This window comes from Ranitomeya imitator, chromosome 2, assembly GCF_032444005.1.
Source record: "Ranitomeya imitator isolate aRanImi1 chromosome 2, aRanImi1.pri, whole genome shotgun sequence".
NCBI lineage: Eukaryota > Metazoa > Chordata > Amphibia > Anura > Dendrobatidae > Ranitomeya > Ranitomeya imitator.
In genome coordinates, this window is record NC_091283.1 from 353,199,113 (window position 1) to 353,260,060 (window position 60,948).

General features: G+C 45.1%; 1 pseudogene; it reads right to left on the bottom strand.

Annotated features, from left to right (window-relative positions):
• Positions 1-10,958: 10,958 nt before the first annotated feature.
• On the bottom strand, positions 10,959-58,888 carry LOC138666558 (zinc finger protein 345-like; annotated as a pseudogene).
• Between the last annotated feature and the right edge of the window lie 2,060 nt (positions 58,889-60,948).

The following is a 60,948-nucleotide window of genomic DNA, read 5'->3' on the forward strand; positions in this document are numbered from 1 at the left end:
AGTTGACACAAATGGGTTTGAATGGCTACTAAAGGTAACATCTTCACTTGTGACCTGTTTACTTGCAATCAGTGTGTGTGCATAAGAGCTGAGATCCAGACAGACTCTTGCATCTTTCATCAAGCCATTGGTGGGGAATGCAGTGAATATTCATTGCTTTAAGTAGCCAGCACACTAGAACGCCAGGCAGCTGCAAGAAGCCAGCTGCTGTGGATAATACAGTGCTGGCTATTAAAGAGAAATGAATATTCACTCCTTTCCATGCCCATGAGCGTGGAATGGAGTGAATATTAATTTCTCTTTAGCAACGGGCACAGGAGTTATCCGCAGCAGCCGGCCCCTGCCTCCTGTGACCCACTGCTCCACCGCTTCCCCACCTCAGCCAGATTGGGGACATCCAGACTATAAGATGCACCCCCCCATTTTCCTCCACATTTTTTGAGGAAAAAAGTGAGTCTTATAGTCTGAAAAATTAGTTTTTTCACAAGGGTAATAGAAGAAAATGGACCCCCAAATCTGTTGCAAAATTTCTCCTGAGTATGCTGATACCCCAGTTGTAGAGGAAAAAACACTGTTTGAGTGCATGGCAGGGCTTAGAAGGGAAGGAGTGACATTTTGAAATGCAGACTTTGATGGAATATTCTATGGGCATCATGTCAGGTTTGGAGAGCCTCTGATGTGTCTAAACAGTGGAAACTCCCCCAGTAATGACCCAATATTGGAATTGATCTAATGTTTTCTTACTATGTGACTATTTTAATGTGGTGGCATATGTGAGTTATTTAGTGTACGTCAGGGTGGCATACTTGAGTAGTGTAGCGTACATCAGGTTGGAATACGAGTTGTGTGGTGTATGTCAGGTTGACATATGTGAGTTGATATGTGAATTGTGTAAGGCAGAAATTAATTTGTCGTATTAGTCCATGAATGAGTGGTAGACTCTGAAATAGTCTTTCACACAAAGACCAGGTTTGTCAGGACAGGTGTCACACTGATAAATTATATCCTTTCATGTCCCCTTTCTGTAACATACTTTTTTGTGTCCTTACTCTCTTTGCAGTTTGAGGGGCCTCACCGTTGAAATATTGCCCTGGTACAACAGCTCTGGAAGTAACAGGGCCTGGTCCTTCCTGATTGCCAATGGGCCTTGATCACTTCTTCCTGGAACTGAAGGAAAGTCCCAGTCAGGTCTACACATTGTGATAGCACAAAGGTGTTGTACACTGCCATTTATACGATGTGCACGGCCAGCTTCTTTTTCCACACCCTGGCTTTGCTCATGGCACTGTACGGTTGGAGGACTTGATCAGAGAGATGAACTCCCATGTTCTTGTTGTACCCCATGTAGTGATGAGGCAGTGACCCAGCAAAATTCAAAACAAAAGTCTCTTTACTGATCAACTCACAGCAAAACACAGTCCACGATATCCTCCGTATTGCAGCCGGGAACCATGTCCTCTGGATTGCATTCAATAAACACGCCAGTTCTCCTCCGGTTTACCGAAGGGCACAAGACAGTCCACCTCCAGAACACAGCTGGGCACAGGACACTATCTCTGAGACCGGTTGCCGTGGGTGACTACAACGCCGTGTACGCTGTGGGTGCCAGGCCTTTCAGCTCCACTTGCCTGTGTTGCCTCACACAGGTGAAGCTCTGCAGAGCCTTCTGCTCTGCACACGTGCCAGACCAAACTAACACTGACACTGACATACCCAGACCCTTTACTGCAGGGCTTTTAACTGGAATCTGTAGCTGTGGGTCACATGAAAAACCCGAGCCAGGAATGAAACAGACTGCATCACTACCATCTGTAGCCTGTTTCACAACACAAAAGCCCAGAGTAGGTTTTCCCTAAATCTGCATTGGACAACTAGCATGTCCAAGACCCACGCTTACTTTTACCTTGCATTGCAATCACAGCTATGCATATGACTATAATGCACTCTCATGGCCTCAGTACGCCTCTGTGCGCATCCTAGGGGAACACACAGTGACCCCTACATATAACACCGGTCACTGCCTCACACCCAGTACATTAATGTGGTTTACAGACCTGTGCAGAGGTATCTCGTACAATGCTGTGGGTACTGCCATCACCATGCATGGTGGTCAAGAAAAGGACATGCCTCTTGTCCTTGACCATCAGCATGTTATGGATAAATCACCCTTTCTAAGCTGCCCAAATAACATCTTAGGGAGGCCTCTCTGATTTTTGCAGACAGTACTGGAGGCTGCAGTTGCTCGCACAGAGAGGGACTTGAAGAATTGGATGCTGGTATAAAAGTCAGCTACGTAGAGGTTATAACTTTGATATAGTAGTGGGTGCACCAAATCCCACACAATTTTCTCACTCACTCACAGGACAGAGTGGCAGTCATGGGATTGAATCCAGGTGTCCTTCCCTTCATAAACTCTAAACTTGTGGGTGTACCCTGAAGTACTCTCACATAGATTGCACAGGTTAATTCCATACCCGGCGCTCTTACTGGGCAGATATTGCTGGAATTTGAACCTCCCCTTGACGTGGATTAGGGACTCACCCTCACGATGTCCCTTTGGGGGTGGTACACCTCAGCAAACTTGTTGCTGAAGTGCTTATCTTGGGGAGGACATTGTGCATTATCACTTTAATGCAAGAATTTGTGGATGGCTGCAAAGCGTGTCAGTGCCATAGCCATGAAGAACAGTGGAGTGTTATACAAAACATCCACACTCCAATATTGCTGAATTACTGGCTTCTTCACTATCCTCATGTGGAGAAACAGGCCCCAAAACTTCATTATTTCTATGGCATCTACAGGGGTCCAGTTGGCAAATGATGAAGTCAGATTTTAGGATAAAAATTGATGTGTACAAATTTGTTTGCAACACCATGCGATTTACAAAATTTGCAGAGAAAAAGCCTTTGAAAAAGTCTATTGAGCCTGGTGGTGTGAAATTGGATTCCTGATTGCGCCACAAAATCAGGAATCAGTGGCTCAAAATTTTCAGGAGGTGAAGTCCATATGGGGTCAGCAACGGTGGGCACTGGTTTAGTTTCTGTTCTGGGACATCTGTGTGGTGGTTCAGTATCACTAGAGGAAGAGGATGAGGAGTCGGAAAAATAAAGGAAGGTGGGATCCTCTCCCTCATGGTCAGTGTTGGAGACAAGGAAAGCGTATGCCTCCTCAGCTGAATATTACTATTCACTGCTATTATTTTGAACACTACTGTATGTACCCAAGTGCACTCTGTGTGGCAGAACATTCCTCAGACAACCATCGATAACCTCATTAATAGCAGCCGAGGTGTGTAAGGGATTTCTGCTATCAGATACTAGAAGCTACATTTAGTGGCATTATGCACAGCTCGAGTCCACTTCATACACCTGGACCTGACTTGTGACATACATATATATCACACCTTGAGAATGGGTTAATAACACATAATACGATCAACACATAATACGATCGGGAGACCCTTCTTTCATCCAATTCTCATGTTCACCAACATTAACTATTCCAACAATTTGCTATAGTAGCCCTGTGTTCCCAGACCACATCGACCAGCCTTCGCTCCCCATGTCCAACATTGTGCCATGTTTATACACATATGGCAATGGCTTTCTTCTTGTAATTGAAACCCTCATTTGATTTGGAAAAAAATCTTCATTTTTTTAGACCCATTTGTACTTTGTAAGATCAGGTTGCTTTTCAGGGTCAGCAGGACAGTATGGAACATAAAGAAGCAAGGCCAGAAGAAAGTAGGCCAATCTCCCTCCCATCTGGGGCACACCTTCATTGGTGTGGTTTTTTGTTGTCGGGTTTGTTGGACATGAACCCTTTCTAAATCTTTTATCCTCCCATCCCTCCTTTTTACCTTTAGGGGGCTTTCTGCGTATAAATCTCCTGCTCCGAAAGGGCCGTCTAAAGGACTGGTTGGGAAACCCCGGGAAGGCTTTTTTCTTATTCCCTGCTTTATCGAGATGTTATCTAGGGTTGGCCCAAATAAGAATTCCCCTTCGCAGGGAATTGAGCATAGTTTGGCTTTTCAAAAAAAAAAAGAGCATGAACCGCACATCCCAAAATCATACGTTGATGTAAAGCCGCTAGGCAAAAATTTACATAACTGAACAATAGGTTTTCAGTTTAACATTCTGATCAGACTGTATGAAGCCCACTGCCACGTCACGGCAAACCTCGTAGTGGGTCCTACCGCCCTAACAGGAGACTGCAAAGTAAGGGTTCTAGCCCATTTTGGCTCTCACTGAAGAGCTGGAGGATGGTGAGTTTCAGTGCTCCTTTCATTTTGGTGATGGTGCTGTGTGGCGGCCATTGCTGCTGTGGCTTTGTGCTGGTGGGGCGTTGCAGTCTGGAGTCATGGGGACTCATTCTTACAGCATGTGTGCTGTGGGGCAACAGGCCATCTGCCCTGCTGGTGCCTTGCCGCAGTAGGACAGTAGGACCCACTACGAGGTTTGCCGCGACGTGGCAGTGGGCTTCATACAGTCTGATCAGAATGTTAAACTGAAAACCTCATGTTCTGTTATATAAATTTTTGCCTAGCGGTTTTAGATCAACGTATGATTTTGGGATGTGCGGTTCATGCTCTTTTTTTTTTCCCTTTTTTGCATAGTTTGGCTTTTGTTTGTAGGTCCCCCTGGCCAGCATTTAAGCCATAAAGCCCTGCTCGGCGCGTTTGAAAAGAAAGCGGATCTTGCCACTAACCTAACCAAGTCTATGGAGGTGTCTGCTAGGAACGCAGCTGCTCTATTCATTATTGAGACAGAGTCCAATATTTATTCTCTCGTGGATTTGTCTTTTAATTGTTACTCTAGGTGGTCTAACCACACACCATTAGGGCTCTGGTGGTGCATGTGGCAGCTACAGCTGGTTTTAATCCCCCCCGGCAGCTTCCCAAGAGCCTTTCAAGAATATTTCAGCCTTTTTGTTTATGGGGTCCTTCAGGGTACCCATGTCCTCAAAAAGCAAGGCAAATTTTTTGGAGGCTTTTACAATAGCTACGTCCAATTTTGGCACTTTTCCCCAGAAAGAACAAACGGGATCATCAAAGGGGTATTTTCTCTTTGGGGTCAGGAGGACCTTTTTGTCTGGCCTTTTCCATTCCTTTTTTATTAGGGATTGTATTTTCTCATTTAATGGGAACGCTCTTCGTTTCCTCTGCTCTAGTCCGCTAAACATAAAGTCCTGCGCAATTCTTTTGGGCCGGGACTCTACCAGCCCCATTGTTGTTCTAACAGCTTTTACTAAGGCATCCATTTCTTCAATAGGGAAGCAATTGCGACCCCCTTCCGAGGACGAAGAGGATAAGGGTGAAGAGAGTGAGCTATTGGAACTGGAACAGTCGCTATCTTCCTCACTGATACTTGATTCCGGGGATCTATGTCTGAATTTGCGCTTTCTTTTTCAACTTTTAATATCTTTAATCGCATTTTCCACCTGGTTTTTTATCAGTTCTTTTAAGTCAGATGCGAATTTCGGGGACTCTTCACATATGGTATGCTCTATACATGCAGTACAGAGCTTTTTTCACCCACGTAGTGGGCAGCTCTATCGAGCAGATTGCGCACACTCTGTGCCTGGATTTTGCTGTGCATTTCTTTCCCTATGAAGACACAACAAACCCTATTTAGAAGATGAACTTTCACGAAGGCCACTTACCCTCCTGCTGTAAGGGGATACCGGTTCTGACGTATGAGTTGTTTCCATGACTTGAACCGCTGATGGCCTTTCAGATCCACCGGAGCCTCTACTGCACTCGGATCCCGAACTGCGATGCTGGGAAGAGACATCACCTTGTTGCTGTCGTCGCTGAGGGTGACGGCGCTGCGGCTGCTGCCGGTGCTTCTTTGGAGGGGACTGCAGGGTCTGCTCTACCGGTTGCTCCTGGGCACTCAGTGAAACCGAGCACCGGATCTTCCATTTGCTGTCTTTAAATATCATCATGCAGGTGGCGCACCGCAGCACCGATTACCACTTAATGCAGCGCGCCACCCCAGAAACACCTCCCCGCGCCTGCGCAATCTGGATTTCCCAGAGATGCTTTGCGGCCGGCGTGCACGCATGCAGCTCACTTCCTCGCATCCAGCCACCAGGAGGGAGCGTCGGAAGCGCCGGGAGCAGCCGCCGATGCTCCAATTAGCAGCGGCGTTTCCCTGTAGGCAGCAGCCATTACCATCCTCTCCTGGGCCACAGGTGGACTGGCGGTGTAACAGCAGGTGACCACCGCCACCTATTACCAGTCGCAGGAATCTACAGGAAGAAGCATACTGGATCTGCTTCACTGCCTCTCCCTCTGCACACGCACAAGGCCCGCCGACCCTGGAACCGTGGCGCTTCGCGGAGATGAAAAGACTATCATACCCGAGGCAGGGCTCCCCGATGCCTAGATCGGTCAGATGGACCACCGACATCCCACAACGACTTGTCAATCAGGTATGCTGTAGGTTCCCTGTCAGGGACAGGAAACCGAACTGATATGGGAGAGAGGTACCGCCTATTTCACACGTAGGTTTCCTGTCCCTGAGGGCGGATCCCTCTCTCCACGGTGCCATCATGGGGGAAAGAGAAATAAAGGCTGCATATATCTGGCAACCTTCACAATCTGTCAAGTTACAAGATTGCAAAATTGTCTCATTTTGGTTTATTATGGCCCTTCGCACAAGTAATTTCATCTCCCTTCTGGAATTTACCGTATTTTTCGGACTATAAGACGCACTTTTTCCAACAAAAAATTGTAAGGAAAATGGAACGTGCGTCTTATAGTTCGAATGCAGGCTTACCAGCAGTGGTGTGGCGGCGGCAGAGGTGAAGGGAAGAGGCGCGGTGAGCGGTGTGGCGTGAGCAGGGTCCCTTCCACAGGTGAGGTGATGCCGCTGCCCAGTATCCAAGGAGAGCAGCAGAGCCGGATGAATCATGGCTTTCTCGGTGGAGGCTGCCATCTTCCTGAAGCCGCATGTGCGCAGATTGAGTTCTCTGCTTCCCGGGGCTTCAGGAAAATGGCCGCGGGAGGCCGCACGTGTGCAGATTGAGATCGTGTTGGCCATTTTCCTGAAGCAGAGTTCGCAGATTGAAATCTCGGCTTCAGGAAAATGGCCACCGCGATCCCCATCTGCGCACGCGCAGCCTCTCGCAGCCATTTTTCTGAAGCCCCGGGAAGCAGAGCACTCAATGTGCGCATGCGTGGTCTCAGGAAGATGGCCGCCGCAACCGAGAAACCGATGATTAACACAGCTCTGCTGCTCACCTTGGATACCGGGCCACGGCGTCACCTCACCTGAGGTGACCGCACGTCTGCCGCCACCACAGCTCTGCCTTAACCCCCCCAATGGACACCAGGCCGTGGCGTCGCCACCCTAAGCAGGAAGGGAACCTGCTCAGGTGTACGCTATACCGCCCACCGCGCCTCAGCATCACTGCACCTCTGCTGACACCATGCCTCCTGTGACCCTGCTCTGCCACCGCCAGCCATCAGGTAAGATACCGTACCTTAAATTCGGACAATAAGACGGACCCCAATCTTATAAAAAATCTTTTTTTCTGCAATCTTTTTTTATAGTCCGAAAAATACGGTACCTTCCCACTCCCATATCACATTGATTTTGGCCAACTGAAGAAAACCAGGGACATTGTTACCACAACCAGACACCAAGGAAAACAATCAAATTGGGTATCTGGCAATAGCTTGGGTTCAGAACTGCACATTTTGATAGTAAGGTTAGGGATTTGAGAAAGGCAACCCCATACTTAGTAGCCTTTACTGCAGAAAGATGTTTGGTATGGGCTTAAGCGAGTATTTTCTGAACTACGTGCAGAAACTGAAGAGTGAGAGGCCTCTAAAACTTTTTCCGTGAAGGAACTATGTTATTAGTAAAATTACCTATTGATTAAATCAGTTACTTATCAGAATTTACACTACAGGAAACATTTACTTTATTAGTTTCTCATTAAAATTTCAGAAAAATTGATAAAATCAAGATATACTCGTTTGCGTCCTATCCCCAAAACTACAACCAATATCAATGAAAATAAAAAAGCTTCTTGTAATAGTTTAGACAAAAAAGAGACATGGGGGATGTCCCCAAATAGGCACTTTATCCCTTAGTTTGTTGAAGCCTGATAAATGACAGTCTTCGTACCATTTTCTGTTATCATATAACATATGCTATATTGTATCCAACTGTATTGTGTTCTTGGTTCTGATGAATATAGACTGTATTATTCCAGAGCTCTTTATTTTACTATGGCCTTCACGTGCGACTATACATACTTCAAGGACTGGAGCGCCCTTGGGTTTTCCAGACTGTTGATAAAGTTGGCCTTATAGGCAGGGCTTCATCGGGCGCATGCACTCTTCATTTGGAGAGCAAATATGTCCCATTGTCACTTATGGGATGAGGTCACTTATGAGCACTGTGGAGTCAGATTAATGCCGGTTTCCCACTGAGCACGTGTGATCCATCTGCGATCCAATGTCTTTTCAAACAGGTGCCATTCACCAACGCTGTCGCGCCACATCACTTCCTGCGCGTGCATGATACAGTACAAATACAATGCTTTTTTTTTTACATCTGTTAGAAATATTTTTTGTACATCAAAATCTACACATCAACATTCAAATAACAACTCCAAGAAGAAAACATTGTGGAACTCTGGATAGATATGTTACTGATCTGCAAATAATGGAAAAAAAATGAAAAAACATCTCAAATTCTTTAGTATGGATAAAGAGTGGCACGTGCATATGTCCTAGCACTTACATCCTTGTCTGCAATGAATAAGGTTATTAATGATTGTGGAATATTCTGTTATGCTGAATGCACTTAGGCAAATCATAAAGATCCACTGCTGGCAGCTCCCTTTGCAATTGCCGACCAATGACGTCCCAGATGAGTGCGATGGGAGAGCAACATGCAGTCTGGCATTATCGTGTCGGAAAATTTTCTCCTGGGACACCATGGAGTGATAGGCATAATACTGGTTTGTACAACCAAATTAATGTAACACTAACCTGTTAGTGCACCTGGAACGAAGACTAGCGAGGACTTCATCTGGAATACAGATTTCAATTCAGGGCACCAGTTCATAGACTGCCCTGGAGTTAGAAAAAGTACAAGGAAGAGCAACAAAACATATAAAGTGCAGGATCAAATATTCAATGGACAATGCCTTGAAATAGTATTCATTCCCTATAAACTTTTCCACATTTGTTCATTTTACACCTGTATACTTAAATGTATTTTATTGCGATTTTATGTAATATACCAACACTAAGTATCAAGTATTTGTGAAATGTAAATAAATTCTAAGTAGCTGTCTATATATTCTAAAAATATAAATCAGAAAATTGTGCATTTGTACATTGTATTGGTGTATCACAAATTCACCACTGAATAAATCTGACTTCTTTACCACTGTTAAGGATATGTATTTGATTGTTAAGATATACACCTCTGCTGAAACAGGGGAAGTTCAAACTGTGAGGATTGGTCAATTGTTGGGTGGCACACTGGTGAAAGTGACTGGGGATATCAACCTGTTCAAGCCCTGCAATGCAGAGACAAATGGGGAACCAGCCTATTAACCCGCATGACCTTGACCAAAGCCCCTTTAAGGGCCAGAGGGGCTTTCTGGGTTTAATACCCTCCATCCCCGCCACTCATTGCCCCATGCACGGATGAATAGCCCTGTACCTCACCATTGACAATCTCTCAGGGAGTTATAGGTACTAGGCTCAAGTACTAATCTTGGGAGAGCGAGGAATCGTGACAAAATGTGTAAATTTTGGTTAAGAAACAGAGATGCCATTGGGGTCCCACATGGAGCACCTGATGAATTTAAAGCCAGAAATAAGATAGCAGTTGGATTTGAATCCATCATCCCCCATGATTGGGATAAACAAGAATGTAAAATGGATAAACTACCTATACTATAATGACCAGCGGTTTTCAAAATACACTAGGGATTTCATAAAAGGGACTTTTTGACCCATTACATTTGCAATAGCCTTCCTATGTGTTTTAATTGTATTAGCCATTATTCTATGCTGCAAAGATCCATGCCTTAAGAAAATGATGTAGAAAACCATGGAAACCACCGTGATGACCATGCACGCCAACTTCGATGATCTCCTAGATGAAAGTTGCTGTCATGAAACCATGAGAGGAATGCCACATCCATCTTCCCCGGAATAGGTCTGCCTGACACATGCCAAATAGGGAGAGAGTAGGATCTGACTTCCTTCTGCACAAGTCCATTAAGAGGGGGTCCATCTAGAGATGGGTCATCTCATAATTGGTGAAAACAGCCTTCGGTTCACTAGGACAGATCGATAGGCTCGACGAGATTAGAGTTTTGATTTTCAGATCTCCAAAGTGGGGACTGTTAAGGATATGTATTTGATTGTGAAGATATACAAAAAAAGCTTGCAGACAAAATGGACGCTTTGCTGAATATGTACAGTATAAGAATCACAGATATTAATTAAAGTGTGTACGTACTCTAAGTCTTACTTGTCAACAGGTTATACAACACTCAAGTGGACTCTGATATGATGGTGTGATCCACTGAGCTAATCAAGAATTAATAATACTGAATATGCCCATACCAAGGTGTACCAGTCACCACTCCCTCATGTTGATCAAAGATCGACATGCTACATGGAAGACAAGATGTCAGCTTGACCTAATTTATTCACCATTAGAGTAATAGACAATGACATGTGGGCGACAGACATCAGCCATGACTAGCAATAATTATGAAATAAGGCAGTGAGGTAATGTGTGGTAAAGCCCTTTATTTTTCCTATAAATTATTGTACATGTCAACCAATAAACCAGAATTCATTGTCTTTGTGTTGTGATTTTTCTGGCCGTAAACCTGCAATATACAATTTGGCGGCAGATAATTAAGATGAGAACACACACATCTCGTGTGCCCTAACACCAGCTTGCCTATTATCTCTGAGGAGGCGCCCGACATCCTTGCCATTTTTACCCTCATCTGGACGTGATGAAATGTGAAACAGTTCACGAAGTATGAATATGTTTTCAAGCACCGTAAATGTATAAAATTCTAAAATGACTCAAGTTTCAGAGGGAAAATTAGTGGATGAATTATGATTTTACCTATATACCTGTCCTCCATTCAATCGAACCCAAATTGAATTTTCGGTAACTCACTCATCTCTATTTCCTTATTATCATTTAGTGCAGAAAATTAATATTTATTTTGTAGATTCTTGAGCTTGTATTTTTCCTTGAATAATTTGCCAATTAATGGTTTTAAAAAATAAAATTTCTACTTTCTTGTGTGACTTTTTTGATGTTGAAGATGAGATGATTTCTGGGTAAAATATTTACCACAATCAGAACATGAATACAAATTAACCCCTGAATGACTTTTTTGATGAGTAACAAGACTTGATTTAGCTGTAAAACATTTCCCTCACTCTGAACATTTGAATGGTTTCTCTCCTGTGTGAATTTTTTGATGTGCAAGAAGATATGAATTACAGTTAAAACATTCACCACATTCTTGACAAGAAAACGGCTTCTCCCCAGTGTGAATTCTTAGGTGTTTAACAAGATGGCATTTCTCTGTAAAATGTTTTCCGCATTCTGAACATGAAAATGGCTTCTCTCCTGCATGAATTCTTTGATGTATAAGAAGACATGATTTACGATTAAAACATTTCCCACATTCTACACAAGAAAATGGTTTCTCCCCTGTGTGAATCATTTGATGTGTAAGAAAATATGATTTACGGTTAAAACATTTCCCACATTCTGAACATGAAAATGGCTTCTCCCCAGTGTGAATTCTTTGGTGTCTAACAAGATGGCATTTCGCTGTAAAACATTTTTCGCATTCTGAACATGAAAATGGTTTCTCCCCTGTGTGAATTCTTTGATGTGTAACAAGATATGATTTTCGATTAAAACATTTCCCACATTCTACACAAAAAAATGGCTTCTCCCCTGTGTGAATCATTTGATGTGTCAGAAAATATGATTTATGGTAAAAACATTTCCCACATTCTGAACATGCAAATGCTTTCTCTCCTGTGTGAATCATTTGATGTGTTAGAAGATTAGATTTATGGTTAAAACATTTTCCACATTCTAAACAAGAATATGGCTTTTTCCCAGTATGAATTCTTACATGTTTAAGTAATTCTGCTTTCCACGTAAAACCTTTCCCACATTCTGGACATAAAAATGGCTTCTCTTCCATATGAGTTCTTTGATGCTGAAGAAGATGTGATTTGTAGGTAAAATATTTTCCACAATCAGAACATGAAAATGGTTTCTCCCCAGTATGAGTTTTCTGATGTCTAACAAGATCTGATTTAATGCTAAAACATTTGCTACATTCAGAACATGAAAATGGCTTCTCCCCTGTGTGAGTTCTTTGATGTATAGCTAAAATTGATTTATACTTGAATTTTTTCCCACATTCTAAACATGAAAATACATTCTTCCCTTTACGAGCTTTTTGATGTTGAGCATCCCTTCTGTTAGCTTTTATTTGCTTATCAGTCTATGGTGAATCACAGGATCTGACCTGTTGAAAAGGATCAAATAATAGATCTTTGCTGTGAATGGTTGAAAATACATCTGGGATAATGGCGTGCTCTTCATAAGTAGTATCTGGTGTGATATTACAATCATCTGCTTTCAAATCTGAAATCCTCAGATGTGCTTCTGAGCTTCTGGTACAGTCATCTGCCAGGAATAAAACTGATTTCAGCATTTTTCAATAGCAATGCCTTGAATTGATAATATAAATAATGCATTATACTGAATACTATTAAAAATGTTAACAAATTTCTGTGTATATATTTCTAGACATTTATTAACATACATATTGCTGTCTAATCACATGACCTGACTTAAGGGTGTGGTGAACTATGTGTATATATATATATATATTACAGTGAGCTATATATAGATTTACTGTGTCACTAGCAATAATGTAACATCTGTCTTGAAAGCTGCAGGTCGCACCCAGGTGTTAATATGTATTTCCCTGAGACAAGTAGACTTCTGTCTCCAAATCTCACCAAGGGGGTCTAGCTAGAGCCAAGAAGAAAGGGAACATTTGACACCTACTAGCTCTTGGAAGAGAGACGTTAATTACGGCCTGATAGTATCTTTGTGAGAACTTTTACACAGGGTGTCTCAAGAGAAAAATATATTCATGAGTAACGCGGACCCAGACCAATAAAAAAAACAGCAAATATGATATTAACCTGAGGGGGCGGTCTAGAAACCTGACCTCCAGACCAAAGCTATAAGTTTGGCCTGTATACAGAGAATCGTGTTCACATAATGGGGGCAGCCTGAGAAGCTGATGTGATCCAGTCTACATCCATCCTACCCTCAGGGAGCAGAAAGCAGACTACCAGTTAGATGAATTCTGTAAGTTTTCTCCTGTTTATTTCATACTGTTTTGTATAAGTGGTATGTATTTTTATCATATTTTTTATACCTTCTTATTGTAAGCACTGAACCTTTTTTGTATTAAAGTATAAAACTTTAACAAGTTGAACCTTGAATGTTCTAAAAGAATCCATAGCCTAAGGTGTGTGAGCCTTATGAGTGGTAGACAATATTATTATTAATATTTCCGGGACTCGTCGCCCGTGTATTCGATGAGTGGTGGCAGCGTATATGAGCGGGTGTGTGTGGCCTGGGTCGGTGTGTGATTTATGCTCCCATTACAGCATAGGATAGAGGTTGAATGCAGGACTGAGAGAGGGGAGATAGATTAACCCTTGCAGGCACAACCCCAAGTCACGTGTTGAGAGCGGACAAGTGACACCACGGAGTAGGGATCCGTGACAATTGGTGGAGCATTAGTGCATGGTTTAAAGCAATTATTCCCTGTACTAGAGAATTGGTATCCTTGCGAGGAGTGCACCAGTTCTACAAGGTTCAACTCAGTGCTTACTTAGACATACTTGCAAACAGTTTCCCCTCCCCGTTTTTCTTTTCTATCTTTTATTTAGCAAAGGCTATTCATTGATATGGCAGTCCAGTACAAGAAGCAGAGCAAATAGGCTCTGACCAGCCTCTGTGAGCAGAGAGGAATAGAGACGGAAGACAGATCCAGGGAGCTGCTGATACGCGCATTGGTCGAGCAGGACATAGAGCAAAGTGCTGAAACATCTGGGAAAGGAGAGAGTTCATCTCAGAGAGACCCACCAATGCCAGCTCTTGCACCGGAGATACCTGATGGAAATGCCAGTGCTGAGGAGCCTATGGACTGTACTTTACAAATGGACTTACAACGGCTGGGAACAAGTGATCCCAATCTGCCCATGCAGCTTATTCTACAGTATCGTGAGGCTGCTGCTGCAGAACGCCGGGAGGAGAGAGCTTTCCAGCTTCAGATGGCTCAAATAGAGAGGGGGTATCAGCCCTCAGCTAACCCCCTCCCAGCTCAAAAATCAAAGGAGACTACGTCTGGAAAACTTCCCTGTGATGGAGAAGGATACGGACTTAGATACTTCGGGGGTTTGAAAAAACTTGCAGGCAATACCATCTACCCTGTGAGCAGTGGGCACAGTATCTAACCCCAGGGTTGAGAGGCAGAGCCCTGGAAGTTTTTGCTGGCCTCCCACCAGAGTTAGATGGGAGTTATGAGGCCATAAAAAAGGCCCTGATCAGGAAATATAACCTAACACCAGAAGTGTATCGGAGAAAGTTCTGGAACCTCCAACGTGGATCAACTGACAGCTATGCGGATGTTGTGAGCACCTTAAGGACAACATTCTACCAATGGATCAGGGGACTTTCTGTTAACAGTTTTGAAGACTTAACGGATCTTATGGTCAAGGATCAATTTCTTCACATGTGCCCCACGGATGTACGACAATTTGTGTGTGATTGGGAGGCAGAAACTGCCGACTGCTATGTGGCTAACAGGATGCCTGAAGTGCGGAAGCCATCGGGATTCAGCTGGAGGGAGGTAAGCTAAACGGGGACCCTTCTCCCTCTGCCGGCCGATCACCAGTGGTGTCCAAGCCCACCTTCTATGGGGTCCCGGGGAATAGACATTCTCTAGGCGATGCACGCCGGTGCTTCTCCTGCAACAAAGTGGGACATGTTAGCGCTGTCTGCCCTGATAGGGAGAAACGCACAACTACAACCACAAAGCCGTCTGTGCCCCCACCATCTGTCCTCTTTGTGGCCGGCTCTGATGCGAGGGCTAATGAGAACTGTCAATCTGTGTCACTGTTGGCAATAAAGTCACCGTTGGTCTCAGGGACACTGGGGCAGAGGTGACCCTGGTGCATCCAGCCATGATAACCCCTGCTGATATCATCTCCTCGACTGGAGAGCAGGGAAAGGACTGAGAGAAGTGGGAGTATCAGAGGCTATTCCCACCAATGTGTTGCTAGGCACAGAACTGGGGAGGATGGTGTCCCACTATGTTCCTCCCTTGCAAGTAAATGATACAGAGAAGGTGGAAGAAAGTGACCCACCTGAGATCCCGTGCGGGTTGGGAAAATGTCCCAATGCACAGGACTGTAAATATGTGACAGCTGTGACCCGGAGTCAGGCTGCGGCTCAGACTCAGGCCCAGAGATTAGAGGATGAGTCTCAGACAGAACTGCCAGAACAGGAGGCCCATACTGTGGTCCCGGAGCCTCTATACATGGCAGACCCAACAAGGTCCCTGATAACAGACACTGAAGACTCAGCTTCAGACCAGGGCTTGGCAGTCACACTAGGCCAGGGCCTGCAGGCTGACAGTCAGAGCTTCCAGGAGGCCCTGCGGACAGATGTCAGTCTGGAAGAGCTCAGATGTCTTGCAGACTGACCCCCTGCTGCTTCTGACAAAGAGAGAGTATACTGGGACCAGACTGTATAAAGATACACTCCCCACGGATACTACAGAATCTTGGGACTATGAAAGGCGGCTGATCGTCCCTTATCCATTTAGGGAACAATTATTGAGAATTGCCCATGAAATTCCTTTGGCCGGACATATAGGAATACAAAAGACTAAAGGTCGCCTGACACAACTTCTATTGGCCCAAGATGGGGACAGATATTGCCAATTACTGTCGATCATGTGTAGTTTGTCAGACAGTTGGAAAGTCCGGGAATATACAGAAAGCTCCATTGATGCCAATGCCTGTGATCGATGAGCCTTTCCAGCGAGTGGCTGTGGATAGCTTAGGGCCACTTGCAATCCCTAGCAGCTCTGGCAAAAAGTACATCCTCACAGTGGTGGACTATGCTACACGATACCCGGAAGCTGTGGCACTGTCCTCCATCCGAGTAGACAAAGTGGCGGATGCTTTACTGACTGTGTTCTCTCGTGTGGGTTTCCCCAGAGAAATGTTGACTGATCAGAGAACCCAGTTCATGTCCGATCTGATGGAAAACCTCTGCGAGAAAATACAAGTGCAGCATTTTGTGGCCAGCGCCTATCATCCCCAAACCAACGGACTCTGCGAGCGTTTTAATGGAACATTAAAACAAATGCTCAAAATGCTGGTAGAGACTGAAGGGAGAGACTGGGAGCGGTACCTCCCCCATCTGCTGTTTGCCTACAAAGAGGTACCCCAGGCATCTACAGGATTCTCCCCCTTTGAACTGGTTTATGGGAGGAGGGTCAGGGGGCCAATTGATTTGATTAAGGACTGTTGGGAGGACGACCCCAGAACTACTGGAGTCTCAGTGGTTGAATATGTACGGCGGCTCAGAGAGAGAATGTAAAAACTGAGCAACCTGGCCCATGAGAATGTGACCCAGGCCCAAATCAACCAGAAGGTCTGGTACGACCGTAATGCTAGACTGAGGGCCTACGAGGAGGGGCAGAAGGTTTGGGTGTTGGTCCCTATGTTGCAGATAAATTGCAGGTCGCATGGGAGGGACCATACACTGTACATAAGCGGCAAAATGATGTTAATTATGTGGTGACAATAGATGAGCATGCACTGCGTCAGAAAGTATTTCGTGTGAATATGCTGAAGGCTCCTTATGGAGGGAGACCTGTGTCTTACCTGTCTGTAGCCTGCCTGAAGAGGGGGAGGCTGATCTGTTACTAGTTGTAAGGGCTGGGACTCAGTACATGGAGTCCCTGGAGTCAGCAGAGTTTAACCCTGAGCTATCCCACAGTCAGAGGTCTGAGCTGATGGGGGCGCTCAGCGAGTTCATCGAAGCCTTCACAGGGGAGCCTGGGAGGACGCACTTAGCAACTCACCATGTGGATACTGGTACTAATCCCCCAGTATGGCAGTCTGCATACAGTGTGTCAGCAGAGGTGAAGGCACACATGAGGGAACAGGTAGAGGAGATGCTGAACCTCAAGGTGATACAAAAATCCCAGAGTGTCTGGGCCTCGCCTGTGGTTCTTGTCCCAAAAAAGGACCATACTACCCGGTTCTGTGTAGACTACAGGAAATTGTGAGGTCTACCCCATACCGAGGATAGATGAGCTGTTAGAGCAGATAGCTAAAGCATTGTACCTCACCATCATGGACCTAAGTAGGGGATACTGGCAGATACCCCTGACCAGAGAAGCTCAGGAGAGGTCTGCCTTTATAACGCCATTGGGGCTGTTTAGAGTTTCTGGTGATGCCATTTGGTATGAAGAGTGCCCCTGCCACCTTCCAGAGGTTGGTCAATCACTTATTGGAAGGATGTGATGATTTTGCCGTCGCTTATCTCGATGACATAGCCATTTTTAGTAATTCTTGGGAGGAACACCACGTACATCTTTCTCAGATGTTGCAAAGGCTTAAAACTGCAGGTCTTACTGTTAAGCCAGGGAAGTGTCAGGTAGCCATGCAGGAAGTACAATACCTAGGACACCGGGTGGGGGGAGGACCAGAGCCAGGGAAGGTAGAATCCATTACTGCCTGGGCCACCTCACGAACTAAGAAGCAGGTACTGTCCTTCCTGGGTATGGCTGGCTACTATAGGAGGTTTGTACCAAACTACAGTGCTCTGGCCAAACCGTTAACTGATCTGACCAGGAAGAAACTTTCCAAAATTGTCTCCTGGAGTCCGCAGTGTGAGGAATCATTTTCTGCCCTGAAGTCGGCATTGGTTAGTTCACCTGTCCTGCAGGCCCCAGATTTCACTTGCCGGTTTGTAGTGCAGACAGATGCCAGTACCTATGGGCTAGGTCCGGTTCTCAGCCAGGTGAACCAACAAGGAGAGGAGCACCTAATTCTTTACCTAAGCAGGAAACTCCTGCCCAGAGAAGTGGCTTATGCCACCATTGAAAAGGAATGTTTGGCAATTGTGTGGGCTCTGCAGAAGCTGCAACCATACCTCTATGGGCGCAACTTCACCGTGATCACAGATCATAACCCATGGAGCAGGCTCAGAAGAGTAGTTGGGGACAACGGGAAATTGCTTAGATGGAGTCTGATATTACAGCAATATGATTTCACAATTCAGCATAAGAAGGGAGTCGATCATGGCAATGCTGATGGCCTATCTCGCCAAGGTCGGGCGGAACCAGATACGTGCTCAGGAGCTGACCTGTAAGTCAACCCCCATGCACGTTCATAAGGAGGGAGGTGTGGTGAAATATGGGTGTGTATATAAATATATATATATATATATATATATATATGTGCAGTGGACTATGTATAGATTTATTGTGTCACTGGCAATACCGTAACATCTGTCTTGAAAGCTGCAGGTCGCACCCAGGTGTTAATATGTATTTCCCTGAGACAAGTAGACTTCTGTCTCCAAATCTCACCAGGGGGGTCTAGCTAGACCCAACAAGAAAGTGAACATTTGACACCTCCTAGCTCTTGGAACAGAGACGCTAATTATGGCCTGATAGTATCTTTGTGAAAACTTTTACACAGGGTGTCTCAAGAGAAAAATAATATATTCATGAGTAGAGCGGCCGCGGGCCAATAAAAAAAAAACAGCAATTATGATATTAACCTGAGGAGCCGGTCTAGAAACCTGATCTCCAGACCAAAGCTATAAGTTTGGCCTGTATACAGAGAATCGTGTTCACATAATGGGGGCAGCCTGAGAAGCTGATGTGATCCAATCTACATCCATCCTACCCTCAGGGAGCAGAAAGCAGACTACCAGTTAGATGATTTTTGTAAGTTTTCTTCTGTTCATTTCATACTATTTTGCATAAGTTGTATGTCTTTTTATTATCATATTTTTATACCTTCTTCTTATTGTATGCACTGAACCTTTTTTGTATTAAAGTATAAAACTTTAACAAGTTGAACCTTGAATGTTCTAAAAGAATCCATAGCCTAAGATGTGTGTGAGCTTGATGAGTGGTAGACAATATTATTATTAATATTTCCGGGACTCGTCGCCCGTGTATTCGATGAGTGGTGGCAGCGTGTACGAGTGGGTGTGTGTGGCCTGGGTCGGTTTGTGATTTATGCTCCCATTACAGCATAGAACAGAGATTGAATGCTGGACAGAGAGGGGAGACAGATTAACCCTTGCAGGCACAACCCCAAGTTGAGAGCAGACACGTGACGAATTAGTGACACTACGGAGTAGGGATCCGTGACAAAGGGGTTATCAGGTACTTTTGTATTCCCTATGAGGCTAAGCACTGCTACAATATCCAGGCTCAGAGCGCTCACAGGACCCAGGTGGCAAGTCTCCTGCTTCCTGTGACGTCATATCAACAGAGCAGTCCCTGCTTCTTCCGCTCTGCTGTTAGACAAAGCATCACTCATAACGTTATGCTGATTGGCAACCACCTTCCCACAGTTAGGGTCTGTGCACACGTTGCGGATTTGGCTGCGGATTCGCAACAGTTTTCCATGCGTTGTACAGTACCATGTAAACCTATGGAAAACCAAATCCGCAGTGCACATGCTGCGTATGATACCACGCGGAAACGCTGTGGTTTATTTTCTGCACCATGTCAATTCTTTGTGAGGATTCCGCAGAGTTTTACAACTCTTCCATAATTGGAATCCGCACGAGTGAAAAACGCATTTGAAATCTGCACAAAAACCATGGTAAATCCGCAGGTAAAACGCAGGGCGTTTTGCATGCGGAGTTTTCAGAATCTGAGCAGAAAAATCCGCACATGAATCCGCAACGTGTGCACATACCCTTAGGCAGCAAGCTAGAATGAAGGTGCCAAGTCAATTATGCTGAAAAACAAACATTTCTTATGAGACATGTCCAGTCAGATGTAGCCAATATACATGTGCCTCTGTTGTAAACAGAAAATGGAACGGACAAGTCATATACCCGATACTGATTTTATATAAATGTTCCTTCAGAATTCATAATAAAATTTACTGTATTTGTCAGACTATAAGATGCACCTAGGTTTTAGAGGAGGAAATAAGAAAAAAAGAAATTGAAGCAAAAAATGTGGTTAAATTTGTATTTCATATCCCCTATCCTGGTATATATGATCCCCTCATCCCCATCTTGGTATGCATGGTCCCCTCGATCCCTATCCTGGTATGCATGGCCCCCTCATCCCTATCCTGGTATGCAGGGACTCCATCCTCATCCGGTTATGCATAGCCCCCAGCAGAAAAACAGAAAAAAAATTTCCATAAACCATTACTCTTACTTTCAAGGCGCTCCCTCGCAGCGTCTCGTTCCGATGCCAGCAGCTGATTTATGCTTGTAAGCAGCATATGGTAGGGATGTCATGCGATGATTACAAGCCGAGGACAGCTGCCGAAATACTCACTGCTCCCCACGCTGGGACTATGGGCGTGGAGGGCAGTGTGTGTTCATTGCTCTTTAATACTGGGCACAGTGTTAGCCGCAGCCGCCGGCTTCCTGTAGCTGCTGGGCTTTAATGTGTGCAGCTACTAATGGAAATGAATATTCACTGCATTCCACGCCTATGGGAGTGGAGAGCAGTGAATACTCATTGCCTTAAGTAGCAGGCACAAGTGAACTTTAGATATATATTTTTTCTGCAGCTTGTCTGCTGTTGATTCTATAACCCCCTGATGGTTATGGGGGCTGCACCAGGGAGCTGTTCCTTCTTCATTTATTGTATTTTTTATGGCATTGCTTATCCTGAAATGTATCAAGTATTATATGATACTAGACATACTGTTTAATATAGGTTTATATATACTGCAATTTCCTGTTTTCTTCATGTTTATATTATCAGGACTATGGAGTGGTTGTATCCACTATTGTTTTTAATTATGTTTTAATTTCACTTGCTATTTTGTGTGCTAATAAAGATTTCTCACCATTTGTTACTATTTTCAGGAGTAGTGTGCATCTTTTTACAGTAGTGCTTTTCATCTTTCACTGCGATTAAAGGGACATGAATATTCACTGCCTTCCACGCCCATGGCCGTGGAACTCAGTGAATATTCATTTCCCTTTAGCAGCAGACACAGGAGTAAGCAGCAGCCGACGGCTCCTGTGACCCCGCTGCTCTGCGGCTGCCACTCCCACACCTCAGCCAGATAGGTACATCTGGACTATAAGACTCACCCCCCATATTCCTCCACATTTTTGGAGGAAAAAAATGTGTCTTAAAGTCTGAAACATATGGGAATTTATTTTCAAAACCCGGACTGAATCCTTTTTTGTCTATTATGTCTAGAACTCCTGTTCTATCTAATAGTGCTGCTTAGGAGGAAAATATCTGCAAAGGTTAACGCCCACACACACTGAGGAACCTGTGTCACTGGTGTCTAGGGTGGCAGTAAGACACTTGAACATGTGAAATCTTTACATTTACATGTCAAATCTGTCAGCAAACTCCATGTAATAAACTGTGTGAAAAATGAAAAACATTTTTTTTTTAAATTAAAAGTAAAATTACAGCATCCATTATTGCATTTAGTGGTTACTACTCACCTGGGTGGTTATCTGTAAGAATCTCCTCTTTACACCGCTCATCACCCCTCACATATATTTCTGTAGTATTAATATGGGTCAGATCTTCACCCTGAAAGAAATATTGTAAAAGTCACAGACAGATGGAGAGGTCACATCTATGATCAGCTCTAATCCTGCCATCTCCTCCGTTTTCATTACACAAGTATAAAACATATAATACTGGTGGATAAAACAAGACTGAACACAAGACCTTCACAGCCGTCTACACATCATAGGGGAGATCTCATGACACCTTCTCTCCATCTACCTGATGATCCTGAGGAACATTGGGATCTTCTTGTTTACAGTCCTGTGGAAGAAGAGGACAGGGACATCACTCTGGTGTTGTCCTCTTACTGGATAGATCTGGAGGAAACACAGAGACTGAATTCATTCTTTACATACAGTGGGGCAAAAAAGTATTTAGTCAGTCAGCAATAGTGCAAGTTCCACCACTTAAAAAGATGAGAGGCGTCTGTAATTTACATCATAGGTAGACCTCAACTATGGGAGACAAACTGAGAAAAAAAAATCCAGAAAATCACATTGTCTGTTTTTTTTAACATTTTATTTGCATATTATGGTGGAAAATAAGTATTTGGTCAGAAACAAACAATCAAGATTTCTGGCTCTCACAGACCTGTAACTTCTTCTTTAAGAGTCTCCTCTTTCCTCCACTCATTACCTGTAGTAATGACACCTGTTTAAACTTGTTATCAGTATAAAAAGACACCTGTGCACACCCTCAAACAGTCTGACTCCAAACTCCACTATGGTGAAGACCAAAGAGCTGTCAAAGGACACCAGAAACAAAATTGTAGCCCTGCACCAGGCTGGGAAGACAGAATCTGCAATAGCCAACCAGCTTGGAGTGAAGAAATCAACAGTGGGAGCAATAATTAGAAAATGGAAGACATACAAGACCACTGATAATCTCCCTCGATCTGGGGCTCCACGCAAAATCCCACCCCGTGGGGTCAGAATGATCACAAGAACGGTGAGCAAAAATCCCAGAACCACGCGGGGGGACCTAGTGAATGAACTGCAGAGAGCTGGGACCAATGTAACAAGGCCTACCATAAGTAACACACTACGCCACCATGGACTCAGATCCTGCAGTGCCAGACGTGTCCCACTGCTTAAGCCAGTACATGTCCGGGCCCGTCTGAAGTTTGCTAGAGAGCATTTGGATGATCCAGAGGAGTTTTGGGAGAATGTCCTATGGTCTGATGAAACCAAACTGGAACTGTTTGGTAGAAACACAACTTGTCATGTTTGGAGGAAAAAGAATACTGAGTTGCATCCATCAAACACCATACCTACTGTAAAGCATGGTGGTGGAAACATCATGCTTTGGGGCTGTTTCTCTGCAAAGGGGCCAGGACGACTGATCCGGGTACATGAAAGAATGAATGGGGCCATGTATCGTGAGATTTTGAGTGCAAACCTCCTTCCATCAGCAAGGGCATTGAAGATGAAACGTGGCTAGGTCTTTCAACATGACAATGATCCAAAGCACACCGCCAGGGCAACGAAGGAGTGGCTTCGTAAGAAGCATTTCAAGGTCCTGGAGTGGCCTAGCCAGTCTCCATATCTCAACCCTATAGAAAACCTTTGGAGGGAGTTGAAAGTCTGTGTTGCCAAGCGAAAAGCCAAAAACATCACTGCTCTAGAGGAGATCTGCATGGAGGAATGGGCCAACATACCAACAACCGTGTGTGGCAACCTTGTGAAGACTTACAGAAAACGTTTGACCTCTGTCATTGCCAACAAAGGATATATTACAAAGTATTGAGATGAAATTTTGTTTCTGACCAAATACTTATTTTCCACCATAATATGCAAATAAAATGTTAAAAAAACAGACAATTTGATTTTCTGGATTTTTTTTTCTCAGTTTGTCTCCCATAGTTGAGGTCTACCTATGATGTAAATTACAGACGCCTCTCATCTTTTTAAGTGGTGAAACTTGCACTATTGCTGACTGACTAAATACTTTTTTGCCCCACTGTATAGATAATTATAGGTCGTGTGTATTTAGTCCTGTCTATTACCTGGTGATGTGAGGGGCTGGGGAACCTCCATGATGACGTCCTTGTATAGATCTTTGTGTCCTTCTAAATACTCCCACTCCTCCATGGAGAAATAGATGGAGACATCCTGACACCTTATAGGAATCTGACACATACAATGAGACCGTCATCCCCCGATCCCTTCATAGCATTACTGTATAATGTCCCAGCATTCCCAGCAGTGTCACCTCCCCAGTCAGCAGCTCAGTCATCCTGTAGGTGAGTTCTAAGATCTTCTGGTCATTGATGTCCTCATGTATCTGGGGGTGAGGTGGCGGCCCCGTGATTGGGCTCAGGGGTCTTCTCCATTCCTCAGACATAGGGTCCTGACAGCGCTCACTAGAGGTCTTCTTCACTACTGTGTAATCCTGGTTATGGAGAGACACATTAATAAATCTCACTACAGACATCACCTCTCCAGTTCTGTCCATTTATTATTCCCATAGATAAGAATGATGTAATGTGACGTCATCAGAATCTCTCACCTCTCCAGTAAGCCGGAAGAGGATCTCTAGGATGAGGTGTAATATCCTCTCATCCATTTTGTCCCTATACATCCTTGATGTTTCAATCTGGAAAATTCTGGTATATAGATCTCCAACGACAGAATCCGATCTTAAAGGAACCTGAATGGAAAGAAGATGAGTCAATGTAAAATTATACAGAATCTCATGAAATAGTACAATGACTAGATATAAAAATGGGAAACATTAGTTGACCGTGTAGATATGTTCTCTGTTGGTATGGATTTTAATATTAGTTGAATCTTTTATGAAGACATATTTTAGGCAGCCAATCATTGCCTATGTGGATCATTGCTTCGGCCCATGAAGGGTTGGCATTCTTGTCTGGATCCCACAGGAAGTAGAGATACTCCAGGGGGATCCAAAAAGTGATGCCATTAGGATTTTTTTTATGTTATATATATTATACTATTTTATTTGTTTTTTGGCAATTATTACAGTTTTAAGAAAAGGAGTGATCTGAACTTTATTTTTTGTTTCAATTGCAGTTTTTATTAGTCTCTCTATGGGTCTTGAGCTGAAGATGGGTTGTACAATACACTGCAATAATATAATTTTGCAGTCTATTTTAACCCCTTTCTCCCAAAGCTAGATTTTACTACTGACCTGGCCACATTTTTTAAATCTGAGATGCATTACTTTATGCTTCTAAATATCCCAGTGTTTCTCATACTGGTTTTTTCGTGACATATTGTACTTGATGGTAAGTGGTAAATTTAAGTCTATGTGATTTTTTTAATGAAATCTGCAAATATTTGATGCAGTTTTCAAACTTTATCTGTTTTATATACTTAACAGTTCAATCACACTGTACAAAATATTAATAAATACTATTTCGGTGAGGAAGAAAGAACTGGCAATCTCCCTCTGTATTATGTTAAGAAAACTTGTTGGAGAGTACAACCAAATGAATTGTATATAGTGCTGGAAGATGCACCCCTAGGTCGGAAGGCACTCAACAAGCTACTGGGGAAGAGCCGATGGTCGACTTGACTATGACCAATGTTCTTGACAGGCCAGGATCAAAGCCGCAAGGTCGTCTTGGTGCGGATATTGTTTGGTCAAATCATAAAGTTTTGAATGAACATTGAGTCTACTATTCTCGCAATGATAACCAAAGTAGAAACGGTGACGCTTTTACTCTCAACAGAAGATTGGCTGGCACTGTCCTGAAGTACAATTCAGTAAGTCAATACAAGAGAAGATAGTACTCTGCTACAGATGGATCTGAATAAGTTGGAAACTTGGGCCGAGAGGTGGCAGATGGGGTTTAACAATGATAAATGTAAGGTTATACACATGGGAAGAAGGAATCAATATCATCATTACACACGGAATGGGAAACTACTGGGTAAATCTAACATGGAGAAAGACTTTGGGGTCCTAGTTAATGATAAACTTACCTGGAGCAGCCAGTACCAGGCAGCAGCTGCCAAGGCAAACAGGATCATGGGGTGCATTAAAAGAGGTCTGGATACACATGATGAGAGCATTATACTGCTTCTGTACAAATCTCTGGCTAGACCACGCATGGAGTACTGTGTACAGTTTTGGGCACCGGTGCTTAGGAAGGATATAATGGAACTAGAGCGAGTACAAAGGAGGGCAACAAAATTAATAAAAGGAATGGGGGAACTGCAATACCTATAGGGATTAGCAAAACTAGGATTATTTAGTCTAGAAAAAAGACGACTGAGGGTCGATCTAATAACCATGTATAACTATATAAGGGGCAATACAAATATCTCTCTGAGGATCTTTTATACCAAGGAAGGTGACGGTCACAAGGGGGCATTCTCTACGTCTGCAGGAGAGAAGGTTTTTCCACCAACATAGAAGAGGATTCTTTATTATTAGGGCAGTGAGAATCTGGAATACCTTGCCTGAGGAGGTGGTGATGGCGAACTCAGTTGAGGGGTTCATGAGATGTCTGGATATCTTCCTGGAGCGTAACAATATTGTATCTTACAGTTATTAGGTTCTTTGGAAGGACGTAGATCTGGGGATTTATTCTGATGGAATATAGGCTGAACTGGATAGATAAATGTCTTTTTTCGGCCTTGCTAACTATGTTACTATGTTAAGTGATAGAGTTGATACGACTACAAGGATTGCCAATCCATGTTACAGTTATACAAGTTTACTCACCAACAATAGATGCCAAGGAGGAAGACATTGAACTACTCTACGATCAAGTTCAAGAAGAAATCAACAAGACACCAAAACAAGACTTACTTATTATCATGGGAGACTTGAATGCCAAACTGGACCATGGCAAGCATGGAACTGTTGTTGGAAACTGTGGACTTGGTGAATGAAACAAGGCTTGAGGAAAATTCGTTGTCCTTGTATGACAAATCAACTGTCCATTAGAAACACCTTTTTCCAAATTCACAGAGACTCTACTACAGATGGACATCACCTAATGGGACCTATAAGCATCAGAATGACTACATAGGTGTTTGCCAAAGATGTAGGTCGTCTATCATTACCATAAAAACAAGGCCAGTAGCTAACTGTGGAACTGTTCATGAACTTTTGACAGCAAAGATAGCCAAGCTGCATAAATAAACTAGACAACAGGTCGTTTCCAACTTTGATTTGACTAACATACCTGAAGTTTGGAAAGGTCAGCACAACTGATTTACATCACTGGACACAGATGAAAGTAAGTCTGATGAATTATGGACACACAAAAAGACTATTATTACTGAACAAGCCAGTAAGGCAAGAAATAAGAGGCAGAAGAGACTACCACAGCTATGGTTAACAGAAAAAGACCATAAAGATCATCATCAAGGTAACATGCAGGACGTAAACAACATAGGAAAAAGACTAAAGACAGCCATTGTAGCAGACAAAAAAAACCTTTATTTTTAAAAGATATGTACAGAGATAGAAAGCGAACATCTGAGGGGGTGAGATCAAGAAAGCATACCTAAAGATCAAAGAGATACAATGAAAGTTTCAATCAAAAGTGGGCAAGTTGAAGGACGCCAATTGGAACAAACTAACTGAGCCAGAACAGGTCAGTGAAAGATGGAAACATTACATGGAAAACTTCTACAAGAACGATTCAGTTCTGTCAAACATCAAAGTGCCTGGATGTGACAATATTTCAATAGAGCTAATAAAGTCTTCTGAGGAGGCAGTTGATATTATCGCATGCTTATTTCAACCGTTATGGACAACTGGTAAATGGCCCAGAAAAGGGGAGATGCTACAGACGCTAAATGTAGTTTTAGCACAGCGGAGGTGTGTTGGATGTGGCATTTGGTTTTGAGAGTGCAGAATTTACTGGATTAATTTTTTGGGGGAGCCATGTTTTCCAGAACTTTTGTGTTAACAGCACTGTATGAAACCCATATATTTCTGTAGACAGTTGACAACCTTGAGTGGGGACTTGTTTTTTTGTGGGCCGAGTTGAAGCTTTTGTTGGTACTATTTTGGGGTACATAACATTTTGGATCACTTTTAAGGCTCGGTTCTCATGTTTGTACACTGAGTACTTAGGTTAGGTTTTTGTCTAAATTTCCAAATTCAGGATTCAGACAGAACCACTCATTATAACGAGGCAGAGGGAGAAAATCTGAACTTCGTCTGGACTCTGTTCCGCTGATGGTCATCTTTTTAGAGGTGTACAAAAGTATGGTTGACTGACTCTGCCTGCATCATTATCTGTCGGGGGTCTGACTGACTGTTTTTTTATAGATCAATAAGAACAATTTTATGGGAACAAATTGTTTTACATATTTCCATATTTTGAGAGCCATAACATTTTGTTTCTTTGACAGAGCTGATTGAGGGCTTATTTTTGTGGGACGAGATTACATTTTCAGTTACGGTATTTATTTCTCTTTCCATATGACTGTTTGATGGTGTTTTCTTTCACTTTCTGATTGTTGAAATAATGAAAACCAGTGTTTTTGCAGTGTTTATGTTTACGGTAGGGATCAAGTAGTGCAAGAGTTTTATAGTGTTGGAATATGTTTGGTGCAACAACTCCATTCCTGTCTATGAGTGTTTAGTTGCTACATTTGTTTGCTGTTTATAAAGTTAGAACAAAAAAAAAACCTCCCAGAGCCTCACACAGGCGAAGCATGTGACTGTATTTCCTGTTTTTCCTGAGTCTGTGTAAGAGCACACGTCAGGATTTCTTGCAGAAATTTCCTGAAGAAAACCGGACATTTTCTGCAAGAAATCCGCATGCGTTTTTGCATCTGTAGCATCGGTTGGAAAACTGATTGACAGGTTGGTTACACTTGTCAAACATAGTGTCTGACAAGTGTGACCAACTTTTTACTACTGACGCTGCCTATGCAAAGATCTAATGTTAAAAATAATTTAAAAAAAAATTAGAAAAATTGTTATTCTCACCTACCGACGTCCCGATCTCCTCAGCGGTGCACGCGGCGGCTTCCGTTCCCATGGATGCTGTGTGCGAAGGACCTGCGGTGACGTCACAGTCATGTGACCGCGACATCATCCCAGGTCCTGCGCGCATAGCAACCCTGGGACCGGAAGCCGCCGCGTGCACCGCTGAGAGGCGGGAGGACTCCAGGCGCCTTCGGAAGGTGAGTATATCAATATTTTTTATTTTAATTCTTTTTTTAAACAAAATATGGTGCCCAGGGCCTGGAGGAGAGTCTCCTCTCCTCCACCATGGTTACCATCCGCACATGATCCGCTTACTTCCCGCATGGTGGGCATAGCCCCATGCAGGAAGTATGCAGATCAATGCATTCTTATGTGTACGGAATCCCCACGATTCCGCACAAAGAATGAACATGCTGCATTTTTTGATGCTAGTTAGTGGACACACCATGATTTAACATGTCATAGTAACATAGTTCGTAAGGCCGAAAAAAGACATTTGTCCATCCAGTTCAGCCTATATTCCATCATAATAAATCCCCAGATCTACGTCCTTCTACAGAACCTAATAATTGCATAATACAATATTGTTCTGCTCCAGGAAGACATCCAGGCCTCTCTTGAACCCCTCAACTGAGTTCGCCATCACCACCTTCTCAGGCAAGCAATTCCAGATTCTCACTGCCCTAACAGTAAAGAATCCTATTCTATGTTGGTGGAAAAACCTTCTCTCCTCCAGACGCAAAGAATGCCCCCTTGTGCCCGTCACCTTCCTTGGTATAAACAAATCCTCAGCGAGATATTTGTATTGTCCCCTTATATACTTATACATGGTTATTAGATTGCCCCTCAGTCGTCTTTTGTCTAGACTAAATAATCCTAATTTTGCTAATCTATCTGGGTATTGTAGTTCTCCCATCCCCTTTATTAATTTTGTTGCCCTCCTTTGTACTCTCTCTAGTTCCATTATATCCTTCCTGAGCACCGGTGCCCAAAACTGGACACAGTACTCCGTGTGCGGTCTAACTAGGGATTTGTACAGAGGCAGTATAATGCTCTCATCATGTGTATCCAGACCTCTTTTAATGCACCCCATGATCCTGTTTGCCTTGGCAGCTGCTGCCTGGCACTGGCTGCTCCAGGTAAGTTTATCATTAAGTAGGATCCCCAAGTCCTTCTAATGTCCCTTTTGTCACATTTTCAGGGGTACCATCATTTCTGTCCAGGCCTATTTCATGAGTTGTTGTTTTTTTACATTCTGTGGAAGCATGGTTGAAAGCAATGTCTGACTTTCATTTGTTCATTTTCATAGATTTTTTATTTATTATTACTTTTGTCAGATTCAAATTATTACTGTGACCATTGTGGATTTTTCTGTCATTAAACGAGGGGTACCAACAATTTTGACCACATGTGTATGTGCTAGATGTACCAAATTCTGATCCTCCCATTAGTATTGTGGAACAGAAAGCTGGATTAATCTGACCAGGCAACATTTCTCACTGCTACGTGAAGTAATTTTTGAGCTGTTCCCCCCCTGATGTATTGTCTGTTGGTTTCCCCTAGACAACAGTGAAACATGGAACTTATCGTCAGTTGTTATAACCCATCTGTGCTGAGGAATGATGAGATATGCAATTGGAAACATTTGTTGAAGTACCAGAGTTGTATTAAGCTGCAATTTCTCATGACTGTGAACCGCCTGGTCTCCAAAATTAATTTGACATCCTCCTAGACAAGTTGGTTAAGTCCACAGGTTCCTCATTCGTTATGTGATTTTCTGTGATTACACCATTCTTATAGAAACCTCACACAGTGAGTAGTTTTTAAAATACTGGCCCTGTCAAAACTAGCACCAATGACTATGCTATGATAAAGTCCCCAAGATGGCTTGATTTTCCCATTCTAACCTGGGAAATTGATCCACAGAAAACTGATTAATTTCTGATGAACTTCACGGTTTATGGGTTCAGACAGGGGACCTACAATCATGAAATGGTAAGTGTCTCTTATAAAGTGGCCTGTTGTGAATTCCGTGGTAAGGCTCCCTCCTGTGGTCACAAGTGGTACTGCGGCTTCTGGGTTTCCTTCCTCAGGTGATAAGGTGATGTCGTTAGGTGCTGTTCTATTTAACTCCACCTAGTGCCTTGCTTGTTGCCTCCAGTCAATGTTCCTGTGTTGGTCTTGTTCCCTCCTTCATCGTTCCTGTGCCTGTGTTACCTGCATGAGCTAAGTTTGCTGGTTTCTCTTCTGTTTCTACATTTTCTGTCCAGCTTGCGTTTTGGTTATTTTTTGCTTGCTGGAAGCTCTGGGACACAGAGGGGGTACCTCCGTACCGTTAGTCGGTACGGAGGGTCTTTTTACTTCCTCTGCGTGGTTGTTAGTAGGGTTTTGTGTTGACCGCAAAGCTACCTTTCCTATCTTCGATCTGTCCAGTCAGTCGGGCCTCACTTTGCTAAAATCTATTTCATCTCTGCGTTTGTTGTTTCATCTCAACTCACAGTCATTATATGTGGGGGACTGCCTTTTCCTTTGGGGAATTTCTCTGAGGCAAGGTAGGCTTATTTTCCTCTCTTAGGACTAGCTAGTTTCTCAGGCCGTGCTCGAGGTGCCTAGGCCTTGGATAGGAGCGCTCCACGGCTGCCTCTAGTGTGGTACGATAGGATTAGGGATTGCGGTCAGCAGAGTTTCCACGTCTCAGAGCTCGTCCTATGTCAGTGCTAACTGTCAGGTCACCTTGTGTGCTCTTAACCACTAGACCCATTGTGGTTCTGAATCACCAGATCATAACAGTACTGGAGGCCCAAAGTACTAATGCTTCTCAATAGAGGGAAAATAGAAGTTCTGAGACCATTTTTTTTTTCTTTGCACTGTGTTCTGCCTTTTTTTTCCCCTAGACATTTGGGTGGTTCAGGACACAGGTGTAGTGATGGACATTAAAGGTCTGTCTTCATGTGTGGATCATCTCACTGCAAGAGTACAAAATATTCAGGACTTTGTGACTCAGAATTCTATGTTAGAACCAAGAATTCCTATTCCTGATTTGTTTTTTGGAGATAGAACTAAGTTTCTAAGTTTCAAAAATAATTGTAAACTGTTTCTGGATTTGAAACCTCGCTCCTCTGGTGACCCAGTTCAACAAGTTAAGATTATTATTTCTTTTTTACGTGGCGACCCTCAGGACTGGGCATTCGCTCTTGCGCCAGGAGATCCTGCATTATGTAATATTGATGCGTTTTTTCTGGCGCTCGGTTTGCTCTATGATGAACTTAATTCAATTGATCAGGCAGAGAAAAAATTGCTGGCTCTGTGTCAGGGTCAGGATGAGGTAGAGGTATATTGTCAGAGGTTTAGGAAGTGGTCTGTGCTCACTCAGTGGAATGAATGTGCGCTGGCAGCGATTTTTAGAAGGGGTCTCTCTGAAGCCCTTAAAGATGTCATGGTGGGATTTCCTATGCCTGCTGGTTTGAATGAGTCTATGTCTTTGGCGCCATTCAGATCGGTCGACACTTGCGTGAGCGTAAAACTGTGCACCATTTGGCGGTATCATCTGAGTATGAACCTGAGCCTATGCAGTGCGATAGGACTTTGACCAGAGCTGAACAGCAAGAACACAGACGTCAGAATAGACTGTGTTTCTACTGTGGTGATTCCACTCATGCTATCTCTAATTGTCCTAAGCGCACTAAGCGGTTCGCTTGGTCTGCCACCATTGGTACGGTACAGTCGAAATTTCTTTTGTCTGTTACTCTGATCTGCTCTTTGTCTTCCTATTCTGTCATGGCATTTGTGGATTCTGGCGCTGCCCTGAATTTGATGGACCTGGAGTATGCTAGGCGTTGTGGGTTTTCCTTGGAGCCCTTGCAGTGTCCTATTCCTCTGAGAGGAATTGATGCTACGCCTTTGGCCAAGAATAAGCCTCAGTATTGGACCCAGCTGACCATGTGCATGGCTCCTGCACACCAGGAGGATATTCACTTTCTGGTGTTGCATAATCTGCATGATGTGGTCGTGTTGGGGTTGCCATGGCTACAGGTCCATAACCCAGTATTGGATTGGAAATCAATGTCTGTGTCCAGCTGGGGTTGTCAGGGGGTACATGGTGATGTTCCATTTCTGTCTATTTCGTCATCTACCCCTTCTGAGGTCCCAGAATTCTTGTCAGATTACCGGGATGTATTTGATGAGCCCAAGTCCAATGCCCTACCTCCGCATAGGGATTGTGATTGTGCTATCGATTTGATTCCGGGTAGTAAGTTTCCTAAGGGCCGTCTGTTTAATCTGTCTGTACCTGAGCACGCCGCTATGCGGACTTACGTTAAGGAATCCTTGGAGAAGGGTCATATTCGGCCGTCATCATCGCCACTGGGAGCAGGGTTCTTTTTTGTGGCCAAGAAGGATGGTTCACTGAGACCTTGTATTGATTACCGCCTTCTAAATAAAATCACGGTCAAATTTCAGTACCCCTTGCCGCTGTTATCTGATTTGTTTGCTCGGATTAAGGGGGCTAGTTGGTTCACCAAGATAGATCTTCGTGGTGCGTATAATCTTGTGCGGATAAAACGGGGCGATGAATGGAAAACAGCATTTAATATGCCCGAGGGCCATTTTGAGTACCTGGTTATGCCATTCGGGCTTGCTAATGCTCCATCTGTATTTCAGTCCTTTATGCATGACATCTTCCGAGAGTACCTGGATAAATTCCTGATTGTATACTTGGATGATATTTTGGTCTTCTCGGATGATTGGGAGTCTCATGTGAAGCAGGTCAGAATGGTGTTCCAGGTTCTGCATGCTAATTCTTTGTTTGTGAAGGGATCAAAGTGTCTCTTTGGTGTTCAGAAGGTTTCATTTTTGGGGTTTATTTTTTTCCCCTTCTACTATCGAGATGGACCCTGATAAGGTCCAGGCCATTTATGATTGGACTCAGCCGACATCTTTGAAGAGTCTGCAAAAGTTCTGGGCGTTGCTAATTTTTATCGTCGCTTCATCAGTAATTTTTCCAGTATTGCTAAACCATTGACTGATTTGACCAAGAAGGGTGCTGATGTGGTCAATTGGTCTTCTGCTGCTGTGGAAGCTTTTCAGGAGTTGAAGCGTCGTTTTTCTTCTGCCCCTGTGTTGTGCCAACCAGATGTTTCGCTTCCGTTCCAGGTCGAGGTTGATGCTTCTGAAATTGGAGCAGGGGCTGTTTTGTCGCAAAGAAGTTCTGATAGCTCAGTGATGAAACCATGCGCCTTCTTTTCCAGGAAGTTTTCGCCTGCTGAGCGAAATTATGATGTGGGCAACCGAGAGTTGCTGGCCATGAAGTGGGCATTCGAGGAGTGGCGTCATTGGCTTGAAGGAGCTAAGCATCGTGTGGTGGTCTTGACTGATCACAAGAACTTGACTTATCTCGAGTCTGCCAAACGGTTGAATCCTAGACAGGCTCGTTGGTCGCTGTTTTTCTCCCGTTTTGACTTTGTGGTTTCTTACCTTCCGGGCTCTAAAAATGTGAAGGCGGATGCCCTGTCTAGGAGTTTTGTGGCCGACTCTCCGGGTTTGCCTGAGCCGGAGGGTATTCTCAAAGAGGGGGTAATTTTATCTGCCATCTCCCCTGATTTGCGGCGGGTGCTGCAAAAATTTCAGGCTAATAGACCTGAGCGTTGCCCAGCGGAGAGACTGTTTGTCCCTGATAGGTGGACTAATAGAGTTATCTCTGAGGTTCATGGTTCGGTCTTGGCTGGTCATCCTGGAATCTTTGGTACCAGAGATTTGGTGACTAGATCCTTTTGGTGGCCGTCTCTGTCGAGGGATGTGCGTTCTTTTGTGCAGTCCTGTGGGATTTGTGCTCGGGCTAAGCCCTGCTGTTCTCGTGCCAGTGGGTTGCTTTTGCCCTTGCCTGTCCCGAAGAGGCCTTGGACACATATCTCTATGGATTTTATTTCGGATCTCCCCGTCTCTCAAAAAATGTCGGTCATTTGGGTAGTTTGTGATCGCTTCTCTAAGGCTGGTTTCACATTGGCGTTTTTTGGGGTGCGTTTTTGCGGTAAAAAACGCAAAAAAACGCATGGTGAAAAAACGCATGTAAACGCGTGTAAACGCTGCGTTTTTTTGACGCATGCGTTTTTGCATGTGGTGAAAAAAATGCGGCGTTTTGACGCGTTTACATGCGTTTTTACATGCGTTTGCGTTTTTTAAACGCATGCTGAGAAATGTGTGACAGCTGCCAATCATCACAATAAAGTAAAAAACCCACTATAAACAGAAATAGTTAGGGTTAGGGGTAGGGGTAGGGTTAGGGTTAGGGATCATAACACTAACCCTAACCCTAAAGGGATCCTACCCCTAACCCTACCCCTAACCCTAACCCTAAGGGATCCTAACCCTACCCCTAACCCTACCCCTAACCCTAACCCTAAGGGATCCTAACCCTACCCCTAACCCTACCCCTAACCCTACCCCTAACCCTAACCCTAAGGGATCCTAACCCTAACCCTAACCCTAACCCTACCCCTAACCCTACCCCTAACCCTAACCCTAAGGGATCCTAACCCTAACCCTACCCCTACCTCTAACCCTAACCGTAACGGATCCTAACCCTAACCCTACCCCTAACCCTACCCCTAACCCTACCCCTAACCCTAACCCTAAGGGATCCTAACCCTAACCCTAACCCTACCCCTAACCCTACCCCTAACCCTAACCCTAAGGGATCCCAACCCTAACCCTACCCCTAATCCTACCCCTAACCCTAACCCTACCCCTAACCCTACCTCTAACCCTAACCCTAAGGGATCCTAACCCTACCCCTAACCCTACCCTAACCCTAACCCTACCCCTAACCCTAACCATAAAGGGATTAGGGTTAGGGTTAGGGTTAGGATCCCTTAGGGTTAGGGGTAGGGTTAGGGTTAGGATCCCTTAGGGTTAGGGTTAGTGGTAGGGTTAGGGTTAGGGGTAGGGTTAGGGGTAGGGTTAGGCTCCCTTTATCACCTTTATGTTGGGGGGTGGCATTTCAGTGTGTTTTCTGGTTTTTTAATAAAAAAAGCATGCGTTTTTTACCGCAAAAAACGCATGCACCAAAAAACGCATGCGTCCCCATTGACTCCACTGTATTTTTTTACCCCAAAAAAATGCATGAAAACGCATGCGTTTTTTTTGGGTCCAAAAAACGCTTCTAAAAATACTACAAGTAGCATTTCAGAAAATGAACGCATGCAGTAAAAAAACGCATGCGTCAAAAAACGCGACCAAACGCGTACACAAAAAAACGCATGCGTTTTCAATGTTAAATATAGGGGAAAAAACGCATGCGTTTTTTTGAAAAAAAACGCTGCAGACAAAAACGCAAGTGTGAAACCACCCTAAGATGGTCCATTTGGTACCCTTGCCTAAATTGCCTTCCTCCTCTGATTTGGTGCCATTGTTCTTCCAGCATGTGGTTCGTTTGCATGGCATTCTGGAGAACATCGTTTCTGACAGAGGTACCCAGTTTGTTTTGAGGTTTTGGCGAGCCTTTTGTGCTAGGATGGGCATTGATTTGTCTTTTTCCTTGGCTTTCCATCCTCAGACAAATGGCCAGACTGAACGAACCAATCAGACCCTGGAGACTGTCATGATCCCAATGGCAGGGGATCACAAAAGGACAAGCACAAAAAACAAAACAAGCTCTAGGGTGATGGAAACTGAGCTGACCGCGATCCTGAACCTAAACACACAACTAGCTGTAGCCGGGGAACGTGCCTACGATGATTCCTAGATGTCTCGCGCCAGCCGAAGGACTAACTTCCCCTATTAGAAGAAACACAGACCTCTCTTGCCTCCAGAGAAACACCCCACAGAAATAGCAGCCCCCCACATGTAATGACGGTGAAATGAGAGGAAAGCACATACGTAGTTATGAAAACAGATTCAGCAAAATGAGGCCCGCTAAAGCTAGATAGCAGAGGATACAAAAGTGAACTGCGCGGTCAGCGAAAAACCCTACAAAAAACCATCCTGAAATTACTTGAACTCATGTGCCAACTCATGGAACATGAGGAGTAATATCAGCCCACTAGAGCAACCAGCAAAAAGGAATCACATATCTGCAAGCTGGACTAAGACAAAAATTAAGCAAAACGTGGAACAGGAAAATCAAAAACTTAGCTTGTCCTGAAGTTTACAGAAGCGGGAAGCAAAGGTAACAAGACACACTGATTACATTGATAGCCGGCGAGGAAATGACAAGAAAGCCAGGTTAAATAGGAAACTCCCATATCCTGATAGAACAGGTGGACACCAGAGACCGCAGAGAACACAAGTCATCCAGTACCATCTGTAACCACCAGAGGGAGCCCAAAAACAGAATCCACAACAGTACCCCCCCCTTGAGGAGGGGTCACCGAACCCTCACGAGAACCACCAGGGCGACCAGGATGAGCCCTATGAAATGCACGGACCAAATCAGCAGCATGAACATCAGAGGCAACCACCCAAGAATTATCCTCCTGACCATAACCCTTCCACTTGACCAAATATTGGAGTTTCCGTCTGGAAACACGAGAATCCAAGATCTTCTCCACAACATACTCCAATTCTCCCTCCACCAGCACCGGAGCAGGAGGCTCAAGCGAAGGAACAACAGGTACCTCATACTTCCGCAACAACGACCGATGGAACACATTATGAATAGCAAACGATGCCGGGAGATCCAAACAAAACGACACAGGGTTAAGAATTTCCAAGATCCTATAGGGACCGATGAACCGAGGCTTGAACTTAGGAGAAGAGACCTTCATAGGAACAAAACGAGAAGACAACCACACCAAGTCCCCAACACGAAGTCGAGGACCCACGCGGCGACGGCGATTAGCAAACTGCTGAGCCCTCTCCTGGGACAACTTCAAATTGTCCACCACATGACTCCAAATCTGATGCAACCTATCCACCACCATGTCCACTCCAGGACAATCAGAAGGCTCCACCTGACCAGAGGAAAAACGAGGATGAAACCCCGAATTACAAAAGAAAGGAGAAACCAAGGTAGCAGAACTAGCCCGATTATTAAGGGCAAATTCGGCAAGCGGCAAAAAGGTAACCCAGTCATCTTGATCAGCAGAAACAAAACACCTCAAATAAGCTTCCAAGGTCTGATTAGTTCGTTCCGTCTGGCCATTCGTCTGAGGATGGAATGCAGACGAAAAGGACAAATCAATGCCCATCTTAGCACAGAACGTCCGCCAAAATCTAGACACAAACTGGGATCCCCTGTCAGAAACGATGTTCTCCAGAATCCCATGCAAACGAACCACGTTCTGAAAAAGCAGAGGGACCAACTCAGAGGAGGAAGGTAACTTAGGCAAGGGTACCAGATGAACCATCTTAGAAAAGCGGTCACACACAACCCAGATGACGGACATTTTTTGAGAGACAGGGAGATCCGAAATAAAGTCCATGGAAATGTGCGTCCAAGGCCTCTTCGGGATACGCAAAGGTGACACCAATCCACTGGCCCGAGAACAGCAAGGCTTAGCCCGAGCGCAAACTTCACAAGACTGCACAAAAGAACGCACATCCCTCGACAAGGAAGGCCACCAAAAAGACCTGGCCACCAAGTCTCTAGTACCAAATATTCCAGGATGACCTGCCAACGCAGAAGAATGGACCTCGGAGATGACTCTACTGGTCCAATTATCCGGAACAAACAGTCTTTCCGGCGGACAACGATCAGGTTTATCCGCCTGAAACTCCTGCAAAGCACGTCGCAAGTCTGGGGAGACAGCCGACAAAATCACCCCATCCCTAAGGATACCAGTGGGCTCAGAATTTCCAGGGGAGTCAGGCACAAAACTCCTAGAAAGAGCATCCGCCTTCACATTCTTTGAACCTGGCAGATATGAAACCACAAAATCGAAACGGGAGAAAAACAGTGACCAACGAGCCTGTCTAGGATTCAGACGCTTGGCAGACTCAAGGTAAATCAGATTTTTGTGATCAGTCAAGACCACCACACGATGTCTAGCACCCTCAAGCCAATGACGCCACTCCTCAAATGCCCACTTCATGGCCAAAAGCTCCCGATTACCAACATCATAATTCCGCTCAGTGGGCGAAAACTTTCTAGAAAAGAACGCACATGGCTTCATCACTGAGCAATCGGAGCTTCTCTGTGACAAAACCGCCCCTGCTCCAATCTCGGAAGCATCAACCTCAACCTGAAAAGGAAGCGAAACATCTGGCTGACGCAACACAGGAGCAGAAGAAAACCGGCGCTTAAGTTCCTGAAAGGCCTCCACAGCCGCAGGAGACCAATCAGCAACATCAGCACCCTTCTTAGTCAAATCCGTCAAAGGCTTAACAACACTAGAAAAATTAGTTATGAAACGACGATAAAAATTAGCAAAGCCCAAGAACTTCTGTAGACTCTTAAGAGATGTAGGCTGCGTCCAGTCACAAATAGCCTGAACCTTGACGGGATCCATCTCAATAGTAGAAGGGGAAAAAATATACCCCAAAAAAGAAATCTTCTGGACTCCAAAGAGACACTTTGAACCTTTTACAAACAAAGAATTGGCCCGCAGGACCTGAAACACCTTCCTGACCTGCTGAACATGGGACTCCTAGTCATCAGAAAAAACCAAAACATCATCCAAATACACAATCATAAATTTATCCAGATATTCATGGAAAATATCGTGCATAAAGGACTGGAAGACAGAAGGAGCATTAGAAAGTCCAAAAGGCATCACCAAATACTCAAAATGGCCCTCAGGCGTATTAAATGCGGTTTTCCACTCATCACCCTGCTTTATCCGCACAAGATTATACGCACCCCGAAGATCAATCTTAGTGAACCATTTAGCCCCCTTAATGCGAGCGAACAAATCAGTCAACAATGGCAAAGGATACTGATATTTGACTGTAATCTTATTCAAAAGACGGTAATCTATACAAGGCCTCAAGGAACCATCTTTTTTGGCCACGAAAAAAAAACCTGCTCCCAAAGGGGACGAAGATGGACGGATATGTCCCTTTTCCAAGGACTCCTTAACATAATCCCGCATAGCAGTATGCTCTGGCACTGACAGATTGAACAAACGACCTTTAGGAAATTTACTGCCAGGAATCAAATCTATAGCACAATCGCAATCCCTGTGAGGAGGAAGCGAATTGAGCGTAGGCTCCTCAAAAACATCCCGATAATCAGACAAAAATACAGGAACCTCAGAAGGAGTAGATGAAGCGATAGAAATCGGAGGTGCATCATCATGAACCCCCTGACATCCCCAGCTTAACACAGACATCGTTTTCCAGTCCAAGACTGGGTTATGAGTTTGTAACCATGGCAGACCAAGCACTAAGACATCATGTAAATTATACAGTACCAGGAAGCGAATCACCTCCTGATGAACGGGAGTCATACGCATGGTCACTTGTGTCCAGTACTGAGGTTTATTCATAGCCAAAGGTGTAGAGTCAATTCCTTTCAAAGGAATAGGGACTTCCAGAGGCTCCAGACTAAACCCACAGCGGTTGGCAAATGACCAATCCATAAGACTCAGGGCAGCGCCTGAATCCACATAGGCATCGACGGCAATGGCTGATAATGAACAAATCAGAGTCACAGACAGAATGAACTTAGACTGTAAAGTACTAATGGCAACAGACTTATCAACCTTTTTTGTGCGTTTAGAGCATGCTGATATAACATGAGCTGAATCACCACAATAAAAACACAACCCATTTTTCCGCCTATAGTTTTGCCGTTCACTTCTGGACTGAATTCTATCACATTGCATTGTCTCAGGTGCCTGTTCAGAAGACACCGCCAAATGGTGCACAGGTTTGCGCTCCCGTAAACGCCGATCAATCTGAATAGCCATAGTCATAGACTCATTCAGACCTGTAGGCGCAGGGAACCCCACCATAACATCTTTAATGGCCTCAGAAAGGCCATCTCTGAATCTTGCAGCCAGGGCGCACTCATTCCACTGAGTAAGCACTGACCATTTCCGAAATTTCTGACAATATATTTCTGCTTCATCTTGCCCCTGAGAGAGAGCCAATAAAGCTTTTTCAGCCTGAATCTCTAGGTTAGGTTCCTCATAGAGCAAACCCAATGCCAGAAAAAACGCATCCACATTGAGCAACGCAGGATCCCCTGGTGCCAATGCAAATGCCCAATTCTGAGGGTCACCCCGCAGGAAAGATATAACAATCTTGACTTGCTGAGCAGGGTCTCCAGAGGAGCGAGATTTCAAAGAAAGAAACAACTTGCAATTGTTCCTAAAATTCAGAAAACTAGATCTATCTCCAGAAAAAAACTCTGGGATAGGAATTCTAGGTTCAGACATAGGAGCATGTACAACAAAATCTTGTATATTTTGAACCTTAGCAGCAAGATTATTCAGGCTGGAAGCCAAACTCTGGACGTCCATGATAAACAGCTGAGGTCAGAGCCATTCAAGGATTAAGAGGAGGTAAGACGCAGCCAGGCTGCAATTAAGGCTAGGCAGCAAACTCTGAGGGAAAAAAAAAAAAAAACTTCCTCAGACTACTTTTCCTCCTACTTCAGCCAATACGATTACCACTTTGTGGCCGGCTATACTGTCATGATCCCAATGGCAGGGGATCACAAAAGGACAAGCACAAAAAACAAAACAAGCTCTAGGGTGATGGAAACTGAGCTGACCGCTATCCTGAACCTAAACACACAACTAGCTGTAGCCGGGGAACGTGCCTACGATGATTCCTAGACGTCTCGCGCCAGCCGAAGGACTAACTTCCCCTATTAGAAGAAACACAGACCTCTCTTGCCTCCAGAGAAACACCCCACAGAAATAGCAGCCCCCCACATGTAATGACGGTGAAATGAGAGGAAATCACATACGTAGTTATGAAAACAGATTCAGCAAAATGAGGCCCGCTAAAGCTAGATAGCAGAGGATACAAAAGTGAACTGCGCGGTCAGCGAAAAACCCTACAAAAAACCATCCTGAAATTACTTGAACTCATGTGCCAACTCATGGAACATGAGGAGTAATATCAGCCCACTAGAGCAACCAGCAAAAAGGAATCACATATCTGCAAGCTGGACTAAGACAAAAATTAAGCAAAACGTGGAACAGGAAAATCAAAAACTTAGCTTGTCCTGAAGATTACAGAAGCGGGAAGCAAAGGTAACAAGACACACTGATTACATTGATAGCCGGCGCGGAAATGACAAGAAAGCCAGGTTAAATAGGAAACTCCCATATCCTGATAGAACAGGTGGACACCAGAGACCGCAGAGAACAGAAGTCATCCAGTACCATCTGTAACCACCAGAGGGAGCCCAAAAACAGAATCCACAACAGGAGACATATCTGAGATGTTTTGTTTCTGCAGATCAGGATGATTGGGTGTCCTTTTTGCCTTTGGCTAAGTTCGCCCTTAATAATAGGACCAGCTCGGCTACTTTGGTTTCGCCATTTTTCTGCAATTCCGGGTTCCATCCTCGTTTCTCTTCAGGGCAGGTTGAATCTTCGGACTGTCCTGGTGTGGATACTGTGGTGGACAGGTTGCAGCGTATTTGGACTCATGTAGTGGACAATTTGACATTGTCCCAGGAGAAGGCTCAACGTTTCGCTAACGGCAGACGCTGTGTGGGTCCCCGACTTCGTGTTGGGGATCTGGTTTGGTTGTCATCTCGTTATATTCCTATGAAGGTCTCCTCTCCTAAGTTTAAACCCCGTTTCATTGGTCCATATAGGATTTCTGAGATTCTTAATCCTGTGTCTTTTTGTTTAACCCTGCCAGATTCTTTTTCCATCCATAACGTATTCCATAGGTCATTGTTGCGGAGATACGTAGCACCTATGGTTCCTTCTGTTGATCCTCCTGCCCCGGTTTTGGTTGAGGGGGAGTTGGAGTATATTGTGGAGAAGATTTTGGATTCTCGTGTTTCGAGACGGAAACTCCAGTATCTGGTTAAGTGGAAGGGTTATGGTCAGGAAGATAATTCCTGGGTCTTTGCCTCTGATGTCCATGCGGCCGATCTGGTTCGTGCCTTTCATGTGGCTCATCCTGGTCGGCCTGGGGGCTCTGGTGAGGGTTCGGTGCTCCCTCCTCAAGGGGGGGGTACTGTTGTGAATTCCGTGGTCAGGCTCCCTCCTGTGGTCACAAGTGGTACTGCGGCTTCTGGGTTTCCTTCCTCAGGTGATGAGGTGATGTCGTTAGGTGCTGTTCTATTTAACTCCACCTAGTGCCTTGCTTGTTGCCTCCAGTTAATGTTCCTGTGTTGGTCTTGTTCCCTCCTGGATCGTTCCTGTGCCTGTGTTACCTGCATGAGCTAAGTTTGCTGGTTTCTCTTCTGTTTCTACATTTTCTGTCCAGCTTGCGTTTTGGTTATTTTTTGCTTGCTGGAAGCTCTGGGACGCAGAGGGGGTACCTCCGTGCCGTTAGTCATACGGAGGGTCTTTTTACTTCCTCTGCGTGGTTGTTAGTAGGGTTTTGTGTTGACAGCAAAGCTACCTTTCCTATCTTCGGTCTGTCCAGTCAGTCGGGCCTCACTTTGCTAAAATCTATTTCATCTCTGCGTTTGTTGTTTCATCTCAACTCACAGTCATTATATGTGGGGGGCTGCCTTTTCCTTTGGGGAATTTCTCTGAGGCAAGGTAGGCTTATTTTCCTCTCTTAGGACTAGCTAGTTTCTCAGGACGTGCTCGAGGCGCCTAGGCCTTGGATAGGAGCGCTCCACGGCTGCCTCTAGTGTGGTACGATAGGATTAGGGATTGCGGTCAGCAGAGTTTCCACGTCTCAGAGCTCATCCTATGTCAGTGCTAACTGTCAGGTCACCTTGTGTGCTCTTAACCACTAGACCCATTGTGGTTCTGAATCACCAGATCATAACAGTGGCCATTCAAGTGTATAATACAAATCCATAAAATTGTGACGCTAGCTATCATCACTTCTCACAAACAAGCCATGAGGCAGGGGAATCAAGAGGTCCGGGGTCAAATAACAAAGCCTCAAAGGCAGAGGGGCAAGACAAAAGAGAAAACAGGACACAGTCCGAGGTCAGAAATCCAAAATAGTAGCAAATTAAGACAAAGGGGTTAGGCAAACGAATAGTCAAAAGGCAAGGACCGAGGACAGGCAGCAAAAGATCAGAATAGCATAACACAGAAGCACAAGCCACGCACCCCGCCGAGTAATGCTACGACTGGCAATGGAGTGACTGTTGCCAGTCAGCTAAATTGCCAGACAATTACTCAGAAAGGTGACACCTGGGGGTAACCCAGAAGACCTGGCCTAATTGGGCTGTTGGCCAATCCTAACTTGGCAGTGGGATGAGATAATCAGCACTCTCCAGTCCCTGATTGGGCTGGGCTATCCCTGCACACCCCTGCCATCTATTGGGCAGCAGAGCTGACACGCACTGCTGCCCTAGGACACAGTGAGCAGAGGATTCCTGACAAAAACACGACCTTCATAGCCTTCTACACAGCACAGAGGAAATTTTATGACATCTTCTCTCCACCTACCTGATGATCCTGAGGAATACTGGGATTTTCTTCTTTACAGTCCTGTTGAAAAGGACAGGGACATCTCTCTGGTGTTGTCCACTTACTAGATAGAACTGAAGGAAACATGTACAGGGACTGAAGTCATTCCTTACAAAAGAGAATTATAGGCCGTGTGTCTTTAGTCAGGTCTATTACCTGGTGATGTGAGGGGCTGGGGAACCTCCATGACGTCCTTGTACTGATCTTTATGTCCTTCTAAATACTCCCACTCCTCCATGGAGAAATAGACAGAGACATCCTGACATCTTATAGGAACCTGACACATATAATGATATCGTCATCCCCCCGATCACTTCATAGCTTTATGAAGGGATCAGGGGGATAACTGTTGTGAATTCTGTGGCTGAATTCACTCCTGTGGTCACAAGTGGTACTGCAGCTTCTGAGCTTCCTCCCTCAGGTGTTCTGGTGAGCTCGTTGACTGCTTCATTACTTAACTCCGCCTGATGCTGCTATCCTTGCTCCTTGTCAATGTTTCAGTGTTGGATCTGAGCTTCTCCTGATTGTTCCTGTGACCTGCTGCTCTGTATAGCTAAGTGCTTTTTGCTTTTTTGTTGCTTTTTTTCTGTCCAGCTTGTCTTTTGTTTTGCTGGAAGCTCTGAAACGCAAAGGGTGTACCGCCGTGCCGTTAGTTCGGCACGGTGGGTTTTTTTTGCCCCCTTTGCGTGGTTTTGCTTTAGGGTTTTTTGTAGACTGCAAAGTTCGCTTTACTGTCCTCGCTCTGTCCTAGAATATCGGGCCCCACTTTGCTGAATCTATTTCATCCCTACGTTTTGTCTTTTCATCTTACTCACAGTCATTATATGTGGGGGGCTGCCTTTTCCTTTGGGGAATTTCTCTGGGGCAAGTCAGGCCTATTTTTCTATCTTCAGGCTAGCTAGTTTCTTAGGCTGTACCGAGTTGCCTAGGTAGTTGTTAGGCGCAATCCACAGCCGCTTTTAGTTGTGTTTAGGATAGGATCAGGTGTGCAGTCTACAGAGTTTCCACGTCTCAGAGCTCGTTCTTGTATTTTTGGGTATTTGTCAGATCACTGTGTGCGCTCTGATCGCTAAGCACACTGTGTTTCTGGATTGCCTTCATAACACCTGTCATTAGCAAACATAACAGTACAAGGAGCCCAAACTAATGATTCTCAATAGAGGGAAAGAAAAAGTTCTGACATCATTTTTTTTTTTTCTGCTCTGTGTTCACTTTTTTTTTTTTCCCCTAGACATTTGGGTGATTCTGGACACAGGTGTGGACATGGATATTCAGGGTCTGTGCTCTTCAATGGATAATCTCATTATAAATGTACAAAAAATTCAAGATACTATTGATCAGAAATCTATGTTAGAACCAAGAATTCCTATTCCTGATTTTTTTTTTGGAGATAGAACTAAGTTTCTAAGTTTCAAAAGTAATTGTAAGCTATTTCTGGCCTTGAAACCTCATTCTTCTGGTAATCCTATTCAACAGGTTTTGATTATTATTTCTTTTTTGCGCGGCGACCCTCAAGACTGGGCATTTTCTCTTGCGCCAGGAGACCCTGCATTGAGTAGTGTCGATGCGTTTTTCCTGGCGCTCGGATTGCTGTACGATGAGCCTAATTCAGTGGATCAGGCTGAGAAAGATTTGCTGGCTTTGTGCCAGGGTCAGGATGATATAGAAGTATATTGTCAGAAATTTAGGAAATGGTCAGTACTCACTCAGTGGAATGAATCTGCGCTGGCAGCTTTGTTCAGAAAGGGTCTCTCTGAGGCTCTTAAGGATGTCATGGTGGGATTTCCTATGCCTGCTGGTTTGAATGAGTCTTTGTCTTTGGCCATTCAGATCGGTCGACGCTTGCGCGAGCGTAAATCTGTGCACCATTTGGCGGTACTGCCTGAGGTTAAACCTGAGCCTATGCAGTGCGATAGGACTATGACTAGAGTTGAACGGCAGGAATACAGACGTCTGAATGGTCTGTGTTTCTACTGTGGTGATTCCACTCATGCTATTTCTGATTGTCCTAAGCGCACTAAGCGGTCCGCTAGGTCTGCCGTCATTGGTACTGTACAGTCCAAATTCCTTCTGTCCATTACCTTGATATGCTCTTTGTCGTCGTTTTCTGTCATGGCGTTTGTGGATTCGGGCGCTGCCCTGAATCTGATGGATTTGGATTATGCTAAACGTTGTGGGTTTTTCTTGGAGCCTTTGCGGTGTCCTATTCCATTGAGAGGAATTGATGCTACACCTTTGGCCAAGAATAAACCTCAATACTGGGCCCAGCTGACCATGTGCATGGCTCCTGCACATCAGGAAGTTATTCGCTTTCTGGTGTTGCATAATCTGCATGATGTGGTCGTGTTGGGGTTGCCATGGCTACAAACCCATAATCCAGTATTGGATTGGAATTCCATGTCGGTATCCAGCTGGGGTTGTCAGGGGGTACATGGTGATGTTCCATTTTTGTCGATTTCGTCATCCACCCCTTCTGAGGTCCCAGAGTTCTTGTCTGATTATCAGGATGTATTTGAAGAGCCCAAGTCCGATGCTCTACCTCCGCATAGGGATTGTGATTGTGCTATCAATTTGATTCCTGGTAGTAAATTCCCTAAAGGTCGATTATTTAATTTATCCGTGCCCGAACACGCCGCTATGCGCAGTTATGTGAAGGAATCCCTGGAGAAGGGACATATTCGCCCATCGTCATCACCACTGGGAGCAGGGTTCTTCTTTGTAGCCAAGAAGGATGGTTCGTTGAGACCGTGTATTGATTACCGCCTTCTTAATAAGATCACTGTTAAATTTCAGTATCCCTTGCCATTGTTATCTGACTTGTTTGCTCGGATTAAGGGGGCTAGTTGGTTCACTAAGATAGATCTTCGTGGTGCGTATAATCTGGTGAGAATCAGGCAAGGAGATGAATGGAAAACTGCATTCAATACGCCCGAGGGTCATTTTGAGTATCTAGTGATGCCGTTCGGACTTGCCAATGCTCCATCTGTGTTTCAGTCTTTTATGCATGACATCTTCCGTGAGTATCTGGATAAATTCCTGATTGTTTACTTGGATGACATTTTGATCTTCTCAGATGATTGGGAGTCTCATGTGAAGCAGGTCAGAATGGTTTTTCAGGTCCTGCGTGCTAACTCTTTGTTTGTGAAGGGATCAAAGTGTCTCTTCGGTGTGCAGAAAGTTTCATTTTTGGGGTTCATCTTTACCCCTTCTACTATCGAGATGGATCCAGTTAAGGTCCAAGCCATCCAGGATTGGATTCAGCCGACATCTCTGAAAAGTCTGCAAAAGTTCCTGGGCTTTGCTAATTTTTATCGTCGCTTCATCTGTAATTTTTCTAGCATTGCCAAACCATTGACCGATTTGACCAAGAAGGGTGCTGATTTGGTTAATTGGTCTTCTGCTGCTGTGGAAGCTTTTCAGGAGTTGAAGCGTCGTTTTTGTTCTGCCCCTGTGTTGTGTCAGCCAGATGTTTCTCTTCCGTTCCAGGTCGAGGTTGATGCTTCTGAGATTGGAGCAGGGGCGGTTTTGTCACAGAGAGGTTCTGATTGCTCAGTGATGAAACCATGTGCTTTCTTTTCCAGGAAGTTTTCGCCCGCTGAGCGTAATTATGATGTGGGCAATCGAGAGTTGCTGGCCATGAAGTGGGCATTCGAGGAGTGGCGTCATTGGCTTGAAGGAGCTAAGCATCGCGTGGTGGTATTGACTGATCATAAGAACTTGACTTATCTCGAGTCTGCCAAGCGCTTGAATCCTAGACAGGCCCGTTGGTCGTTATTTTTTGCCCGCTTCGACTTTGTGATTTCGTACCTTCCGGGCTCTAAAAATGTGAAGGCGGATGCTCTGTCTAGGAGTTTTGTGCCCGACTCTCCGGGTTTATCTGAGCCAGCGGGTATCCTCAAGGAAGGAGTCATTGTGTCTGCCATCTCCCCTAATTTGCGGCGGGTGCTGCAAAAATTTCAGGCGAATAAACCTGATCGTTGTCCAGCAGAGAAACTGTTCGTCCCTGATAGGTGGACTAATAAACTTATCTCTGAACTTCATTGTTCGGTGTTGGCTGGTCATCCTGGAATCTTTGGTACCAGAGAGTTAGTGGCTAGATCCTTCTGGTGGCCATCTCTGTCACGGGATGTACGTACTTTTGTGCAGTCCTGTGGGATTTGTGCTAGGGCTAAGCCCTGCTGTTCTCGTGCCAGTGGGTTGCTTTTGCCCTTGCCGGTCCCAAAGAGGCCTTGGACACATATTTCGATGGATTTCATTTCTGACCTTCCCGTTTCTCAAAAGATGTCAGTCATTTGGGTGGTCTGTGATCGCTTTTCTAAAATGGTCCATCTGGTGCCCTTGGCTAAATTGCCTTCCTCCTCTGATTTGGTACCTTTGTTCTTTCAGCATGTGGTTCGGTTGCATGGCATTCCTGAGAACATTGTTTCTGACAGAGGTTCCCAGTTTGTTTCAAGGTTCTGGCGAGCCTTTTGTGGTAGGATGGGCATTGACCTATCCTTTTCCTCGGCTTTCCATCCTCAGACTAATGGCCAGACCGAACGAACCAATCAGACCTTGGAAACATATCTGAGATGTTTTGTTTCTGCAGACCAGGATGATTGGGTGTCCTTTTTGCCGTTGGCTGAGTTCGCCCTTAATAATCGGGCCAGCTCGGCTACCTTGGTTTCTCCATTTTTTTGCAATTCTGGGTTCCATCCTCGTTTCTCTTCAGGACAGGTTGAGTCTTCGGACTGTCCTGGTGTGGATTCTGTGGTGGATAGGTTGCAGCAGATCTGGACTCAGGTAGTGGACAATTTGATCTTGTCCCAGGAGAAAGCTCAACTTTTCGCTAATCGCAGACGCCGTGTGGGTCCCCGACTTCGTGTTGGGGATCTGGTTTGGTTATCTTCTCGTCATATTCCTATGAAGGTTTCCTCTCCTAAATTTAAACCTCGTTTTATTGGTCCGTATAGGATTTCTGAGGTTCTCAATCCTGTGTCTTTTCGTTTGACCCTCCCAGACTCCTTTTCCATACATAATGTATTCCATAGGTCGTTGTTGCGGAGATACGTGGCACCTATGGTTCCATCTGTTGAGCCTCCTGCCCCGGTTTTGGTGGAGGGGGAATTGGAGTATATTGTGGAGAAGATTTTGGATTCTCGTGTTTCTAGACGGAAACTCCAGTATCTGGTTAAATGGAAGGGTTATGCTCAGGAAGATAATTCCTGGGTTTTTGCCTCTGATGTTCATGCTTCCGATCTTGTTCGTGCCTTTCATGCGGCTCATCCTGGTCGGCCTGGGGGCTCTGGTGAGGGTTCGGTGACCCCTCCTCAAGGGGGGGGTACTGTTGTGAATTCTGTGGCTGAATTCACTCCTGTGGTCACAAGTGGTACTGCAGCTTCTGAGCTTCCTCCCTCAGGTGTTCTGGTGAGCTCGTTGACTGCTTCATTACTTAACTCCGCCTGATGCTGTTATCCTTGCTCCTTGTCAATGTTTCAGTGTTGGATCTGAGCTTCTCCTGATTGTTCCTGTGACCTGCTGCTCTGTATAGCTAAGTGCTTTTTGCTTTTTTGTTGCTTTTTTTCTGTCCAGCTTGTCTTTTGTTTTGCTGGAAGCTCTGAGACGCAAAGGGTGTACCGCCGTGCCGTTAGTTCGGCACGGTGGTTTTTTTTTGCCCCCTTTGCGTGGTTTTGCTTTAGGGTTTTTTGTAGACTGCAAAGTTCGCTTTACTGTCCTCGCTCTGTCCTAGAATATCGGGCCCCACTTTGCTGAATCTATTTCATCCCTACGTTTTGTCTTTTCATCTTACTCACAGTCATTATATGTGGGGGGCTGCCTTTTCCTTTGGGGAATTTCTCTGGGGCAAGTCAGGCCTATTTTTCTATCTTCAGGCTAGCTAGTTTCTTAGGCTGTGCCGAGTTGCCTAGGTAGTTGTTAGGCGCAATCCACAGCCGCTTTTAGTTGTGTTTAGGATAGGATCAGGTGTGCAGTCTACAGAGTTTCCACGTCTCAGAGCTCGTTCTTGTATTTTTGGGTATTTGTCAGATCACTGTGTGCGCTCTGATCGCTAAGCACACTGTGTTTCTGGATTGCCTTCATAACACCTGTCATTAGCAAACATAACAGATAACGTCCCAGCATTCCCAACAGTGTTACCTCTCCAGTCAGCAACTCAATCAACTTGTAGGTTAGTTCTAAGATCTTATGGTCATTGATGTCCTCATATATCAGGGGGTGAGGTGGAGGCTCTTTGATTGGGCTCAGGGGGTTTTCCCATCCTTCAGACAGAGGGTCCTGCTAGCGCTCACTAGAGGTCTTCTTCAATACTGTGTAAACCTGGTTATGGAGTGACACATTAATAAATCTGACTACAGACATTTCTTCAGTTCTGTCCATCTATTATTTGCATACATAAGAATCAGGGCCGGCGTCAGCACCCAGCGCACCCGGGCAAGTACCGGGGCCCTGGCGAGACAGGGGGGCCCATTTATGGTAGTGCACTACATCCCTCCTGTGTGTGACTACAGTGACTCAGACTACTCAGTCATTCAAATCCCTCATACCCGGCGGTGCCTCGGAAGCAGGCGGCACAGGGATCTAAGGGTTTCGCTGGCGCCTGGCGCTGCGCAGCTGCAATACTCACCTCCGTGGGCCCGTCACCATGGATACAATACAAAGAGAGTCACTTCCGGGCGACGATGGGTCATCTGACCTGTCACTTCCGGTCGGCTCGTCATCCTAAGAGCCGGCAAGAAGAGCACAGAGAAGATCATCGGATCACATCCATTCCGTTTGTTCGCATTAGTTCCATTCCATTCCACTTCCAGGACAGGTCCAGGCTCCAGCAGTGGCAGCGCCAAGCAGGAGAACACAAGCAGCAGCTGCAGTCAGAACTCAGGAGATGCACCCTCTCCGTGTCCACAACGAGGGTGACGGCGCCGAGTGAAGCAGTGAGTGAGTGACTCGTCTTCGTTGACGGTCCCAACTCTGCGCATTGCGGGGGGGGGGGGGAATGGGATGCAGCCTGCCCCCCAGAGCAGCTTCATGTGCAGATCATCACCATGTCACATTACAGCAGAGCTCTTCCGGCCCGGTAATATATGAGCAGTCTCTGTCTCATACAATGATATATGTATACCGAACTTGTAGTCCTCCAATAGCTGATAAGTCACGTGGTCACCTTATTACTCCCATGCAGCTTGGTAACCGAGTCCTTAGTTACCGCTTTTGTTAACAGGAATTTGTCTTCAGTTTAGTGTGCAGAGCTAAATATTGGCGTCCATTTTCCCGAAGACCAGACTGCACGTATTCCAATATCAGCGACCACGGCAATATGGCGGACATAGTGAGGACACAAGCGATGCTAGTGTTAGAGAGAAAAACCTCAGTGCAGCTGAAGGAGCGAGTGAGAGGAGCACAGCTGATAGAGGTAGTCCGGGTGTAGAAATGTGGGATTTAGTGCTGAGCCTGGGCCTGCTGCGTGCATCCTAATGTCAAGCTGTTTTGCTTGCTTCATTCAGAGTTTGTGAACCAGGCCTTTCCTGGTCTCTGATCCTGTTATATACTAGGTACATGGGCTGCCTTTACTACGTGGCTGTGCTATATAATACGTGGCTGGGCAATATATTATGTGGCTGTGCAATATATTACGTGTCTGTGCAATATACTACGTGTCTGTGCTATATACTACGTGTCTGTGCTATATACTACGTGGCTGTGCTATATACTATGTGGCTGTGCTATATACTACGTGGCTGGGCAATATACTACATGGCTGGGCAATATACTACGTGTCTGTGCTATATACTACGCAGCCTGTGCAATATACTACGTGGCTGTGCTATATACTACGTGGCTGTGCTATATTTTTTTTTTATTCAAATAAATTTTTATTAAGAATAACATTGTAATTGACATATTACATTCCTTTTTTCTTGTTTCCAATACAAACTTTTCCCCATTTAAACAACCCCCCTCAGTCCCAACTTCCCCCTCCCCCTCCCAACAAGACAGCTCATCATACATAACACCTCTATCGTTAAAGCTATAGAGTGATTATTCCCTCAATTAATACTGTAAACCACATGTCACATTTCCATCAATTTGGAACTTCACTTCACTCAATGCCTATGATACCCCTATCCCATAGCAATCCATGGAGACCACAATTTATTGAACGTTTCAGTTTTCCCTTTTTTCTTATAAAACCCCTTTTCCAGTACCAGGCCTTGCCTCACATACTGAAGGAATTCTCTTCTTGAAGGTGGTTCCTCCCTGATCCAATTTCGTGCTATTACTTTCCAGGCCATGTACAGCAATCTGGCAATAGCTATCTTCAGGTTGTTATCCACTCCAATTTCATCCACACACCCCAGTAGACACACTATAGGATCTCTTGGCACCGCGCACCCATATGCACTTTCCATACGACTCAAAACCACCAACCAAAAAGCAGCCAGTCTTGGACACGTCCACATCATATGAAAAATATCAGCATCTGCTGACCTACACCTCGGGCATTCAGAGTCATCCTGCAAGCCTGCCTTATATAACACTTTCGGAGATCTATAAACTCTGTGTATCACATAAAGCTGTGACAGCCTATACGGTTCGCTCAGCGACAGACGTGGGACCCATTCTAGCACCGACTCCCAAGTCTCGTTCTCCATTGGGCCCAGATCCCTTTCCCACTTATCTCTCACCATTATTGGGTACCCTAAGAGGAAAGTATGCAACAAATCTCTATACAGAGTAGAAATAACCCCCCCAGTAGTCCCTTCACACATATTCTAGCACTATATCAATATGAACTCTGATAACTCCGAGCCTATTCTGAGCTCCAAAAGCATGCCTCATCCGCAAATACTGGTACTCTCCCACCGGCCCGAGATCAAACTCCGCCTGCAATTGGGAAAAGGATTTCAATTCATCCCGTTCAATTATCTGATACACATCCTGAATCCCTTTACCTTGCCATTCTGTTAGTACCCCCAACGCCTCAAACTCCTGTAAATTGCTGTTATGCCATAGCGGAGAGAATCTAGTCAAGCCCGTAATCCCACGTATATGTTTCATCCTCCCCCACAACCTGCATATCAACAACACAGTCGGGTACAACCTCCCCAGGGCCCCCAGAGACCCATCCTCCAGACATTGTACTACCGGCCTTCTTTCTGTCGCCATTTCCATTAAAGTCTGTACCGCCCCAGATGACCCTTCATGCGCCCAGCCCTTTAGATGTTGACTTTGGGCTGCAAGAAAATATATTTCTGGGTTAGGCAGTGCCAAACCCCCATCTTCCTTTGGACGCTGAAGTGTCTCCAGTTTAATACGTGGATGTTGTCTCACCCATATCAAATTCCTAAACAGAGAGTTAATCTGCCTAAACTTCCCACGCGGTATCCAAATTGGCGCACTATGGAGAATGTATATTTTCGGCATCAAAACAATTTTAATAAGATTAACCCTACCCACCACAGATAAATGCAGCTTAAGCCACGCATCTACTTTTGCTTTAAGTATACCCAAGACCGGGGTCAGATTTCTATGTATGTAATGCATAACAGGCAAAGACACCCATATCCCAAGATATTTAAATTGGCTCACCACCTTCAATCGCCCCTCCTCCATCGGCTCACTCCCTTCCTCCCCCGCATCATCCACTTTAAACAAGATAGACTCACTCCAGTTTATCGTTAGTCCTGACACTGAGCCAAATCGTTCGATAATTCGCAATGGCTCCCCCCAAGGAAGTAGCCTGGTCAGCCAGAAATAGCAGAATGTCATCCGCATACAACGCCACCCTTTCTTCAATCATCCCATATTTAAATCCAGACATCTCATCAGACCGTCTAAGCTTAGCAGCCAGTGGTTCCACAGCCAGAGCAAACAAAAGAGGAGAGGGCGGACATCCCTGCCTCGTCCCTCTAGCTAAATGTATGGTCCGTGATAACTCCCCATTCACCCTAACCCTGGCCATCGGCCTCGAGTACATCAACCGAATCCAAGACACAAACTGCGGGCCAAACCCCATATTCCGCAACACCTGCCAGAGATACCCCCACTTCACACTATTGAACGCCTTATGGGCATCTAAAGATGCAATAAAGGTACCGTCACACATAGCGACGCTGCAGCGATACCGACAACGATCCGGATCGCTGCAGCGTCGCTGTTTGGTCGCTGGAGAGCTGTCACACAGACAGCTCTCCAGCGACCAACGATCCCGAGGTCCCCGGTAACCAGGGTAAACATCGGGTAACTAAGCGCAGGGCCGCGCTTAGTAACCCGATGTTTACCGTGGTTACCATCCTAAAAAGTAAAAAAACAAACGCTACATACTTACCTACAGCCGTCTGTCCTCGGTGCTCTGCTTCTCTGGTCTGGCTGTGAGCGCCGGGCAGCCAGAAAGCAGAGCGGTGACGTCACCGCTCTGCATTCCGGCTGACCGACGCTCACAGCCAGAGCAGGAGGAGAGCAGAGCACAGCGCTGGAGGACAGACGGCTGTAGGTAAGTATGTAGTGTTTGTTTTTTTACTTTTAGGATGGTAACCAGGGTAAACATCGGGTTACTAAGCGCGGCCCTGCGCTTAGTTACCCGATGTTTACCCTGGTTACCAGCGAAGACATCGCTGAATCGGTGTCACACACGCCGATTCAGCGATGTCTACGGGGAGTCCAGCGACGAAATAAAGTTCTGGACTTTCTTCCCCGACCAGCGATCTCCCAGCAGGGGCCTGATCGCTGCTGCCTGTCACACTGGACGATATCGCTAGCGAGGACGCTGCAACGTCACGGATCGCTAGCGATATCGTCTAGTGTGACAGTACCTTAACTCTCTGGCCACAGTTGTCGGATCTGAGCTGCAGATTCATAAATAACTTCCGTAAGTTAATTGCAGTGGACCTGTCAGGCATAAAGCCAGATTGGTCTGAGTGCACCAGGCCAGAGATGACACTCGTCAACCTCATCGCCAACACCTTAGCCAGGAGTTTGACATCCATAGTGAGTAAGGAGATTGGTTGGTATGAATCTGGTTGTTTCAGGTCTTTCCCCTCCTTAGGAATCACTACTATTACAGCCTCTCGCATGGATGCCGGCAGACTCCCTCCATTCCTAGCCTCCTCCAAGACCGTCTTTAATCTAGGAATCAGCACCTCCCCCATATTTTTATAGATTTCGGCAGGAAATCCATCTACCCCAGGCGCCTTTCCATTAGCCATAGATTGCAATGCCCGACCCAGCTCCTCCTCCGTGATGGGGGCCTCCAAGTCCTCTCTATCTGTGTAACTCAGCCTCGGGAGCTCCAGTCCCTCCAGGAACGCCACCGCGTCTCCCACCGATCCGTCCACCCGAGAGGAATATAGGTCTGCGTAAAAATCCACAAAGACCTCTAAAATCTCTGGAGTCTCGGAAACACTCACACCACTCCTGGACATCAAAGAATGAACAAAAGAAGAATTTCTCTGAGCAGAAGCCACCAGCGACAACATATGACCCATAGATTCACCCTCCTGATAATAGGCCAGATTCATAAATTCCCTCTTCCTTTCAGCCTTACCCAATAAAACTTCTTCCAGTTGACTCTGAGCAGCCTTCAACCTCCTCGCAGCTTCCGGAGTACCCATTATTACCATCTCGTCTTCAGCTATTGTCAACCCATCAATCGCTAACCTCTCCGCCTCTCTCGATTTCCGCTAACATCTGCTAATATCCCTGAACAGCAGCCCTCTCAAGTACGCCTTCATGGCTTCCCACACGGTAAGAGCATTCGCACTTCCCTCATTTATCTCAACAAATTCCGCCATCTCCTGTTTTATCTTTCCCAAATCTACACTGTGCAGCCAATTAGAGTGAATCTTCCACTCCCTCCTACTCCCGGTCCGTGTCCCCATTGGTCGGAACTCCACTTCCACTGGACTATGGTCCGAGAGAGCCCTAGGCAAATATCTCACACACCCCACCATCGTATCCAACAAACGATTACCCAGTGCCAGATCAATCCTGGACAAAGTAGCATGAGCCGGTGAGTAGCATGAATACCCCCTTTCCCCAACATGTCTAACTCTCCATAGATCAATCATACCTACTTCTTGAATGTAAGTCCCAAACGTAGTAATGTGTCCCGCTGTCCTATTTTGAGAATTTTTGTTTTTATCCCAAAAGTCATCACATATATTATTAAGATCCCCGATAATTTGAAACGGTAACGGACCCCATCGCTCCACTCTCTCCAGCACCTCTCTAATTTTCTTGCTTGACTATGGGGGCAGAATATACATTGCCGCTATACACATCAACACTCCATTTATTTTACACTTCACCACCACATACTCACCATCCACATCCTCCTGTACCGTTACCTCTTCAAACTGCACCCCCACAGGTATCAGCACCGACACACCCATAGTGTACGCAGAAAAAGTAGAATGATACGCCCTCTGTATCCAGCGCCTATTCAATACATCCACCTTTTCCCGCACCAAATGTGTCTCCAGCAGGCATATCATTGAGACCCTCTGTTCTCAAACATACTGCAGACTTGCCGCCCGCCGGATTTATCCGCCAGACCTCTCACATTCCAACTCAATATTTTAATGCAATCACCCATCATGTGGCTCATCATTTCTCATAGTATCCAGTTTCCCAAGTATGAGCTGTCCAATCCCACCCACCCTCCCTGCCCCCTCCCAACTTACCCCCTACCCCCCTTTCCCCAATGTAACACATTCTTCCTCTCATCTAGAGTGGGGCTCCACCACCCACTGCGAACACTCTCCCTTACTTAGCCCTCTCCATTCGCCTCCCGCCGCCATAACAGTCAGAATTTCCCACAACTTTCGTTTTATCCTAACATTCCAACTTATATAAACATTTATGAAAAATATCAAACCAATTTACAGTATCCGGCATAACCCTCCTCCCCCATATTTACGAGACAGTACTGCCTCCTCCGGCCAGTCACTCAGTATGGCCCAGCAAAACCCTCAGTAGCAGCTCAATTCTTTAACCAATGCTAACAAGCGCAAATCCCTCTTCCATCGACAGAGAAAACAATTCCCATCCGGATCTCGCTGAAATGTCAGTCACCCTTTCCCTTAAGTTTTTTTCTCGTTAGTATCAATCCACTGGGTAGCGTCTTCTGGTGTCAGAAAAAAGTGGGTCTTATTAAAAGCCACCAATCTCAACTTTGAACATCACAGAGTACTGCACTCCCAGCTCCCTCAGTCGTCGCTTGACCCCAGTAAACTTCATCCGCTGCTTCTGAACCGCAGCGGAATAATCCGGGTAAATGGCGATTTTTTGACCTCCAGCCGTCAGATCTTTCATCACTCTAGCCTTTCTGAGGATAATATCTCTGTCCCTGTAGTTCAGTATTTTGGCAAGCATGGTACGGGGATTTGCTCCTAGGGCTGTGGCGGGACCCTATGAGCCCTTTCCACAGCAAAAACTTTGGTCAGTACTGTGCTCCCAATTTTCTCCAGCAGCCAGTTTTCAACAAACTCTGTGGGATTTCTCCCCTCAGTCTTTTCAGGCAACCCCACTATACGTATGTTATTCCTTCTGGATCTATTTTCCAGATCCTCATTTTTAGCAAATTTCTTCTCCGCTTTTTGTAATTTAACTATGTGATCTTCTGCCGTGCGCACCCTCTCCTCCACCGCTCCCATACATTTGTCCATCTTTTGCAGCGCTGCATTAATCTGTGCCGTGTCCCCTTTAATCTCCTGCATCTGCAGGGCCAGGGAATTTAGGGATTGCTGGCACGAGGAGATCAGCGCATTAACATCTCTAAGAGTCGGCTCTTCTGCCCGCTGTGAGCCCTCAGGTCCTCCACTAGCCCCCGCCATGCTGCCTCCTTCCTTCCCCTTCTGTACCTCATGCTTCTCCGCCATGTTTGTATCCTCCTCCACCTCCTTGTCAGCACCAGCTTCGGATCCTTGCTCTGCCTCCTCCACAGCTTCCACTCTGGCATATTGCTGCAGCTTCGCCGCCACCTCCATACGCCGCTGACATGCAGCGTTCTCCCTGTCGGCGTCCTCTCTGACCTCGGCGCCATCTTGGCTGGCTCCTGCATCGCCAGCTCCCACGTCCTTCTGCCGCCTCCTGGTCATCGTCGCCGGTGCCGGTATCGCCGCTCAGCACCGCTGTGTCCTCCAGACTATGGGCCAACCTGTGCACGGTAGGAAATCCCAAAAATCGGGTTTAAAACAGGATTTTAATCCTTCTGGCAGCGGGAGCGCTCTTCCCTATGTCCGCTCACATGGCCAGCTAGGACACACCCCCTGTGGCTGTGCTATATACTACGTGGGCTGAGCTATACGCTACGTGGGCTGAGCTATACGCTAAGTGGGCTGTGCTATATTTCTCTGCTGTATCTGTGCATCATGAATCGTGGTATGTGTTAAAGAGGGGGGCCCACTGAGACTCTTTCGCCTGGGGCCCTCAAAAACCTGGAGCCGGCCCTGATAAGAATGATCTAATGTGACATCATCAGAATCTCTCACCTTTCCAGAAAGCCGGAAGATGATCTCTAGGGTGAGGGGTAATATCCTCTCCGCCATCTTGTCCCTGTATCTATCCATCCTTGATGGGTCAGTCAGGAAAATGATCTGATATAGAAGCTCCCCACTGAGAGGATCCTATATTGTAGGGACCTGAATGGGAAAACCATGAGCCGATGTAACATTATAAAGAATCTTGTGTAATGACACAAAGAGCACTTCATGTTTCACATACAATCATGGTAGTTTCATAACCCTTAAAGAGTTTGTCAAAAACTCAACAGTCAAGGTCTAAATATCTAATTTTGAAAACTAACCACAATTTACATCAGTTGAAAATTCCCTACCGTTCCTTCTCTACTTCTAATTTAATGATTTGTTTCCCAACATTCACTGGGAAGTCTCAAATAGGACAACAATGACATCAAGAGACTGCGGCTGCAACCACTAATCTTACTTATGTGGCTGCCCTTATAAGGGATGTCTTTGGGAGACTGGCGCTGTGGTCACTCCCCAGAGTTGCCAGTGTGCAAGGATAACAAACTGAGCATGAATCTGAGTTGACAACCAGCACATGCCCATTTATGTCCATTGTAATTTATTTTAGGGGTAAATTTAGGTAGTTGGGTTTTGCATTTTTTAGGAAAATATCTGAAATTGCCAAAAAAATGTAAAACATTTGCAATGCTCAAACTTCGAAGGTTTACGCCTTTAAACCAAATAGTCAACCACACAAACTAGTTAATAACAAACTTTTCCCAAATATCTACTTTATGGCAGCATAACTTTTGAAAAATAATTTTATTAGGATATTAGAAGGGTTAAAATTTTGCAGTAATTTTTTACTTTTTTCAAGGAAGTTTACAAATCTTATTTTTTTACGGATTACGGATTTACGTAAACTTTGATTTTAATTGTTTTTATTGTTTATGCCAATAAAGTGTTTTGTTTTGTATGTTTATATACTGGGTGGTGTGTATTTTGTACCAGCCACCAATTGTGCACATTCTCCCACTTAAAAAGTTGAGCGAGGCCTGTAATTGACATCAATGAGAAAAAAAATCCAGAAAATCACCTTGTCTGATTTGGCAAGATTTATTTTACAAATTATGGTGGAAAATAAGTATTTAGTCACCTAAAAACATGCAAGATTTCTGGCTCTCACAGACCTGTAACTTCTTCTTTAAGAGGCTCCTCTGTCCTCCACTCATTACCTGTAGTAATGGCACCTGTTTCAACATCTTATCAGTACAAAAGACACTTGTCCACAACCTCAAACAGTCACACTCCAAACTCCACTATGGCGAAGACCAAAGAGCTGTCTAAGGACACCAGAAACAAAATTTTAGCCCTGCACCAGGCTGGGAAGACTGAATCTGCAATAGGCAAGCAGCTTCGTGTGATGAAATCAACTGTGGGAGCAATAATAAGAAAATGGAAGACATACAAGACCACTGATAATCTCCCTCAATCTGGGGCTCCACGCAAGATCTCACCCCGTGGGGTCAAAATTGTCACAAGAACGGTTAGCCAGAGTCCCAGAACCACACGGGGGGATCTAGTGAATGACCTGTATAGAGCTGGGACCACTGTAAGAAAAACTACCATCAGTAACACACTACACCGCCAGGGACTCAGATCTTTCAGTGCCAGACGTGTTTCCCTGCTTAAGCAAATACATGTCCGGGCCCTTCTGAAGTTTGCTAGAGAGCATTTTGATTGTCCAAAAGAGTATTGGGAGAATATTATATGGTCTGACGAAATGAAAGTAGAACTGTTTGGTAGAAAAAAAACTTGTCGTGTTTGGAGGAGACAGCATGCTGAATTGCATCCAAAGAACACCATACATATTGTGAAGCATGGGGGTGGCAACATCATGCTTTGGGGCTGTTTCTCTGCAAAGGGACCAGGACGTCTGATCCATCTACATGAAAGAATGAATGGTGCCATATATTGTGAGATTTTGAGTGCAAACCTCCTTCCATCAGCAAGGGCATTGACGATGAAATGTGGATGGGTCTTTCAGCATGATAATGATCCCAAGCACACCACCAGGGCAATGAAAGAGTGGCTTCGTAAGAAACATATGAAGGTCCTGGAGTGGCCTAGCCAGTCTCCAGATCTAAACCCCATAGAAAACC